The sequence below is a fragment of the Nomascus leucogenys genome, chromosome 3 (assembly GCF_006542625.1).
Source record: "Nomascus leucogenys isolate Asia chromosome 3, Asia_NLE_v1, whole genome shotgun sequence".
NCBI classification, from domain to species: domain Eukaryota; kingdom Metazoa; phylum Chordata; class Mammalia; order Primates; family Hylobatidae; genus Nomascus; species Nomascus leucogenys.
Window position 1 is genome coordinate 103,162,344 of NC_044383.1, and position 72,089 is coordinate 103,234,432.

At 36.7% G+C, this 72,089-nt stretch overlaps 1 protein-coding gene and 1 pseudogene across 3 annotated transcripts; both read right to left on the bottom strand.

Annotated features, from left to right (window-relative positions):
• Nucleotides 1-464: 464 nt before the first annotated feature.
• On the bottom strand, nucleotides 465-1,559 carry LOC100582367 (annotated as a pseudogene).
• A 16,540-nt stretch (nucleotides 1,560-18,099) lies between these two features.
• GPRC6A (G protein-coupled receptor class C group 6 member A) lies at nucleotides 18,100-48,877 on the bottom strand. 3 transcript variants are annotated; one of them, XM_030803334.1, is made up of 6 exons: nucleotides 48,640-48,877; nucleotides 35,551-35,854; nucleotides 32,904-33,215; nucleotides 26,577-26,789; nucleotides 21,744-21,867; nucleotides 18,100-19,271 (listed from the first exon to the last, which is right to left on the bottom strand). In XM_030803334.1, the coding sequence occupies exons 1-6, from the start codon at nucleotides 48,831-48,833 to the stop codon at nucleotides 18,157-18,159; spliced, it is 2,262 nt and encodes a 753-aa protein (XP_030659194.1). In that variant the 5' UTR covers nucleotides 48,834-48,877; the 3' UTR covers nucleotides 18,100-18,156. The 3 variants fall into 3 exon arrangements, with proteins under 3 accessions (XP_030659194.1, XP_030659181.1, XP_030659189.1); XM_030803321.1 differs by having other exon boundaries at nucleotides 32,379-33,215; XM_030803329.1 differs by lacking the exon at nucleotides 26,577-26,789 and having other exon boundaries at nucleotides 32,379-33,215.
• Nucleotides 48,878-72,089: the final 23,212 nt, after the last annotated feature.

A 72,089-nucleotide genomic window follows, 5' to 3' on the forward strand; every position in this document is an offset into this window, starting at 1 on the left:
TAATTTTGTCATGGATGTTTCTGTACTAATTTGGGGGAGACAGGTGGGCCATAAATAAATGAAATACACATTCTAAAAATAATGGTAAAAATTATCAAGTACCACTTTCAGATGGTTATTCAAATCAACTTGGTATGCAAGTAAGTACACCAATTTCTTCACCTATGATTTCATATTCAAAGTGCTACATCTTAGGCACTGATAAATTTAGAAAGCTTTATAATCAACCTCTTAAAGAAAATCTAGCTTTTTCAGATGGTAAACTTGTCTTTACTAACTTTAATGCCTGTAACTATTTCGATATAACCAAACAAAAATTTTTAAAAATATATTCCATACAGTTCCTGATTAACTTATTTTTTGATATATTTTGAGGCTAGTAACAAAATTTAGACCAGAATAGGTTTTCATATATCAAAAAAAGGAAAGGAACACGGAGAGCACAGATGAGACGTACGGAGGCTCTATACTATAGACCCATCCTTGCTCTGTGCTGGAATCATCACAGGAATCGCGCCCATTCGACTTAGATTAGGGGCAGCTACCTTAGCAGGTGGGAGAGTCGGACTCTGAGGAGCGCGTTCAAAGTCTTCACCTGGTACTTGGTTATACTGAGTCTTAGAATATCCTTCCATGTTGGAAGGAGACATGGATCCCAGGGATGAATGATTACTACCGATGTGGCTTCTGGCAGTGGACGTACGGCTCTTTGGAGGCGGCACATCTTCCCTGATATGGTGATGAACTTCCTTTTAATATTTTTCTTCTCTGCGCTTTTTACGACAGCAAAAGATAAGACCAATGAGCGCTAGAGCAAGCAAAGTTCCTATAATGGCTCCTGCAATTAGTCCAGCTTTATTTGAAGGAGGGACAAAGTTTAGACGCAGCAGGCACGGATCAGAGCCCACTCTGTTTCTAACTGTACAGCTGTATGTCCCAGAGTACTCAGAAGAGGCATTTTTTACAGATATAACAGATGAAGTCATTTCTGCTAACCATGAAGTGGGCATTTTCTGTGAGTCAGACAATTTTTGCCACTCATACTGTAATGGAAGTGAACCTTCTTTTGGTTCACATTTTAGTTTAAAGTCATTTCCAATTTCTTCTGATCCATCAACGTAACATCTTGCACCTGAAGGCTTAACAAGAACTACCAGATGAATCTTCTTATTTGCAACACCAGGAGCTTTTTTCACTTTGCACTGATACTTGCCAATATCTGACAGCTGTAAATTCGTTACATTTATTGATGCAGCACCAGATTGGAGATCATTACTCGTAAAATGTACTCGGCCTTTCAGATCTGGATAGTTGTCATCATAAATTTTGTCTCCAGAATATAAAATAATCACTTGATCCACCTACTGATTATCAGCTGTTGATATCAGCCACTAGATGTCCAGCGGTCCCTGGTCTTCCGGGCTCAGCGTAAATTTGCATGGCAGATAGGCAGTTTCCCCTTTGGCTTTTTCAATCATCTCTTCAGGAGTAGTGATACTCAAACTTCTGGCGAAATTCGCGACTCCGCACAGGAGCACGAAGCGCAGCAGGAGCGCCATGGTGGCTGCCGTGCCGTGGGCAGCAGCTGCAGGTAGGCGTCTCTCGCTCAGGGTCCCAGGCTCCCTGCACCTGGCGCGCTCCTGAGTCAGTATCTTCTTTTATTTCATTGAGCAGTGGTTGGTAGTTCTCCCTGAAGAGGTCCTTCACGTCCCTTGTAAGTTGGATTCCTAGGTATTTTATTCTCTTTGAAGCAATTGTGAATGGGAGTTCACTCATGATTTGGCTCTCTGTCTGTTATTGGTGTATAAGAATGCTTGTGATTTTTGCACATTGATTTTGTATCCTGAGACTTTGCTGAAGTTGCCTGTCAGCTTAAGGAGATTTTGGGCTGAGACGATGGGGTTTTCTTGATATACAGTCATGTCACCTGCAAACAGGGACAATTTGACTTCCTCTTTTCCTAATTGAATACCCTTTATTTCCTTCTCCTGCCTGATTGCCCTGGCCGGAACTTCCAATGCTATGTTGAATACGAGTGGTGAGAGAGGGCATCTCTGTCTTGTGCCACTTTTCAAAGGGAATGCTTCCAGTTTTTTCCCATTCAGTATGATATTGGCTGTGGGTTTGTCATAGATAGCTCTTATTATTTTGAGATGCGTCCCATCAGTACCTAATTTATTGAGAGTTTTTAGCATGAAGCGTTGTTGAATTTTGTCAAAGGCCTTTTCTGCATCTATTGAGATAATCATGTGGTTTTTGTCTTTGGTTCTGTTTATATGCTGGATTATGTTTATTGATTTGCATATGTTGAACCAGCCTTGCATCCCAGGGATGAAGCCCACTTGATCATGGTGGATAAGCTTTTTGATGTGCTGCTGGATTCGGTTTGCCAGTATTTTATTGAGGATTTTTGCATCAATGTTCATCAGGGATATTGGTCTAAAATTCTCTTTTTTTGTTGTGTCTCTGCCAGGCTTTGGTATTAGGATGATGCTGGCCTCATAAAATGAGTTATGGAGGATTCCCTCTTTTTCTATTGATTGGAATAGTTTCAGAAGGAATGGTACCAGCTCCTCCTTGTACCTCTGGTAGAATTCGGCTGTGAATCCATCTGGTGTGGATAAAAAATTTATTTCAATAGTTTTTGGGAAACAGGTGGTTTTTTGGTTACATGGAAAATTTTTTTAGTGGTGATTTCTGAGATTTTTGGTGCATCCATTACCCAAGCAGTGTACACTGTACCAAATGTGTAGTCTTTTATCCATCACCTCCTCCCAATCTTCCCCCTGAGTCTTCAAAGTCCATTATATCGTTCTCATGTCTTTGTGTCCTCATATATATATATGACATTTTCTTTATTCAATTGTTTGTTGATGGGCATTTAGACCAGTTCCATATTTTTGCAATTGCCAATTGTTCTGCTATAAACATGTATGTGCAAGTATCTTTTCTATATAATGACTTCTTTTCCTCTGGGTAGATACCCAGTAGTGGGATTGCTGGATCAAATGGTAGTTCTACTTTTAGTTTTTTAAGGAATCTCCATACTGTTTTCCATTGTGGTTGTACTAGTTTACATTCTCACCAGTAGTGTAAAGTGTTCCCTTTTCACCACATCCATGCCAACATTTATTATTTTTTGATTTTTTAATTATGGCCATTCTTGCAGGAGTAAGGTGGTATCTCATTGTGGTTTTAATTTGCATTTGCCTGACAACTAGTGATATTGAGCATTTTTTCATACATTTGTTGGCCATTTGTATGTCTTCTTTTGAGAATTGTCTATTCAAGTCCTTTGCCCACTTTTTGTTGAGTTTTTTTTTTTCTGGCTGATTTGTTAGGCAAGTCAGACACCAGGGTTTGATTTAGCTCTGAAGCTCTAGAGTTCCACATAATTTCCTTCCATGAAGGCCATAGCTATGATCAGCATGGAGCAACTGAGGCTTTGCTCCAGGAAACTAACTTTATATGATGCATACATTTCTAATGAAGAGTTTTAAAGACTTTGAAATTGTAATTTTTATTTCATTTATATGTTGAAAATGCAAGTATATCTTTAGCATCAAAGAAACACCTGAATTTAGTGCTGAGTACAAAGAGTTAAGCTGGGAAAATCAGATGATGTTATTTCGTGTTTATTGTAACCACCAGAGAGCCAGGACTCACATTATGAAAGATATTTGAAATGCTGAAATAATTTTTCTTGTTGCTTGTACCACAGGGGTTGAATATTGTAACACTGGAAAATGTTTAATGAATGAATAAGTAGCGAAAAAGTTCAAAAATATTTAATGATGTTTTTTTTTTTTTTTTGAGATGGACTCTTGCTCTGTCGCCCAGGCTGGAGTGCAGTGGTGCAATCTCGGCTCACTGCAAGCTCTGCCTCCTGTGTTCACGCCCTTCTCCTGCCTCAACCTCCTGAGTAGCTGGGACTACAGGCGCCTGCCACCACGCCCGGCTATTTTTTTTTCTTTTTTGTATTTTTAGTAGAGACAGGTTTTCACCGCTTTAGCCAGGATAGGTCTCCATCTCCTGACCTCGTGATCTGCCCGCCTCGGCCTCCCAAAGTGTTGGGATTACAGGCGTGAGCCACCGCGCCCGGCAATGATGATTTTATTCATATGCATTATAATTAGAATATTTGGAAGAAAGGACAATTTTTTTCTTTTTTGAGACAAGGTCTTGTTCTGTCTTCCAGGCTGGAGTGCAGTGGTGCAATCTCAGCTCACTGCCACCTCCGCCTCTCAGGCTCAAGGGATTATCCTGCCTCAGCCTACCGAGTAGCTGGGAATACAGGAGCGCTAATTTTTGTATTTTTAGTAGAGACTGGGTTTCAGCATGTTGGCCAGGCTGGTTAAAGGACAATTTTTTTTTTTTAATAACCACTTTTCCCTAAGGAAGAAATGTTAGGTAACACGGGCACAGTAAGATGGCGCCGGTTCCGGGTTCTCCACCCCGCGAGCCCGCCAAGAGAAGGCCAATCAGGGAAGAATGCTTCCTGCCTTTTACTCAAACCCCACCCCTAAGCCAATCACGGATGCCCACGTAGCCCCGCTGAGTATAAAAACCCAGCACCTAAGGCGCTCGCCCCTTCTGCCTTCGTTCTCCTCCTCCGTTCGGCTCTTTGAGTCCGTCGGACTTTTTTTTTTTTTTTTTTTTTTTTTTGAGACGGAGTCTCGCTGTCACCCAGGCTGGAGTGCAGTGGCGCGATCTCGGCTCACTGCAAGCTCCGCCTCCCGGGTTCACGCCATTCTCCTGCCTCAGCCTCTCCGAGTAGCTGGGACTACAGGCGCCCGGGACTCTTTTAAGAAATATTTATGAAAGCTCGGAATGAGGGATTATTGACCTGCGAATTAAAAGTTGTATTTTTTTCTGATAATCAATTTAAAGCCAAATTCTTCTCTTCTAAAACCATGTCTTAATTACTTATGCCCACTTTTTTTTTTTTTTTTTGAGACGGAGTTTTGCTCTTGTTGCCCAAGCTGGAGTGCAATGGCGTGATCTCGGCTCACTGCAACCTCCGCCTCCCGGGTTCGAGCGATTCTCCTGCCTCAGCCTCCCGAGTAGCTGGTACTACAGAGACCCGCCACTGCGCCCGGCTAATTTTTGTAGTTTTAGTAGAGATGGAATTTCGCCATTTTGCCATTTTGGGCAGGCTGGTCTCAAACTCCTGACCTGAGGTGATCCACCCGCCTCGGCCTCCCAAAGTGCTGCGCCCGGCCATAAAATATATTTTTTAGTTTTGTCGCCTGTATTCTTCACTATTGTGATAAACGGAAACGTCGATATTAGTGTTTATCACGAAACTGTCCTACAAATATTCCATGAGGGTCTTAGTTCCAGTTACACTATTCTGTCTATAAATAAAAGGTAAAAATATAATTGCCACAAGGTGGCAGCAGTATCTTCAAATTGTTCTACAAGTAACCGAAGAATGGGGAATTTTCTAAGTTCCGGGTCGTCCTCCCACTGCCCTCAACTATCTCACAGTCTGTATTTTGTAGCTCAAATATATATATTTTTTCTTTCTGTCCTTTATCTTTTGGTTGTTAAAAAGCCTAAATATGGGCTATTCTCAAGCGTCAGAAGGAAAAGTGAGGCAATTAGAGCCATTTTGCGTATGTCTGATATGCCTGGAATCCAATTAAGAGTTTAAAGTCACTCACACAAAAGTTAATCTAATAACATTCTATGATAGTCTTTTCACTAAAAATATACATGGTTTCAGGCATGTGTTTTTTTCATGATTTTTCTCAGCCTCCAGACAATGGCAACTGGCATTCCATTTATTAGAAAGTGGTTGTGCTTTTAGGACATCCAGTTCACATTTATTACATTTCTAGTGTAATTAGTGGCAATACAGCTGTAAGTTGACCAGGAACATCTTATTCTTGTCATATGTGCATTTGAATAGACCCCATTAGGTTTGAAAATATATATTGTTAAATAACATTATATGTAATATAAAATTATCTCATATTCCCACATTCTGAACACAAACTATTTTCTATTTCTCTATGCGTCTTTAGAATCTTTATCCACATTTATACAGAGTTCTGTTTTTCCTCTTTATCCCACATATAATCATTCCTAATAGGAGAGTTCTAGAACACCCATAACATTTTAAAATTTTCACTTATTTCATAAACATTTCAATTTTGCAGCATAATCTTTATCTTTGTATATGGCGTCTTAATATTGAGTTATATAGTTTATTTCTTTGGTGGACACAGGTTGTTTTTTCTTTTATGTGTTGCAATTAATTACAGTATGGATGATGTTCTGGTGGATTTGAGTTCAGATATATTGTTCAATTCTGACTATAAATACTCTTAATATATGTCAAAGCATGCTTCCTAAATTTGATTTGGATTCCCAACACCTGCAAAGAACTATGTAAATGTGTGTGTGTGTGTGTGTGTGTGTGTGTGTGTGAATGCCAACAATTTTACTCTGGGATACTGACTTAAGGAAATAGTTCAAAAGAAAAAAATCTGAGTACTTTGTGTGTGTGTGTGTGTGTGTGTGTGTGAATGCCAACAATTTTACTCTGATTTCAGGAAATGAACATTACTTAATAAATAGAAAGGGGCATTTATACTACAATATGGGACAAATTGATTTAGATCTAAAATTTATACACCAGATCAACACCATGTCAATTATTTGGAAATAGTAATGTTTCTTTATACTTTAAATTCTGGGAATATCATCATCTGTTTATTTTGTGTAACTAATGCTTTCCTTTTTTTTTTTTTTTCTTTCGGCATTTCTTTTTTCTTATTCTTCTTTTTTTTTTTTAAACAGGGTTTTCTTCTGTCACCCAAACTGGAGTGCAGTGGCATGATCTTGGCTCACTGCAATCTTCGCCTCCTGGCTTAAGTGATCCTCCCACCTCAGACTCCAGAGTAGTTGGTCCACAGTTGTGTGCCATCACACCTCGCTAATTTTTTTGTGCTTTTTGGTAGAGGCCAGGCTGATCTCGAACTCTTGACCTCAGGTGATCCGCCCACATCAGCCTCCCAAAGTGTTAGGTTTACAGGCGTGAGCCACCACACCCGGTGTTCTTTTAGGATTTCTATTTCCAAATAATTGACATGGTGTTGATCTGGTGTATAAATTTTAGATCTAAATCAATTTGTCCCATATTGTAGTATAAATGCCCCTTTCTATTTATTAAGTAATGTTCATTTCCTGAAGTCATGTGATTCTTATTTTGTCAGACATTTAGATATAAAACATAAATGAATTTATTTGGGTTTTTAAAATCCCATTTTATTTATATTTATTTTTGTATCAATATTGCATCGTCTAATTATTGTTACTTTATCTGGAGGGACTTGTGCTTCCTGACATTTCTTCCACCTTTATTATTTTTTAGAATATTCTTTAGCATGTATTTTTCTATTTTCATTATATAAAGGATTTTTAAAAAATGATTTTCATTGTGATTACACTAAATTAGTAAATGGACAGCTTAAGAAATTACATTTTATTTACATTTTTATTCTGAAATAAAACATGTTCATTGTAATGAAAATTGAAATAAAAATGAAATATAGAAAGAGAAAGTCTACTCAATCTTTCACTCTTTCTTTTTTTTTTGAGATGAAGTCTCGCTCTTGTCCCCCAGGCTGGATGCAATGGCGCAATCTTGGCTCACTGCAACCTCTGCCTCCCTGGTTCAAGTGATTATCCTGCTTCAGCCTCCCGAGTAGCTGGGATTACAGGCACATGCCACCATGCCCAGCTAATTTTGTTTGTATTTTTAGTAGAGATGGGGTTCTCACCATGTTGGGCAGGCTGGTCTCAAACTCCTGACCTCAGGTGGTCCACCCATCTTGGCCTCCCAAAGTGCTGGGATTACAGGCCTGAGCCACCACACTTGGTCAATCATTCACTCTTTAAGGGAAACCGGTATTATCAGTTAGATACATGTCTTTCCACTCTTTACATATATCATACATGTGAAAATTTTGCTATTCTGCAACTGATTTCCTTCATTCACAATCCATGGTGGGGTCCTTTAATATCTATTCATATAAGCTTACCTCACGTTTTAAAATGGCTGAGCAGTCTTTCAGTAAAATGTATCATAGCTTATATAATTGATTCTTTATGGATATTTAAGTTGTTTGAAATTTTTGAAATCTTATATTAAGAATTATTGCAAAGAATCTCCTGTAAATAAATGTATCTTTTTTTTTTTTTTTTTTTTTTTTTGAGACGGAGTCTCACTCTGTCGCCCAGGCTGGAGTGCAGTGGCATGATCTCCGCTCACTGCAAACTCCGCCTCCCGGGTTCACGCCGTTCTCCTGCCTCAGCCTCCCGAGTTGCTGGGACTACAGGCGCTCGCCACCACGCCCTGCTAATTTTTTGTATTTTTAGTAGAGATGGGGTTTCACCGTGTTAGCCAGGATGGTCTCGATCTCCTGACCTCATGATCCACCCACCTCGGCCTCCCAAAGTGCTGGGATTACAGGCTTGAGCCACCGCGCCCGGCCGTAAATAAATATATCTTTGTGTAGTTGAGAATTTGTTTCTGAGGTCTAAATTTCTGAGAGTGGATTTGCTAAGTCAGAGACTATGTTTTTACTATTTTTTATTTATTTTATTTATTTATTTATATACAAGGTCTTGCTCTGTTGTTCAGGCTGGAGTACAGTGACGTGATCATGGTTCACTGCAGTCTCCTACGCCTGGCTCCAGCCATCCTCTTGCCTCAGCCTCTTGAGTTGCTAGGACTACATGACATGCACTAGGCTAATTTTTTAATTCATTTGTAGAGATAAGGTCTTGCTATGTTTCCTAGGCTGGTCTCAAGCTCCTAGATTCAAGTGATCCTCCCACCTCAGCCTCCCAAGGCACTGGGATTACAGGCATGAGCTCAGCCTATATTTTTCTTTAATTGTGATAGATATTAGCAAATCTAGATATTTGGAGACAAATTGGTTTCCAAAAATTGTTCTGAATTATCTTTTCATTGATAGTACATAACAATTCCTATTTCCAAACTAGTAAATTTAACATACTTTGAAGGTCTAAGAATATCTGTATCTTTACTGTTGGGTAAACACTCTGCGAAACCTATCCTTTCCTCCTGTTCCATATCTTGTTTTGATTGATTCATGGAAAAAGAGGTTTATGATTCTAACCTGATCGGTTGACTTGGATGCCTGTAAAATTATCTAATCTCTCTCTGTTTCCCTCTGTTTCTCTCTTTCTTTCAAGTTTAAACAACATAGGTCAAAGGTATGAAAAAAAGTGTTCATATAAAATTCTGGAAATCTTTTCTTTTTTTGATTTTCATTGTGTATGACATGGTGTCCTAGAGCCAAGTCAGGGTGTCTGAATTCACTTCAACTTGGACACTAAATAGAGATACAACTGTAAGCAAGACAATTAATCTTATTGTTCCTTAATTTCCTCCTTAGTAATAGTTACTCACCTCACAAGATGTTGTGAAAACAAATACTAACAGTGGTGAGGACAGTAATAATATTTTGAACAGTGATTTATAGCTTTTGAAGTACTTTAATGTGCATTATCTCTTCTGATCTTTATAATAACTTCATATGCTAGACTGGATAGACATTTTTATCATTTTTCATGTAAAAAACTAAGACTCTGTTAAGTTTTGGTAATAGCAAGAAAAGTTTCTTAGGGAAGTTAAAAATATCACACAACTGTAATACCAAGAACAAGGAAATACAGACGTTTTCCTGGCAAGGAACTTCAGAGAAGGCTGTGTGTATGGCGTTTCTCCGTCCAACATGCCTGAAGTTATTCACTAAGAGGAAAAGACAGTTCTGTGACCAACCTTTCTCCCTCACTTTTCCCACCAAAACTCCTTGTATATGGTTATAGGGAAGTTAACAGAAAATACTAGAAGTTTGTGTGTGTGTGTGTGTGTGTGTATGATTTATAAGTATATATACTATATAAATACTGAGACTTCTTGGACAATCATTATTTTTATATAGCAATTCACCTCGCCCATGCCCACTGACAATGGGATACTCAAGTTTTCTTCCCTGTGTCACCACTGGAACCTTTATTATGTATCTAACTTCCAGCTTCTGTCTTTTCAGCTTAGGCTAGAACTTCATTCCAAGCACTGACTTGGGATCTTGAAAAATCTACTCTGGGTGAGTCGTACACTAGGTTATTAAGGTAACAACCAAAGCACAGTACATGTTTTGTGAACGTGTACTTCACACGTTTTGTGAAGAGGGCGGGGAACTTATAGAATTACACAGCAGATATGGAAGGAGCCGAGACCAGAAAACAAAGCAAAGTACCAAAGCACATGCACACTCATTTATATATATTATGTGTATATATAATTGTGTGTGTGTATATATGTATATTCTCTGTGTGTGTGTATGTATATATAAAGGGTACCTGAAAGTAAAGGAGGTCCGAACATAAACATTAGCAGAAATATGAACTAAATTTCTAAAACTTGGCTTATGCTTCTTTTAGCTACTGATTCGATAAATCCTTTTACTTTTTCCCTGTTTACCACAAAGCATGAAATATCAAATCTTAAAGTTAATTATAAATGGAATGATTAATAGTTTTTCTATCTAGCTTGGATTATGTCAATAATAAATAACTCTTTTGAATTATTATATTTACCATGGTATCAGATCAATAGTACAATGTGTATTTCTCATTTTACCATTATTATTATTGTTATTGTTGTTACTATTTTGAGACAGGGTCTCACTCTGTCACCCAGGCTGGTGCACAGTGGCACAATCACAGCTCATGTCAGCCTCGACCTCCTGGGCTCAGGTGATCCTCTCACCTCAGCCTCCTGAGTAGCTGGGATGACAGGCGTGCACAACCACGCCAGGCTAATATATATATATATATTTTTTTTTTTTTTTTGAAGAGACAGGGTTTCCTTATGTTGCCCAGGCTCGTCTTGAACTTCTGAGCTCAAGCAATCACCCACCTTGGCCTCCCAGAGTGCTGTGATTATGGGCGTGAACCACCACGTGCAGCCTCACCAACATTATTTAGCTCCCTTTCCCTGGAAGGGAAACCTGTGAACATGTGCTTGTCACTGTGTTTTATTAGAGATACAGAGGGGAAATAAGAAAGCAAAAATAACAGAGGTAACTGCTTTACAAAAGGCTAGGTTTAAAGAGTGGACAGACCATTTAAAAAAATTTAATACAAGAGATAGTTATTCAGACCCTACTAACTGCCAGAAATTCTGGCTATCAAAACAGGTAAGATAATAGCCCTGTCCTAGAGCAATGCACGATTAATCTAGAGCTGTAAAATTTTATACTCAGAAGGAAATCTGAGATAATTTGGTTCATGCTTTTCATTTTACAGGTGGGAAAAGTTTAACCATTGATGTGAAGCACAAGGGTTTTATAGTTATGATGCTTTAGTTTCAAATCATAGAAATCCAAGTAAAATAAGCTGAATATAAAAGGGAGCATGTATTGGCTCTCATAGCTAAAAAGTCTAGGGATAGTTCAGCTTTAGGCACAGCTAAATCAGGGTGGTCATGTAATTCTGTCTCTCTTTTTCTCTTTATCACTTTACTTGGCTTCACTTTTCCTTTTACCTCATTATCTCCTGCCTCAAACAGGTTTCCTTCATTTGCAGGTAAGATGATTGTCAGAAACACTATCATTCACAAACCTAAATCAGGAGTTTTTCTGTTTCCCTCTGAGGCCAGAAAGGACCCACAAAGACTCTTATGGCTCAGTCCGAGCCACTTTTCTACCACTCTGATTTGACAGCCTTTCCAGTCGCACATGGAGTGGGGAGATTCCTAAAAGAATTGCGAAGAGGGCGAGGAACTTATAGAATTACACAGCAGATGTGGAAGGAGCCGAGACCAGAAAACAAGGCTCCTAGACTAAAATTTCCAATATCATTGCAGGCTGTACCTGTTGAGGGCTATGGTGTCCACTTCTATTGTCTTCTGTGATGTCCACTGCCAAATTTTGTAAGAGAGCAACCACTATACCCAGCCTAGATTTCAGTGATTATTATTGGCCTTGTTCTATTATATATTTAATTGTAAACATCTTTAAGAACCTTATTAAATATGTTTTCTTATTATAAAATTAATTTCAATCTATTTTGGAAATAGGTGGCTGCAAATGTATCAAATTAACACTATCAACACTTCACTTTTTCTTTTCTGTTTACCATCATAGAGGTCTCACTAGCTGCTCTCATTTCTATTTAGTCTTATGAAAGGACATAGCAATTCTTCTCATTTCATTGGTTTTACACTGGCAACTCCTAGAATTTTGCTCTCACGTTTTCTGTCAGGGTATCTACAACGGATAACCCTTTAGATGAGAAATATACTACCACAGACTCAGTGGTTAATTGGGGAACAGAGGAATTCTATTCAGCCTTACAAATGGGGAAACCGTGTTGTTTGTGACAACATGGATGAACCTGGTTTCATTTTATTTCACTGCTAAGTGAAATAAACAGGCACAGGAATATTGCATGAAGTCATTTACATGTGGTATCTAAAAAAAGGTGACCTTATAGAATTAGACAGTAGAATGGTAGTTCTCAGAGGCTGGGGAGGGGAAGAGTAGATGGGGAAGAGGAGATATTGATCAAAGGATAGAAAGTTTCCATTAGAAAAGGAAGATAAGCTTTAATAATTTATTGCACAGAATGGTGACTATAATAAATAATAATACATCGTATATTTTGAAATTACTTGAAGCATAAATTTTGAAGGTTTTCACCACAATAATAAGTATGTGTGTTTGTTAATTAGCCTGACTTAATCATTCCACATTGTAAATATACATCAAAATATCACATTGCACCCCATAAGTATATATGTTTTGTCAGTTAAAAATAAAGTTGAAAATATTTACAGACTGGATATTATACTTTATTTAGGCTTCTATACTTTCTAGTCATGCCCTTCTATGTCTAGCAAGCTAAAACACAGATCAAGTCCACATATTTATAGATGTGAAACAATGGCTATATGTAAAAATGTGAATTTGATTCATTTGTTTTTAGGTCTGAAAATTTCATTTTCTGATAATCTAGTTTTGTCTGCAAATATACTTCCAGGTTGCTAGAAAAATTAAGAGAAGTTATAAATATAAGAAATTTCAATCACTTGAGATTTTCCTACAAGAGACTCTTGAATGTGAGTACATCTACTTACTATGTTGATTCTCCCATTCTTCATATTGTTTTTGTGCTTGGTCACTCATTAAAATAGACAGGAAGCCCACATGTGAATTTATCAGGCTGTTCTTGTTCCATATGCTCTAAGCATAAGGGGTGCAGGGCTGAAAAAGCAGCTCCAGAGTGTTGGGGATCAAGTCCTCTTGCATCTTGTTGCTCTTTTTCACCTTGCAGATTTCATCTCATGGTCCAAGACGGCTGCCCTACTTTTGCATAGCAACTGGCAAGAAGGTTAAAAAAAAAAGTATGGCGTGGAGATACTCCTTTCCTTTCTATGTCACAAAGGAAGTTCTACTTTTCACTCCTGTGTTTAATTGTCTACAAGCTTATGCTCCATCTTCCTTTCACCCAAGTTTTGAGGATTATGCATTAATTGTTTTCCACTCTAACTTCCTGTAAGTCTTATTTTGCTGACAATGGCAGTAGGGGCCTATTTGAGGGTTTAGATTAGAGACAGTTTAAGAGATGTGGAGATTCTGATATCAGATGGAAGATCGGGAAAAGTCATTGAGTTACTGTGTTAAACAAGATTTCAAGACTATTCATGAGAATGTTAAAAGTTACTCATTCAATATTTATTGAGTACCAGTTTTGGTGTGGCCTTGTACAAAATCCAGATACATCATAACAATTCTATGTGGATCTTGCTCTTGAGATCGTCACAATCCGAGTTGACCTGCTTCTCATTTCATCCTGCCAATAAAGGCTATGGTGCATTCTCCATTTTAGCAATAAAGCGTTTTAATATGTGTGTCCCTGTGGGTAGGGTAAGGGGATAACTATATGAGTCAGTCTGACACTGCATTCTAATTACTTTGCCCCCCACCCTGCCCCAGATTAGTTTGTCTTGACTAATGCAAAATTTCTATCTAAATAACAATTTGGAGTTATCAAGACAAATTTTAAAGGGTTGAATACTTATATAATGAAGGATTGCTGATTAGTTGGAATGATAGGTAGTTTTTTCACTTATTTTTATTTTCTTATTTTAAAAATGATATTTAAGTATAGCCTTTATAGTAAAAGGGGAGGAAACCTTTTATTCCAAAAAGAGTTAGAAATTATTCAATGTACACCCAGTTGAATTTAAGGGCCTCAAAAGTTAAAAGAAAGGCTGGGCACGGTGGCTCATGCTTGTAATCTCAGCACTTCGGGAGGCTGAGGTGGGCGGATCATCTGAGGTCAGGAGTTGGAGACCAGCCTGGCCAACATGGTGAAACCCCATCTCTACTAAAAACACAAAAATGAGCCAGGCTTGGTGGCAGGTGCCTATAATCCCAGCTCCTCGGGAGGCTGAGGCAGGAGAATCGCTTGAACTTGGGAGGCAGAGGTTGCAGTGAGCCGAGATTGCACCATTGCACTCCAGCCTGGGCAACAAGAGCAAGACTTTGTCTCAGGAAAAACAAAACAAAACAAAACAAAAAACAGAGAAAAAGTAAAATAGTCATTCTCTTACTTGTGTTTTTCAAATGATGACAAGGATGTAGTTTTGGCTTCAAGGAATTTAAAACTTAATTTCTTAGATTAAGTAAGATTTTTTCCTCCAGAATAATTGTTGAAAGTTATGTAATTGTAGTAAAACTCACAACTCTTATGAAACAATATTTCTTTTATTGTTCTATTGGCACAACAGTGCTGTGATTTTTATTTTGGGAGATGACACTTAAGAATAGGAAAACTATCCTGCAACTTTGCTCTCATGTCAATAGGAGAAATTATTTTCATATCAACAGACCAGTGAGTCAATGAAATCACAAACAGAATAATCATTTCTTAACATTTTCATGTACATCAGAATATTTTCTCTCCTTAACAATTTTTACAAGACATTATCACTGTATTATATATGAATAAATCTAGGATAAACAGAGAACTAAAATTAATATCTTTTTTTTAAAAAACATTCAATTTATGTTGAAGCAAGGCTGCAGAAGATCTTGCTTAGCAAGGCAGGAAAATTCAACTTAACTCTAAGGACAACGGAAAGTTATTAAATTTTTCTGAAGAGGAGCTTGATAGTATTGGAATGAATTTGAGAAAGATTGATTCTGTAATGATGTATTCTATGTATTAGACAGCAAATCATAAGGTAGGTAACTAGTTTGGGATATTTCAACAGCAGAGATGTGAAGTTGTAAGAGCCTGAATTGAGGTGATATTAGTTGTGGTGACAGTAGTAGTCCTAGAGAGGAAAGAGCAGTTGAGAGAATTATTACTAAAGAATTGACTCCTCACTGCAAAATGGTGAAAACACTGGAATGTAAACTCTTTAAGGGCAGAGAACTTGCCTTTTTTTTAAAAAAAAACTTTTTAATAATCCCTGTGCATAGAATTATGCCTGGTATGTATTGGGACTCAATAAGTGTTAAACAAATTAAGATAAAAGCAAGTAAATGCAATAAAATGTAATATGTGCTATAACAGGAGCAGGAAAAAAGGCTTCATAGAAGAGGAGATACTTGAGTTGTGTCTAGTGGATTTAGCTATAGTGTTTCAGAAAGACAAGAAGTGGAGAGGCCATCAAGACAGAGGGAAGAGCCCAGGCTCCGAGGCCTGAAACAGCATGGTATGGGGATGAACAATCACCAACAATCACAGCAGTTTGCTAATTCTGAAGCATGCTTCACTAAGCAGGAAGGAGTAGAAGTTGGTGCTGGACTTGAAGAGCCTGGGTATCAAGATAAGGAGTTTTGACTTATAGATTTTTAAATAATTTAGTAACATGAAGAGATTTTTACTATAGAAAGAGATCTAGTGGAAGTGAATAGAAGGTTTAGCAATACCTCCTCTATATTTAGAGTAAAACATTTGAGGTCAGAGTCAAATGAGAAGGCTATTGCAACAATCTATAAAAGAGGTGATGAAGACCAGGATTAAGGAGACGATGACAGGGATACAGATTATGGCAAGGTTTTGAGAAAATGTAGGTGTTAGAAAATAAATACAGGTGATAAATTAAAGGTGTAGGACAGTGAAGCAGGCAGCAGAGTCAAGGATGCATCCCAGGGGCTTAACTAGCCCAAAGGTGGTACTATTACGTACTGAGAAATGAAAAACAGGAGGAGGAGGAGTAAGGAGAAGGAAAATATAGGTTAAATTTTATGCATATTGACTTTGAAGTGTGAGGGGGGACAAGCAGCTGGATTGGTTGGAGAGTGACCTGGGCCAGAGATATGGTTTGGGGAGTCATTTGGGTCAAAGTTAAGACACCTAGCTGGGTAATATTTTAGCAAGAGAGTGTGTTACAGGAAAACAGATGTAGGTTGAGGATGAAACTCTGGGAAATACTCACATTTAATGGTCCAGTGGAGGAAGACAAATCTGCCAAAGAGACTAAAATGCAATGGCCAGGGTATCAGAGTAGAATCAGAAGAGCCTTTGCATCAGACTTAAGAGTTTGACTCATTGAAGTCTTTATAAATTATAGAGGGAACCAGGAGGGGGAATTTCAATGAGGAAGAGTTAGATCAGAAATATAATTAAGATTCAAGGGAGATAAACACTTAAAATAATTATCAAATTTGGGAGATAAAGAGTAACAGGTAAACTTTCCATGAATTATTTCATCAGAGGTGAACTAGAAGCCAGATTTTAAATGAACTGAGAACTAATAGGTCACAAGTCAATAATGACAATTCTTCCTCTAAGCAGTCTATTGTGAGATGGAGGAAGAAAGAGGCTGACAGATAAGGAAAAAGTAAAGATTTGGCACAGTGTTGTTTTGTGTATTTATGTTTTATACAGATGGGAGCAATGTGAACATGGCATCCAAATCCTTATCACCAGCCCTGACCACCATCCCTTGAGCTCACGGTCTTATGTTTATGTGGATATTTGATACATCTTAAAATTCTTCCAGGCATCTCAAATTCAACATTCCATCTTCTACTCTAAGCTGCTTCCTCCTCCTATATTCCATACCACCTTTCAATAAACCAGACTAGAAACCTGTAACTCATCCTTCATCAACCACTTCAAATAAATTACTGCCTTCTATATAGCTTGAATTCATATACATATCCCCCTTTCTATTCCCTGGTACAGATCCTAATCCTCTCTTGACTAGACTCCATCCTCCACCTTGTATCAGAGTGATTATTCTGGGGACTTTGAGCTACTTGTGCCTTCTGTGCCAGACACTTTAATGGCTACCCACTGCCCACAGGACAAAGACCCATGCTCCTTAGCAAGAAACTCCAATGGGTGGCATTCTCTCATGACCTAACCTCTACATACCAAAGAGGGCTCCTCTCCAGTAATACCAAAATGATGACAATTCCCTGAATGCACCTTCTTGTCGCACTTTCTGTTGTTGCTCCCACTTTCCTCCTTTATCTAGAATACCTTTGTGGGCTTTCCCTAATTAGCTAACTCCTACTCATCTTTCAGGGTTTCACCTAAACATCATACTCTTTATTTAAAGTCTTCTCTTAAGCCCTCCCATCCTCTCCCAGTGTGGTTGAGTGCCATTTCTCTATACCACTGTAATGCTCTATATACATTACAATCATAGACTTCCTCACACTGATTGAAGATGTTGATATAGTAATTGCTCAAGTGCTTGTTCAACTACACTGAACAGTGGAAGAAAAGTAAAAATGCTCAAGAGAGGAGGATCCAAAGAGATTTGAGAAGAGGGGGTCGGGAATGGAGTAAGGAGGACACATTATGGGACAACTTTGAATAGAAGTCTTTAACGATGTGCCTAAGAGGAAGCAGGTAAAGATGGAGACCAGTGAAAAAGGTAGGAAATGAAGGGAGTTTCAGGCTGAAAGCTCAATTCTATTTGTTAAATAGGTGATTGAACAGAGTGACTGTTCAACTAAAACTTGGTAAAGATGGTGGCAAGGAAATATATATGACGTATTTGCTGGGAAAGTAAATGCATATCTTAGATGCAAAGACCCTGGTAATATTTTATTCTGAAATGTGGCATCTCCTAAGGCTTATTCATATACTTGAAATTCTTTTTCGAGGCAAAGTTTTAGATACACTTGTGGCATTTTCCCTGCATGTCTGTGCAAATGCTTGTGCCTGAAGATCTTTGCTTTTCTGCCAGGTTGCAGACTTGCCACTAGAGCTGGGATTGGTCATTGTGACATTGCCGTTCATGGAGTCCAGTGAAGCAGGACTCATGGCAATGCTGCTCACACTATGGGAAGAATAACTGTAGATCATCTTGAGAAAGGCAGACTTTGTGTTAATCTCTTGCTTACAAATAATAACATAGCATTTGGGGAAGAATGTGCAGCAGAGGATTCCATAGTTAGATATTAATATGACAATAATCTCCACAGCTGGTACATACTTGCCAAATGTGGTAGCATAGATAGGGATGAATGTGATCCAAGCTATGAAGTAAATGAGCATGCCAAATGTAATGAATTTGGCTTCATTGTAATTCTCAGGTAATTTCCTGCCTTTGAAAGCAAATATGAAGCAAATGAAGGCCAGGATGGCAATGTAGCCCAGCATGGTGCCAAATGCAAGTATGGATCCCTCCTCACACTCCAGGATGATGACTCTGGGCAAGGAGACATTCACCTTTACAGTAGGTGCTGCAAAGATTAGCCAGAGTGTGCAAATGACAACCTGGATGCCCGTGCAAGTGAAGATAATAAGGATCGGTTTATAGAGGCACTTCAGAAATTTCTGCAATTTGGGATCAAAGTTGAAGGCTAGCAAAATTTTCAGGGACTTCATCAAAATGCAGGAGATGCAGAGAGTAAAGCTCACTCCAAACAGTGTCTGCCTGGTTTTACATGTGAAGTCTTGTGGTTCTCCAATGAAAAAGCTCGTGCTGGCAAAATTGAGGAAATGACAGAGAAGGATCACATAGCAGACTCTTAATCCCCCAGATGATTTCACAACAGGTGTGTTCAGGTTTCTTGTAAATATTATGCCAACAACCAGAACAAATATGATTCCCAGTAGGGAGAGGATCAGGAGCAGGATGGCCAAGGAGTCATTCCAGTTGAGATATTCCACTTCCTTTTCAAAGCACATAGTGCTCCTAACAGGGGCCCAGTGAGTTTTGTTGTTGCATAAAAGGCAGTGAGGCATATCTAAAAGACAGAGGAGATGCAGTTACATTGTCAACATTTAAACTAGGTGATAGTCCACAATACTACAAATGAGACTCATCTTCTGTAATAGTTCTGACTAGAGAATATAGATGATTGTTACATTGGTTACTTATTAAAATAAAACATGCTTAAACTCAGAGAAAGTGAGAGAGAAAGGGTAAAAGTGAGGAAAAACGAAAAGAAAGAGAGAAAAGAGAAAGAAAAAAAGCCAGCTGGATTGTGAATGTTTAGGAAATGAATATACTCAGAATAGATGCTAGCTTCTTACGCATTTGCTATTATAGATGATGGTTCCAGCACTCTTAAGAATAAGGTTTTGGAATCAGACGTAGCTTTTCTTATCTCTTCCACTTATAATTCCTGTAAACTTGAACAAACTAAGTGAACTTTCTGAGCCTATTTCAGAATCTCCCATATCTCAAAAAATAATAAAATGAAAAGGCTCTGCCTTATTGGGATGCCGTACTCAATGAGATAATAAATGTAAAATGCTTCACACAGACCATTACACATAGTAGACCCTCAATGTACGGGAGTTGCTATCGTGAATAAGGGTGCAGTTCTTTTAAAAGCAGAGGCAATATGGCTAGGTCACTCTAAAAGCTTGAAGTCTCTTTCTAAAAGTGAGATAATGCAAAATTGTAATCGATGGCAATTGAGGAAGAATTAAAGTTCATTTTTTCTCCAAGTAGTGGGTAAATTGGAGCCTCTCGCACTGTAAGTGATAACTTTGAAAAGTTTTTATGCTGATTCTGGCTGCAGGGCAGAACAAATAGTTGATGTTAGAGTTGTGTCTCTAGAAGTGATATTACATTTGCTCCCCATTCCAGCCACCCAAAGTTGGTGAGTCCCAGCTGCAACCAAAGGGCCTCTGTCAGGGCATTAATCTGATTACACCCCACAGTGCCTGTACAACTCTTTAAAATTTTGTGTTCTCTTCTTTATTAACCTCAAAGTAAGGTTGTATTTCTGTTTATAAACTTCATGACCCTTCCAGCCTCCTCCTCTTTCCAAACTCTATTCCCCTAAAAATATCTGTTCTTTTCTGTTTGCCCGACCACAGTTGCTAGTGTCTGTCATTTCATTCATCCAGTGGATATTTACTGGCCTTATCTAGGTATGAGAGCTGTGTGTTATAGACATAGAGAGGAGCAGCAGATGGTATCCTTTTAGGCTTTCCTAACTCCTAGCTTATCCTCCAAGTTGTCTTTAGTCTTCTACATTTCTCCATTTGTTCTTGGAAGCGACTCACCCTGGTTACCAAAAGAAAACCCAGATACAGCCTTTAAAGAGTACCATACATCTTTATGGAAAATAAATGTTACATACTCCTTGGTGTTTTTATTTCTCTCACTTGGAAGGTAGTTGCTAGTTACCATGTTGCCTGAAAAAACTCCCTCCCTAGTTATCTAATTTTTCAGGCAGTGATATAGTATTTTGATTTATTGATCATTTAAATGCTCAATTCCACTAATATAAACATTATTAAACATACCAAGGAATGGGAAAATTTTAAATGTGAGATAATAAAATGCAGATACACATAAAGTTCTGATACTCTCAGGTTGGAATAAATGGCATTTTTTTGTGACACAATAACAGAACATGAATCTTGGAATATTTTCATTGGTATACTTCTCTCCTTGAAGCCAATAAGCAAAAGGAATAGGCATTTGGGGACTATTCCAGTTCCAGAGTTCTCAGCTTTTCTACAAGATGAATGGGAATGCTCTAATAAACAACGAAATCTGATGCTTTTAAATTAGGCTTAACTCCAGGGAAAGGGCTCATAGTTTCTTTTTAGGGTCCTAAGGCTGCTGACCTCACTTTTGTACTTTAATTTGTGTATTTTGCTTTCATCTTGTGAAATTTTTAAAGATAGGGTTGGCAAACAGTCAGTTACTAGCATCTCATCCCTGTCATTAGTTGGTCCCTTGTCTCACAGAAGAAGTTTCTTTTAGGTTTAACTTTTGCTTCTTGGTAGAAATAATAAGATTGCCAGGATGTGCACACCTGTTTCTTAACTCCAGGTGCCTTTGGGTTTCTATTATGTTTAGTTAATTCAACATTTACTTATTTGTACTTTTTTGTACCTCAGTTACAAGCCGAGCACATCTGTATAGGGATACGTGGACAAAATTGACAGAGAACTTGCATCACTTTAAGAGTTGCATACTTTAGAAAATATGAGCGAAGTGATAACATTTTCCCTTGAAAGTAAAGTAACTTTTACATCTCTATTATTTATTGGCTGTGCACCTGTTGATATAATAGAGCAAATTCCAAGATAAAACGAAATTTCACTGGAATTTAATTTCACAGGAGCATGGGAAGCTTTTTAAAGTTTTTCAAATGAAAAAACAAACCAAAATAAAATTCATGCAAATAAAAAAAAAGCCTAAGAGGAGTGATTCAGGTGTATCACTGTCCATGTGGAGTGACTGTAATTACCCGTCTGATTACTGTAGTGATTTTCAGGACAGTTCTCACATTCGTAGCAACAGATGTGTTGACTTCTTGTAGTTTTCTTCATTTGCTCAGGACTGCATTCCTTGGAGCATTTAGATTGAATTTGCTATATTAAAAGTGAAAAAAAAATCACAAGTGAATTTGTAAAAAGAATTATCCTTGGCTTAACTTAAAGATATATTTACTAAATACTATTTTGGTCTTTTTTCATAGGATTATAGAATCTTTTGCCATCTTGGGAAATGTAAACAGGCTTTTAAGATGGAGAAGCTGCTTTACGAAGAACACAGTTTTTGTCGCGTTAATAACTTCTGTAAGCAAATTATGGAAGTTAGCCCTTTCAGAAAGTCCCTAGTAGAGGGAGAAATGTATAGTACTAGAACTAAAGAAAATAACAATGGTTTGGAAAGTTTCAATCCTATGTTGAATGAAGGGTTCCACTAGATAAGAAAATAGCAAATGGCTAGATTTTTGTACTCTTTAAAAGAAAGTTCTTATCATGCTGTCAATGAGCATGTCCTAACTCTAAAAAATAAAAAAAAGAAACATTTTGAGTTTAAAATAAAATTTAAAATGTAATACTCTAATTTAATATTAGAATATTAGATTAAAAAGATAGCCCTAAATATATACTATTTAAATAATCTTGCGAATTCAAGTTATAATTTGCATGTCACAATTTGAATCACATGCAGCGTTCCACTTTTATGGAACCCTAGCTTGTAATTCTTTGCATTTCAGCTATGTTATCATTCTCCATTCATAGTCCCTTTCTCATGGCATATCTTGTGAGAGAAATCTGCTTTGTCATGTCACTTTTACCCTTGGAGCACAGCAGAATGGTTAAATGAGTCTTTCTCAAGATTCTCTTATCCATTATTTCCTACTCTGGAACACAGTTGAAGTACTAAGCTAACCAGTCTTTCTCTGGAAGATGCAAATGATCTGTCTGAGAGAGAAAAGAAAAGATTCAGTAGGCTGTGGGTCTGCAAGCACTGGTTTTCTTCTTCTCTCCAGTTATTGCTGACCTGGGTTTTCCGCAGGCAGTATATATGCCTTGTGAATTCCCCAGGGCAAACTTTTAAAGTATCTACTCTCCTGGAGCGTGGCTCAGAGGACACAAAAGGATTTAACTACGAGATAAAGCCCGGCATTGTTAGGGTCCCCTCTCTCCCTCTGCATCAAGAGCAAAGACAGTCTAAAATCTTGCACTGATTACTTTAGATTTCAATCGATTTAGGATTATATGATGTTTTGTACTATGAGTCCTGGTGACTTACCAGAAATGTCAATACCCCAACTAGCCTGCAAATTGACAAATCCGGAAATCTGACCTAAATGATTTCAGATATTGTTGGTTTTTAGTGTATCCTTGAAATAATTATTGGTGTCTCTGTCACGAAGGAAGACTTGTCTTTCTGTTTGTAGTGGTCAGCCTCTTCCATTTAGTCACTAAGAGCCTCTCATAATTACCTGTGATTCTGTCACCTTCTCTTCATTAAGTAAATTCCCTACAGAGTCTGGAGATAAGTATTGATAACAACGTTTCTTGCAAAAATAATAACCATCTCTGTATTCAAAAAGAAAATGTATCAGAGCATGTTTTAAAAGTTTCAGTGTGAGTTACAGTGTTTAGCAGACTGCTGGGTTCATAATGTAGTTGTGAGTATAATGGTAAGGAAGATGAAGATGATGACAGCGAAAGTTTGAGAACACAGAAGAATGGCTACGTTTCTGTCTTTCAAGGAAGAAGTATCTTGCTTTGCTAAAACTTTTACAGCCAGGGGAAATCAGATTAAGGAAAATGGTTTACAGCATTACTGTGTTCATTCTTTCATTCACCAAATATTTGTTGAGTGCCTATCTATATGTTAGGCACTGTTCTAATTGTCGAAGCCACAGTGGGGAATGAAACACAGATATTTAGCTCATAGAACTTAAGTTCTAGTTGACAAGACTGACAGAGTCAAAATAAGCAAAATGTACAGAATGACAGAAAGTTATAAGTGCTAAGGAGAAAAATAAGAATAGGACAGTGAATAAGAACTACTAGGTTGATGTTGCAATTTTTAAGTAAGGTGTTCAGGGAAGACCTCACTGAGGTGGTGACATGTTAGAAAAGACAGAAAGGAATAAGAAAATTAACCACATGAACATCAGAGAAAATTATTATAGGCAAAGGAAACAGCAGGGGCAAAGTCCTTGGGCTATGAGAAGGGAAGCATGCATGGAAGACAGAAAAGCCTGTGGGATCACAGGAGGGCTGTAGAGTAAGGGGAGGGTGGGAGATAAGGTCAGGTTGGTACTGGGGGTAGGTTGTGTAGAATTTTTAAAGACACGGCTTTTACTCTCAGAGAAATAGGATGTCATCAAAGGATTCCGAGCAGAGCACTATGTTTTACAGGACCACTTGTGTCTCTGTTTTGAAAACAGACTGAAGGGGGCTGGCGCAGTGGGTTATGCCTGTAATTCCAGCACTTTAGGAGGCCAAGGCAGGTGGATCACGAGGTCAGGAGGTCGAGACTAGCCTGGTCAACATGGTTAAACCTCGTCTCTACTAAAAATACAAAAATTAGCTGGGCATGGTGGCACATGCCTGTAATCCCAGCTATTTGGGAGGCTGAGACCAGCAAAATGCTTGAACCTGGGAGGCGGAAGTTGCAGTGAGCCGAGATCGTGCCACTGCATACTAGCCTGGATGACAGAGCAAGAATCCATCTTGGGGGGAAAAAAAAAAAAAAAGAAACAGACCAAAGGAATAAGAGGGGAAGCAGAAAACCTTCTACAATAATCTGGGTGAGAAGTGATTGCAACAGCAGTGGTCAGGTTCTGGACACATTTTGAAAGTAAAACTCATTGGTTATGGAGTGTGACCGAAAGAGGTGACAAGAATCCCAGCAGGTTTTCTCATGAGCAACTAGGAGAAGGGGGTTGCTATTTATTGAGTAGGTTGGGAAAGAATATCAGCTCTGTTTTGGAGATTTAAGTTGACTGCTACACGTCCAGGTAGAGATGCCAATTAGGCAGTTGTATATTTATTTGGGTTAGAAATCGGAAGATAAAAATCTAGTAGTCATCAGTCTCCCATATAATGATACCATTTAAAGCCCCAAACCTGGATAAGATCACTAAGGAAAGGTGCGGATAAAAAGAGGAGCAGTTCTGAGCCCTGGGCACCTGAATGATTAGAGGTAGTGTGAATGATGAGGAACTAGCAAAGGAGACAGAGAATTAGTGGCCAGATACACAGGAAGAAAATAAAAGAAATGTAGTGTCATGGAAGCAAACAAATAGAATATTTCATTGAGGGGAGAATAATTAGCTGGTAAGTGATATATGATAATATTTAGCTTTATTAACTTTGGTGAGCTAGACAGAAACAATTTCAATGGATTGAAGAGGATTCAAAAGAGTATGAGAGGAGAGAAACTGGGGCCATTAAATGTATTCAACTGTTTCAGGGAGTTTTACTGTAAAGAGAAATAGAGTATACAAAGAAAGACTTGGGGGAACAACAGAGGTTCTTTGTTTGTTTGTTTTAAGATGAGAGAAATAACGACCTATTTATCTCATTAAGTGTATAATGTAGAAGAAAGAATGATTGAGAATAAAGGAGAGAGGGTATAAAATTACCAAGTAATGTCTTTGAATAAGTGAAAGAGGTTGGGACCTAGAGGTGAAGTGGAGGAGCTGACCTTGGCTAGGAGCACAGACAGTCTGTCTATAGTGCCAGATGGAAGGCAGGGGTACTGGCACAGATGTGGTGGCAGGGGCCACTGGAATTCTCTTCTGATGTTTCAGTTTTGTTAGAACAGAAAACAGAGTTAACCGAAATGCGAACAAGAAAGATGTACTGATCTCAGACGAGAGAAGAGAAGGCATAAAATAGCCATCTAGGAAGGTGAGTTCATGAACTAGGGCAATAATCTGATTGCCCTGCAGCATTAAGAGCCCACTGGAGGCTAGAGATCATGAATTTAAAATGAGACTAGTCAACAATCTCCCCTACCCTCCCTTCCCCTCCCTCCCTCTCTCTCTTTTCTTTTCTCTTTTCTTTTTCTTTTCTTTCTTTCTTTCTTTCTTTCTTTCTTTCTTTCTTTCTTTCTTTCTTTCTTTCTCCTTCCTTCCTTCCTTCCTTCTTTCTGTCTCTCTTCCTCCCTTCCTCCCTTCCTCCCTCCCTTCCTCCCTTCCTTCCTTCCTTCCTTCCTTCCTTCCTTCCTTCCTTCCTTCCTTCCTTCCAGAGGCACTACGTTTTACAGGACCACTTGTGTGGTCTTTTCTTTCTTTCTTTCTTTCTTTCTTTCTTTCTTTCTTTCTTTCTTTCCTTTCTTTCTGTCTCTCCCTCCCTCCCTCCCTCGCTCCCTCCCTCCCTCCCTCCTTCTCTCTCTTCTTTCTTTCTTTCTTTCTTTTCTTCTTTCTTTCTTTCTTTCTTTCTTTCTTTCTTTCTTTCTTTCTCTTTCTTTCCTTTCTTTCTTCTTTCTTTCTTTCTTTCTTTCTTTTTCTTTCTTTCTTTCTTTTTCTTTCTTTCTCTTTCTTCTTTCTTTCTTTCTTTCCTTTCTTTCTGTCTCTCCCTCCCTCCCTCGCTCCCTCCTTCCCTCCTTCTCTCTCTCTCTCTTTCTTTCTTTTCTTTTTCTTTCTTTTTCTTTCCTCTTTTGCCAACTTCAGCTACATAGGAGCTATGCTGATTAGGCAGAAACTTGATTAACAGGGATTGTGTTTGGCCAGATGAGTATGATGAAGAGAGGGGGCCAAGGACTTTTGCAGTTGAGGTACCAATTGCTTTGAGTGCTACAAAATGGCCTACAACAAGATTACCTTAAGATTCCTGAACTCATTTTTTGTTTCCTGATCTCGGATGATGAAGACATCATTCTGTAGGTCATATTCTGCCATCTTAGTGACAGTCATGTGTCCATTGATCTCCTTCCAGAGCACAACATCATATCCAGTATTTAAATCCCCATGAGCATCAAAATGAAATGAATTCCATCCATCAGTGAATGTCACATTTTTTAGCACACCAAGTAACTATAAAAAATAAAAACAGAAATAAGTGCTTAAAATAAATGTTGCAAATGTATCTGTTATTCTAATGATAACACTGCCTTATAAAGCATAACACTTAAAAATGAGGGAAAAAAGATTATAAATCACTTGTTGGAGAATTCTTAACTATCTGACAACAATTTGAGAATGAATTTCACTTGGGTTCTAGCCTCATTTCCGCACAACTTTTGCTATATAAATTTGGGAAAGCAAGTTAATTTCTATAGATGGTTGTTTCTAAGTATCTTCATTTATCCTACAGAATTTTAGAATAGATCCACTGGTATAGACACCTGGGATCTAACTCTGGTTCCATCTCTCATCAATGCAATCTTGACAGGTACAATTACTTTCTATCTTATTATCTCCAATGGTTCTTAAGTTTGTTTCAATGATTGAGTATGTAGTAAAGTGATCTCTAAATTATATTTCTAAGCTAATTCACAAAATGATTTATTTTTTAACTTGAGAAGAAAGAAATATAAGGATAAATTACCTGTCTTGCTACCCAATTTGTACAGTGAGAACTTGTACACTATAGAGTTAGGACAAAAAAATATTTTGTTTACAAATGGGGTAGCCATATTGAGATTGTGCTGTAGTGGAAGAGCAATAGGCTGGAAGGTAGGGAAACGGGCTGCTGTTCTGGCTTCACCATTAAGTACGCGAAGTAAATATCCTCTCTGAATGCTTTCATAATGGCCCATTTATTATCTAAATCTACAGTTCTATGTGGCTTTCGTTGGGTATAAAATCTATAGAATAAGGCAGAAATTATTCTATTTGAAGACAATTATTCTATTCCCTTAGAGTTAACTTTTTATGAGTGTTTCAGTTTTTTGTCAATAGAATATAAAAAATAAGTTATATTTTCAAGTAAATAGATTAGTTATGGTAGTAATGTCAATGAGAAATGTTACTTTAGCAGAATCTCTACGTGTGTGTATTTATGTCCCCACAGATTTCTTAGCTCTTTTAATGGATATCAATTAATTAGTGTTACTTTAAAGAAGCAGGATATCAGATCTAACATGGTGGAATTCACTAACAAAATTTTATTCTAGCAATTGCCTGGAAGAAAAAAAAGAGGAGAGAACAAAATTAAAGAATATGCAAGGGCCTACCTCCAATGTTCTCACTTCTATCTGTTGACTGGTTTGTTTCTTCTGTTCTTTCCTTAAGCAGTATATACATGTAAACCCCAGTAACTCAGTTCTTTAGGGACCACATCCTCTTCCACGCAAGTGTTTGAACTATAATTTCTACCTCCTTTTTCCTGTGCTTAATTAGGCTTTATAGGCTAAAGTTCTGACATGTATTTGTTCTGTAAATAATCATGAAATTGTATAATGTAAATAAACTTCCACAATTTTATGCTTGTTCTTACAGGAAACAGGGTGGAAGCAAATACAACAATATTTCCATTACTCATTAAATATAATAAAACATTTGCTTTGAAGTAAGGTAAATCTTAAACATTAACACTCCAGTTATTAAGCTGTTAACTGCTTTTTCACATCATTTAAAAAAATTTTCATGGAGACTCTGAAATTCACTATTAATTGACACTACAAAATTTAGAGAATGGGATTTGCATTTCAATTATTATCTTATTCAGACCTGTGTATGATAATGCCCAGTTTTTAAGCACACATGGCCAGGAATCACACCAATTAAAGTGATATGGTTGATATTGTTTTCCATTGTCCCAACTGTGCTGGTGCTTGCTCTACCTCCATAAGTAAGGTTACTGTGGGAAAAGGTATCTTCATGGCTCAGTTAGAGAAGAGCAGAGGAAACATCCTTGCGTCTGTGTCCTGATGCCCAAACTGTATCTGCTTTTGTGAAGTTTTCCATTGTGAAGCAGAAAACACATTGATCTAAGGCTGGGGCAGCAGCTTCATTGCTAACTGTGTGAATCACCTGAATCACCATGGGACAGGTCTTTACTGTTAAGGTTTCCTCCATTTCTAAACTCTGACAAGTCTTGGTCACTAGAAACACTTCTTACCACTTCTTCAAGATGGAATTTAAGGAAGATGAGTCCTGTCGGCCTACTATATTTTATAAAGATTAGAGGTGGTGTATATCAGTATCTAGAACCATATGTTTTAAAAATTATTATTATCTTACCATGCCAAAATTGCTCTCATGTCTCTCTTGTCTTCTGGACTAATATGCAACTACCTTGCTACACTTACTAATACATGTCTCATAAATTCATCAAATTCAACATCTCCAAAATGGAATGCTAAATATTTCTTACTGCCACCAGACCTCCACTTTTCTCTATGTTTCCAGCTTGACAAATGACACCAGTTGTCTCATACTGGAATCATCTGCAACATTTTTGATGCTCTCTGTCATCATTTACATCCAATCAATCTCCAAATGCTCTTCATCCTACCTCTTAAATATCCATGTATACATCTTTTCATCCTTATTGTCATACCTGTAGGCATTCTTATTTTATGTCTGATTTACCAAATTGGTCTTTCTTCCTTCAGTCTTGTGTCCCTCTAATCAATTCATCTTGGATGGAAAAAGTATCATATCACTCTCCTGCCTGAAAATGTCTTTAATTAGCTGTCCTATCCTCTGTCAAGTTCAAACCTTTGAACATAGTTTACAACATTTCCATTTAAGGGGGTGTCCTTATACTAGCAGTATCAGCATCATCTTGGACATTGTTAATAATGTAGACTTTTCAATCCCACTGTGGAACCACTGAATTAACATGATAATAAGATTCTCAGGAAAGACAACTGCACATCAAAGTTTGAGATGCCCTGATGGACAAGACTCTAATAATATGTCTTTCATGAACTCATTCAGTTAGTCCATTACAGCTCTCATGCAAGACTCCAGTCATATGCTATGATTTCCTGCTTCCTGAAGATGATGTGCTTTCTTTTCTCCCTTTTCTGGGACTTTGCTGGAATATTTCTGTTCTGGCTAACTGCTACCCTTCCTTGCGTTCACATAGAGGTCATGTTTTTTGGAGAATGTTCTCTGAATTGTTAATACTGGATTAGCTGTCTCACTTATGTACTTCTCTGCCATCTTGTGTTTATGTGAAACACTATAATGCACCATCCTGCATTGTAATCAGCTCCTTAATTGTTTGATTGTATACATCAATGGACAGATAATTCCTTTAGGGAAGGAATTCTGTCCTGTTCTCCGTAATATCTTCACCACTCAACACACTGCTTGAAACACTGAGACACCAAACATTTGCTAAATAAATATATGAATAGAAAAACTATTAGACATTCTTTCATCTCTCATACATCACTTACTACATTATATATCATCAGAAGTAAAGGAAAACAAACAAACAAAAAAACCGAAATCACTAGTCTAGTCACAGCAAGGAGGTGGTATCCTCCACACACATTGAGGAACATTAAAAATCTGCTGAAGTAAAACAAGCACGACTGTACTGTCCCTGAGTATGGCTCACAGATATGACCACATATAGGGCCAAAAATAAGTGCTATCCTCAAACACTGGGAAAAATTAACCCCTTTAAAATTATTTGAATCTAAAATCATTTAGAAAGTGCTATTTAAATATTAGTGAATTTTGCTAGGGTACAAAGTAATCCTTAAGAATGTATCATTGACTAGGGACCCTAAATGTTGCTGATCTTTAAAATTTAAGTCTACAGAGATTTCTTTATAAAAGGATAACTCTTTGTATTATTTGTCTTACTGACTCTAGCACTGACTTGATGTGGCGCACTCATGTCATGATCAAAGGAGCAAGGCATCCCCCTGTTCTTCCTTTCTAACCTGTTTCTGTTTGTTTCTAGATTAACAGCTCTGAGGGCAAAAAGAATAACTCCAGGCTCCTAGTGTTTAAATAAAACATTTTAGGAGACTCTGCTTAGATAATTTCTTCTCAAATCTTATCCTCAAAGTGTTTGAGACTTATTCCTAATTTAAAATACTTTCTCTATTTTTTCCCCAGATCTTCAGGGGGTGAATAACTCTTGCTATTTGCATTTCTTTGTCCTTATGAGTTTCTTTATATAACCGCCCCCTGCTCCACTTTATGTCATCTGTCTCCACGACTGTTCTCTATTTCTCCTTCTCAATCTCTTATTTCTAAAATTCTATGTGGTGGTATTATTATTGTAGTCTAATTTTAAAAATTAAAACTGTTTTTCTGCAGTGCACCAGGCCAAAAGCCTTGAAATATATTAGAAAACATTGTACTGAACTTGGAATATAGTGAATAACAATGATCTAAAAAAGATAATTTATGGTTTTTACCACCATTCTTAAAGTTTTATACTACAAAGGGAATGCGTTCATATAGGTGTCTTAAAGTCATCAGACATAACTATATATATATTAAAATAGCATTTGCACTTGAGAAAAGGTCCTAATCTCTAGTTTTACCTCCTTGTTAGATTTTTGGCTTTGTATTTATAAGGTGAAAAGTAGTTTAAAAGTGAGCAGTTTAAAATACCCTCCCACCATTGCATGATCCTCCCAAATGTTAACTGGTCATATCAGACCTCAGAGATGGTAGTTTTGGGTGTTTAAAGTAAAAAAAAAAAAATGACAAAAGTAGAAAAAACTTGTTCTAGATACCCACTTGTATGATCAGAAGAATTGCCTTACTTCTTTTACCTTCTTTTCTCTTACAAATTTAAAATATATATATTTTGTAACATGATTCTGCCTCAGGACATACAAGTTTGTCTTTGAATACATATTATTGAGAAATTTATTTCTAATAAGTAAAACATCATTATTAAAAGAAGCAATTTACTTTTCAATGCCTTGTTCAAGGGCATTTGAAAAAGCACAGTGGAAAATTCTCACTAAATGAAGGCATATTAAATTTTAAGTTTCCCCAAACTAATCAAAGAGAAGAAAGGGAAAAAGTCCTTTTACATGCAATTACTGGTTTTTTTAAACCTGGAATATCATGATTGACCTAACAACATTCCTTTGAAGAAGACTGGAGTCCAAGTCCTTTATGTGTATATATATACACGTGAAGACCATTAGAGTCTTTATGTGTATATGTATTTATTTACTGTACCTCCATCCTAACTGAGAGTCTTAACTATAGATGTTGGGATTATAAACCACCAAAGACAGTGAAAAGCAAGGAAGGAAGGTGGAGTCAGAAGACCCAGACTGCAGTTGTATTTCTGGTACTTCCCAGCTTTAGTTTCCTCATCCACCATATTTAGTAAAAAACAAAAGGATTATTAAACATGTCTGCTCTAACTCTTGTGTTTTTAAAGAGCATTTAAAAGCGATAATTTATATGACTCAAGGAAAATAGCATCATCAAAAGAATTTTCGTGAGAAATAAAAGAATACAACTTTGGTGGGTCAGAGTAGGAAGTGAAGATGAAACACAACTCTATTATCTTCAAGAGTAAGGCACTATGATAGAAATGCAGGTTATTTAAACAGTGAAAGTGTCTATTTATAAAAAGAATAGGATTAAGAGCAATTAATGTAAATCTTTGCAAATTAAAACAAGGGAGGAAATGGGGAAAATGATGGTAGGAGAGTTTTTCTTGGATGTGTGAGTTAGTACCTCCCATGGTTGAAAGGCGTTGGGGTTCTGACAGTCACGAGCTTGACACAGATCCCGAATTGCATAACCAAGGGCAAACACTGCAAGCTGAATACTATGAATGAGTCCTGGCTCAGCATAGTCCCGGAGGAAGTCATTTCTCATGACGAAGTTCCTTTCTATAGCCTTGTTAGCCTTGTAGGCCAAAGTCCTTTGAGAATGATTGAAAATGCATTGACTCAAATCAGTGTACTTGACATATGCGCAGGCAGATAAATGCATGGCATATTCATGTAAGAGTTTGTTACTGTCACTGGGAAGCAAGTGCAGATTTTGAAGAAAGGAATGGAAAGAGGATATATTCCCTCTTCTAAACGCAAACCCTACAACTTTGCCAATCTTTTTAACATTAGGAATGGTAGTAATCTTGGTGGCAGTTGACCAGTTATCACTAGCAATCCACATCTTATTTATATTCATTTCAATGGCTTTTTTGAAGAGATCAAAAACATGGAATTGCCTCAGAAATACCACAATGACATTAACCTGGGCTTCTAAAATGATTTTCTCCAGTGTCTGATTGATTCTGACTTCAATGGTATTATCTGAAAGAAAGGCGGGAAGAACCTCTTTGAAGGCTATGCACACGTTATTTGCTTCAGCCTGAATTATAAAAGTGTTAAGAGCCAATCGTCCATAGTCATCATCTGTGGTTATGATGCCAATCCAGTTCCAACCAGATTTCTGAATCAGGTGAGCCATTGCTTTAATTTGATGGAAGTCACTGGGCACAGTCCGTAAAAATGAAGGAAAGCGAATTTTGTCACTCAGGATTTCTGCAGTTGATTCATAACCCACCTGGAAATAGACAGAATATTTTAGTTATGGTGTTGATAAACTCCAGGTGACTGTTCACAGTAGGTGTTCCTTTCTTTGACTGCTGTAAGTTTTTATGACTTTCTTCAAATTCTCTAGTCTTTTTCATCCTTCTCCTTACTTAGCCCCTGATGACGGTTTAGAATCATGGCTTTCTAATTATTTCATATTTTGTTTAGTATAGGCCCTCTGAGAATTCAGGCTCTATCTCATTTTCCATTTACACCTCTATATTCTTCTATATCTATCTTGTATCTCTGGCCAGGGGCCAAGAGTGGATATTGTTTAAATATTTAGAGGTAAATGCAGGAAAAATGCAGTCCATCATATAAGCAAAATGCAGTTTGGAACATCAGTGCGTGCAAAATCTTATCTAATTCATAATTTGGGTGAATTTATTCTAGGTAAAGTTAATCAGTCAAATAATCATCTTGTCCAGGGGTCAGCAAAATTTTCCTGTAAAGAACGAGATATAAAATATTTTAAGCTTTTTGGTCATGTATAGTCTCTGTCATATCTATTTTTTTGTTACAACCTTTTAGAAATGTAAAAACTATTTTTAGCTTGAAAGCTCAAGAGCATGAGAACCACATTTGGTCCGCGGGCTGTGATTTTCTGACTCCTGATCTAGTCAAATAAGTATCAGCATTTTTGGAAGACCTACTTAATGTACACAAAGTTTTGCCTGATTCATAGCTTGGGTGAATTATTACCTTCTATAGCTGCAATAGTAACATGTCACTTGTTCAGTATTTCTTTTTCTTCTTTTCTTCTTCTTCTTTTTTTTTTTTTTTAACTACTTGCAGCTGCCATATGGTATGGTGGAAAGACAATAGGCTTGGGAACCAGATAAACTGTTAGAATCCCAACTCCAGTAAATTTGGGAACGTTATTTAATGTTTCTTTACTGTAAAGTTATAAGATTCTTGCTAAGATTAAAGGAGAAAATTTAAATAGATACGAGCGCATGGTGAACTTTCAGTAAACCTAAGTTCCCTTCCAAGTACCTGATGTTGCTATGCTCAGCCACATTGTTAAGAGCTGAGCTTTCTTAAAATTAGTGTTACCCATGGAATGTCCCCTTACCTTTTCTGCTGTCTATTACATAAATTGCATTTTTGCATTAGCCAGTTGTTAAAAAAGTCTGCTTTCCTTACGTATCACCTAACTAGTATTATACATAGTCTAGAAATTTTAAGCCAAAGCTTTATCTTTGATGTATTTGATAAATAGTTCTTTTTGTTTAATCATTTTGGATTAAATTTTTTATTACCTACGTCACTAGGCTATAATATAATGGAATGCTAATAGTCTTTATTTGTATATGTATTTATTTACTCTACCTCCAAAATGTTATATATTTTGAATTCTTATACACATTCATTATGTTATATATATATATTTTCTGTCTGCTCACTTCTATCAGATGGTCACTTCTTAATCATCTGAATATAAGGCTTTTTCTTTTCTAACTTTTGGCTTCTCTTCTTCCTTAAGATTGGAAATCAGTGACATAGAGAGTTACAAAGTAGTGCGATTTCAAAATGAAAGCCAAAGAGACTTAATTGGCTCTGAGTAATGTTCAAGAACTTAGTACACAGTGCTCTGACATCTGATTTGTTTTTTTCAGAGAACTTTTTGCTTACTTTCTGGTTATTGGCTTGCATTCCAGGGAGATAAATAGTTCTACAGTCTTTGCTCAAAACCTTCCCCATCATATTCAGAACAACATGCAAACCGTCCCAGGGCTTACAAGATGCTACATGACCCGGGCTTTGCCTGTCTCTACAAAAGCATCTCTTACTATGTTTCCTTTTGCTTCAACTGATCTAGCCAGATTGGCCTTTTTGCTATTCTTTGGGCATTCCAACTTTGCACTTGCTGCTTTCTCAGATACTCTTTCGCCCCTCCCTCATCCTCCCTTCACACTCCTCACTCAAGCTTGAGACTAAATGTCACTTCCTCAAGAAGTCTTCCTTGACCTCTCTATCTCCTTACTCCTCAGTCTCTTCAGTTTCTTCATAGCATGTGACTGACGTTATTTTAGAAACAAGGCAGTTTAGGCCTGAAGATGTTTGTGTCTTATACAAATCAAGCTGAAAACGGTCAGAAACTAGACCAGATAGACTGAGGGATAATTACTCCCTTGGTACTTTTTCACTATACTCTCTGTAATGGTGTGCATCCTTTCTTTAACTAAAGAGAAAGAAAAGTTAAAGTAAAAGTGACTCCCTAACTAGTTTCCTCAGGTTTCCCTGATCCTTTCATAATAACAAATGTGATAAAAAGCAATGTATGGAGGTAGCACAAAACCTACCTGTGGCATGAGCTGTAAATTCAACATCCTGGAGACAGCCATAGTTATTTCTGAGTACCCAGAACCTATGACAGCCTTAACTCTTGGCATGTAGCTGGAATAGTCACACTTAAACTCCACAGTTTCTCTGGAGCAGTTGAATTTAGAAAGAAACCTCAGAGTGGCTGCCATTGCCACTGTGACTTCTGTACAAGTGTCATAGATTTCATACCCCAGTTTGACTCCAGATAATAGTGTTGAATTGTTGATCTTCTCAATGCTGTGTATCATGGCAAGAGTTTGAAGAAAGACTGATATTTCAAAGCTGTTGGGAAACAAGTATTTTTTGAAATCAGAACATAACTCTTCTATGGACATGCTGTATCTCATTTTGCCCACATCTCCTCATAACAATTTCTGGATTACTGAAGCTTATCTCTTAAAGGATCTAAATTTTATTTAAAAACAATTTCTCATGAAAATATTTATGAAGGGTAATATAAGAACCCAGTTTCTTAAAAGGAGTCTATGCTACAGGATTTAACCTTTTCTTGATGAATTTTTTGATCATTTTGAACACTGCAATATGAAGATGTGTTTGATTTTTGTTCCTTTTTGTAGTTAGAGATCAGCATTTTATTGCTGTCAAAATGCTTGCTTTTTAGACTCATAAACCTGTCTTTTAGTTTTCTGATTCTAGTCTGTGTGACTGGAAACCAGATAAATAAGACTCTTCAGAATTACATTTAAACAGCTTTGGTTAAAGCCTAACAGCCTGCTCCTAGATGAAGTGCCTTATTTTAGTTCTGAGGCATAGCTATTTCCACATTCGGAGGACATTTTTTATACATCTTGATTTGTGATTATTCCAGAGCATTGAGTTGTCTGATTACAGATTTACTGTTAAGTTTATTTCATCTACCACTATATACAAGATATTACAAATAGTGCCTAATATATAATAAGGGTTCAATACACATTTTTAAAATGAATAAAGGGGGATATTATTGTTCAGGGTTTGATATTCTAGCTTCTTTTTAGTTCATTAAGTTTTGATAATTAAACTATTTGAATATTACTATTTGTCATTGTGAACCATGTTTAGATGGTTCTATCTCTACAAACGCATCTCTTACTATGTTTCCTTCTGCTTCACTGATATGGCCAGATTACATTTTTTAATATTCTTTGGACATTCCAATTTTGCACTTGTTGCTTCTTGGCCAGATACTCTTCTTCCCTCCCTAAAAGAATAAAGTAAATAATAATAAAAATATATTAATAAGTTAAACTATTTGAAGATTACTATTTGTCATTGTGAACCATGGCTTGCAATGACAAATAGTAATATTCAAATAGCTTAATTTATCGAAACATAATGAACTAAAAAGAAACTATAATATCAAAACCCTGAACAATAATATCCCTCTTTATTAAAATTTTAAATTTAATAAAGAAATTTTAATTTAATTAAAATTTTAATTTTAACATTACAATTTCAATTAAAAAGGAGAAGTAAGCCCAGCTCATCATTGGCACAACCAACATTAGCAAGCACCACTCAGGACTCAGAGGGTCATCCTGTCACTGCCATTGCCATCATGCATGCCACACAAGTGTCCCAAGAGCCCAAGAAATCACCAACCTGCTGATTCCATGGCTTCCACTACCAGTATTTGAGTAAGGCACCTGGAGGCCCAAGAATTGGCCTGGTCTGACCTAACACTGGTGCCAGTGTATACTGCCCTGGGACACAATGATGGGCATACTTAGCCCATTGCTAACACCACTTGGGCTCAGAGACTGGCTTACTTGGCATCCCAGTCACCAGCAAAACTGCATCATAGCCCCCACTAATAACTGTACCCTAGGCCACTGAGGAAATGTCAGATGGCACTTATGCTAGTCATGGCCAAAGAAATCAAAGAAACTACACTACTACTGCAACCAGAATAAAAGCCAAAGGACCCTGCCCAACCAACACTATCCATTCATCCTTAGGAAACGTTCTCCCCATACAAAAACAAATTTTTAAAAATTGGAAGAAGCAACTGAAACATCAGATGTACATATATTAACATAAGAACACAGGAAACATGAAAAAGTCAGAAAAATGACACTTTTAAAGGAAGATATACTATCATACTGGTCTTTAAGAAAAAAAATTTAAATACATTTAAAAAAAAAAACACAATGATTCTCCAGAAACAGATCTCAATCAAAAAGCAATTAACGAAATTCCAGAAAAAGAATCCAAATTACAGATTCTAAAGAAGGATAGTGAGATACAAGATAATTCTGAAAAACAATACAAAGAAATCTGAAAAACAATTCAGGATATGAATGAGAAGTTTACCAAAGACATAGATGTCATAAAAGAATCAAACAGAAATTCTGCAACTGAACAATTCATTGAATGAACAACATAACACATTTGAAAGCTTCAAAAATAGATTAGTTCAAGCAGGCAAAAGAACCTCTGAACCTGAAGACAGTTCAGGTTCAACTTTTGAAATAACCCAGCCATGAAAATATAAAGGAAAAAAAATTAAAAAAAGCTAAACAAAGCCTTCATGTTATATGGAACACCATAAAGTGACCAAATATACAAATTATTGATATCCCAGAAGGTAAAGAGATATTGAAATAGTTAAACTTATATAACAAAATAATAGATAAAAACTTTCCACATCCAGCAAGATGTTTAGATATCCAGATACAGGAGGCCCAGCAATCCCTAAACGGATACAATGCACAAATTCTCCACAGTATATTATAGTCAAAATGTCTAAAGTCAATGACAAAGAAAGAATTCTAAAAACAGTCAGAAAAGAATTTAGTCACCTCTAAAGGAAATCCCATTATACTAACAGAGGATATCTCAGCAGAAACCCTATAGGCCAGAAGAGAATGAGATGATATATTTAAAGTGTTGCGGAAAAAACCCTGCCAGCCAAGGATACTATATCCAGAAAACTTATCCTTCATAAATAGAGGAGAAATAAAGTTGTTCCTAGAGAAACAAAAGCTGAGGGAATTCAGCACTACTAGACTGGCCCTACAAATGCTCAAGGGAGTTCTATACCTGGAAGTAAAATAATGATGCATATCATGGCGAAAACATAAGAAAGTGTAAAACAATGGTAAAAAAGATGAAGGACTCAAATGATACTACTACAGATATTCATCTACCAAACCACAATGACAAAAATGAGAAAAATAAAGGAACATAGAATATATAAAACAAACAGTAAGCAACAGCATGACAGGAACAAAGCCTCATATGTCAATATTAACCTTGAATTTAAAAGGATTAAATTCCCCTCTTAAGAGATATAGACTGGCTGTCAATATCATACTAAATGGGCAAATACTGGAAGCATTCCCTTTGAAAACTGGCACAGGACAAGGATGCCCTCTCTCACCACTCCTATTCAACATAGTGTTGGAAGTTCTGGCCAGGGCAATCAGGCAGGAGAAAGAAATAAAGAGTATTCAATTAGGAAATGAGGAAGCCAAATTGTCCCTGTTGGCAGATGACATGATTGTATGTTTAGAAAACCCCATCATCTCAGCCAAAAATCTCCTTAAGCTGATAAGCAACTTCAGCAAAGTCTCAGGATACAAAATCAGTGTGCAAAAATCACAAGCATTCTTATACACCATTAACAGACAAACAGAAAGCCAAATCATGAGTGAACTCCCATTCACAATTGCTACAAAGAGAATAAAATACCTAGGAATCCAACTTACAAGGGATGTGAAGGAACTCTTCAAAGAGAACTACAAACCACTGCTCAATGAAATAAAAGAGGATACAAACAAATGGAAGAATATTCCATGCTCATGGATAGGAAGCATCAATATCGTGAAAATGGTCATACTGCCCAAGGTAATTTATAGATTCAATGCCATCCCCATCAAGCTACCAATGACTTTCTTCACAGAATTGGAAAAACCTACTTTGAAGTTCATAAGGAACCAAAAAAGAGCCCGCATTGCCAAGACAATCCTAAGCCAAAAGAACAAAGCTGGAGGCATCACGCTACCTGACTTCAAACTATACTACAAGGTTACAGTAACCAAAACAGCATGGTACTGGTACCAAAACAGACATATAGACCAATGGAACAGAACAGAGCCCTCAGAAATAATGCCACACATCTACAACCATCTGATCTTTGACAAATCTGATAAAAATAAGAAACAGGGAAAGGATTCCCTGTTTAATAAATGGTGCTGGGAAAACTGGCTAGCCATATGTAGAAAGCTGAAACTGGATCCCTTCCTTACACCTTATACAAAAATTAATTCAAGATGGATTAAAGACTTACATGTTAGACCTAAAACCATAAAAACCCTAGAAGAAAACCTAGGCAATACCATTCAGGACGTAGGTATGGGCAAGCACTTCATGACTAAAACACCAAAAGCAATGGCAACAAAAGCCAAAATAGACAAATGGGATCTAATTAAACTAACGAGCTTCTGCACAGCACAAGAAACTACCATTAGAGTGAACAGGCAACCTACAGAATGGGAGAAAATTATTGCAATCTACCCACCTGACAAAGGGCTAATATCTAGAATCTACAAAGAACTCAAACAAATTTACAAGAAAAAACAAACAACCCCATCAAAAAGTGGGCAAAGGATATGAACAGACACTTCTCAAAAGAAGACATATATGCAGCCAACAGACACATGAAAAAATGCTCATCATTACTGGTCATCAGAGAAAAGCAAATCAAAACCACAATGAGATACCATCTCACACCAGCTAGAATGGAGATCTTTAAAAAGTCAGGAAACAACAGATGCTAGAGAGGATGTGGATAAATAGGAACTCTTTTATACTGCTGGTGGGAGTGTAAATTGGTTCAACCATTGTGGAAGACAGTGTGGCGATTCCTCAAGGATCTAGAACTAGAATTATCATTTGACCTAGCAATCTTATTACTGGGTATATACCCAAAGGATTATAAATCATGCTACTATAAAGACACAAGCACACGTATGTTTATTGAGGCACTATTCACAATAGCAAAGACTTGCAACCAACCCAAATGTCCATCAATAATAGACTGGATAAAAAAAATGTGGCACATATACACCATGGAATACTATGCAGCCATAAAAAGGATGAGTTCATGTCCTTTGTAGCGACATGGATGAAGCTGGAAACGATCATTCTCAGCAAACTGTCACAAGGACAGAAAACCAAACACCACATGTTCTCACTCATAGGTGGGAATTGAGCAATGAGATCACTTGGACACAGGGCGGGGAACATCACACACTGGGGCTTGTCGTGTGGTGGGGGGCTGGGGGAGGGATTGCATTAGGAGAAATACCTAATGTAAATGATGAGTTGATGGGTGCAGCAAACCAACATGGCACATGTATACCTTTCAAAACTGCACATTGGGCACATGTACCCTAGAACTTAAAGTATAATTAAAAAAAGAAAAAAAGAGATATAGACTGACTGTATAAATTAAAAAAGCATGATCCAATTATATGCAACTTATAAGAACTGCACTTTACATATAAAAGCACATATAGACTGAAAGTAAAGGGATAGAAAAAGATATCCCATGCAAACAAAAACCAAAAGTGAGCAGAAGTAGCTATATTTATATCAGATAAAACACACTGTAAGCCAAACATAGTAGAAAAAGTAAAAGAAGGTCATTATATAATGATAAGGAATCAATCCAGGAAGAGGAAATAATTTAAAATTTATATGCAACCAACACTGAAGCACCCAGATTCATAAAGCAAAAATTACTAAATCTAAAAAGAGAGAGACTGCAATACAATAATAGTGGGAAACTTTAACACCCTACTGAGCATTAGGCAGATCATCTAGACAGAAAATCAGCAAAAATATAACAAACTTATGACCAGGCATGGTAGCTCACCCCTGTAATCCCAGCACTTTGGGAGGCTGAGGAGGGTGGATCACTTGAGGTCAGGAGTTTAAGAGCAGCCTGGCCAACATGATGAAACCCCATCTCTACTAAAAATACAAAAATTAGCTAGGCATGGTGGTACACACCTGTAATCCCAGCTACTTGGGAGGCTGAGGTGGGAAGGATTGCTTGAACCCAGGAAGCGGAGGTTGCAGTGATCCAAGATTGCACCACTGCACTCCAGCCTGGGCAACAGAGTGTGACTTCATCTCAAGAAAAGGACTTAAATTGAACTTTAGACCAAGGGGACCTAACAGACATTTACAGAACATTTTATCCAACAACTGTAGAATACACATTCTTCTCATCAGTGCATGGAATATTCTCCAGATGAGGCCATATATTAGGCCATAAAACAAGTCTTAACAAATTTACAAAAATAAAAATTAGATCAAATATATTCTCAGGCTGCAATGAACTAAAATTAGAAATAATAACAAGAGGAACTTTGGAAACTATACAAATCAGCAGAAATTAAACCACATGCTTCTGAATAACCATTGGATTAATGAAGAAATTAAGATGGAAATAAAAAATCTTATTAAAACAAATGAAAATGGAAACACAAATGTATTAGTTCCTTCTCACATTGCTATAAGGAAATAGCTGAGACTGGGTAGTTTCTAAAGAAAAGAGGTTTAATTGGCTCATGGTCCTGCAGGCTGTATTGGAAGCACAATGCTGGCATCTGTTCAGTTTCTTGGGAGGTCTCAGGACATATACAATCAAGGTGGAAGGCAAAGGGGGGCATTAGCACCTCACATGGCCAGAGCAAAAGGAAGAAAGAGAGAGGGAAGATGTAACACATTTTTATATTCCATCCCTTGCTCCTCCCAAATCTCATGTCCTTCTCACATTGCAGAATACAATCATTCCTTCTCACCGGTCTCCCAATGTCTTAACTAATTCTAGCATTAACTCAAAAGTCCAAAGTCGAAAGTCTCATCTGAGTAGTCCCTTCTGCCTATGAGCCTGCAAAATAAAAAATAAGTTAGTTACTTCTAAGACACAATGAGAGTACAGGCATTTGGTAAATACTCCTATTTGAAAAGGGAGAAATTGGCCAAAGGAAAGGGCCTACAGGCCCCATACAAGTCCCAAACCCAGCAGGGCAATCATTACATCTTAATGCTCCAAAATAATCTCTTTTAACTCCATGTCTCACATCCAGGGGACACTGGTACAAGCTGAAGCTGGAGTGGCTGGGACACAAGAAGCAGCAGGGCCCTGGTCTCAGCTCAAGAAATCATTCTTCCCTCCTAGGCCTCTGGGCCTGTGATGGGAGGGGCTGCCATGGAGGTCTCTGAAATACCTTTGAAGTCTTCTCATTGTCTTGGCTATTAACATTCAACTTCTCTTTATTTAATGCAAATTTCTGCAGCCAGCTTCAATTCCTCTCCCAGAAATTTTTGTTTGTTTGTTTTTTGTTTTGTTTTTTCTAACATGTGGCTGGGCTGCAAATTTTCCAAACTTTTACACTCTCCTTCCCTTTTAAATATAAGTTTCAGTTTTACATCATTTCCTTGCTCACACATATGAGCTAGGCTATTAAAAGCAGCCAGGCAACTTCTTGACTGCTTTGCTGCTTAGAAATTTCTTCTGCCAGGTACCCTAAATCATCACTCTCAAGTTCAAAGTTCCACAGATCCCTGGGCAGGGGCACAATGCCACCAGGTTCTTTGCTAACGCATAGCAAAGATAACCCTTACTCCAGTTCCTAATAAGTTCCTAATCTCCATTTGAGACCTCTTCAGCCTGAACTCCATTGTCCATATATATCACCATCATCATTTTGGTCACAACAATTTAAGAAGTCTCTAGGAAGTTCCAAACTTTCCTTCATCTTCCTATCTCCTTGGAGCCCTCCAAATTGTTCCAACCACTGGCCATTGCCCAGTTCCAGAGCTGCTTCCACATTTTCAGGTATCGTTATAGCAATGCCCCACCTCTCTGGTACCAATTTTCTGTATTAGCCCATTCTTGCATTGAATAAAAAATACCTGAGACTGAGTAAATTATAAAGAAAAGAGTTTTAATTGGCTCATGGTTCTGTTGGCTGCACAGGAAGCATGATGCTGACATCTGCTTAGCAACTTGGGAGGCCTCAGGAAACTTATGATCATGGCAGAAGGCAAACGGGGAGCTGGCACTTTACATGGCCAGATTAGGAGGAAGAAAGAGAGAGGGGATACGCTACACACTTTTAAACAACCAGATCTTATGAGAACTGTATCATAATAACAGCACTAGGGGGATGGTGTTAAGCCATTCATAAGAAACTGCTCCCATGATCCAATCACCTCCTACCAGGTTCCACCTCCAACATTAGGGATTATAATTTGATATGAGATTTGGGCAAAGACACAGATCCGAACCATATCAGTAACATACCAAAGCCAGTGGGATACACCAAAAGCAGTACTAAGAAGGAAGTAAATAGCAATGAACACCTACAACAAAAAAGTAGAAAGATTTCAAATAACCTAAGAATGTACCTTAAGGAACTGGAAAAGCAAAAAAACATGAAATCCAAAATTAGTAGAAGGAAAGAAATAATAAAGATCTAGCAGAGCTAAATGAAATAGAGACAAAAAAATACAAAGGATCAATAAAATGAAAAGTTGATTCTTCAAAAAGATAAAATTCACAAATCATTAGCTAGACTAACTGAAAAAAGACCCAAATAAACAAAATCAGAGAGGAAAAAGGAGACATTACAACTGATACCACAGAAATACAAAAGATTATCAGAGACATTAGGAACAATTATATGCTAACAAATGGAAAAACCTAGAGGAAATGTGAAAATTCCTGGAAACATGCAGTCTACCAAGATTAAATCAGGAAGAAATAGAAAACCTGAGCAGACCAATAACAAATAGCAAGATTAAATCAGTAATAAAATGTCCCCAATAAATAATAGCTCAGGACCAGATGGATTGCTGCTGAATTCTACCAAACATATAAAGAAGAAATAATAGTAATCTTCTTCAAACTACTCCAAAAAATTCAAGAGGATGGAATTCTCTCTAACTCATTCTATGAGGCCAGCATTACCCTAATGCCACAACTAGATAAGGACACAATAAAAAAAAGAAAACCATAGACCAATATCTCTGATGAACATACATGCAAAAATCCTCAAAAAATACTAGCAAATAGAATTCAACAGTGCATCACAAAGATAATACACCATGATTAAGTGTAATATCAACCATGCAAGGATAGTTTAACATACACAAATCAATAAATGTAATACATCACATCAACAGGATGAAGGACAAAAACTATGTGATCATCTCAATAGATGTAGAAAAAGTATTTGATAAAATACAACACCTTTCATGATAAAAACTCTCAACAAACTAGGCACAGATGGAACATACTTCAAATTAATAAAGGCCATATATGACAAACCCATAGTTAACATCATACCGACTGGGGAAAGTGGAAAGCCTTTTCTCTAAGAAGTGGAGCAAGACAAGGATGCCCACTTTCACCACTCTTATTCAACATAGTATTGGAAGTCCTGGCCAAAGCAATCAGGCAAGAGAAAGAAACAAATGGCACACACACTGAAATAGAGGAAGTCAAATTGTCCCTCTTTGCAGTTGACATTATCTCATATTTAGAAATACCAAAAGACTCCACAAAAAACCGCTTAGAGCTTATAAACAAATTCAGTAAAGTTGCAGGATACAATATCAATAGGATTTTTGTACACCAGTAGTGAAATAGCTGAAAAAGAAATCAAGAAAGCAATCCCATTTACAATAGCTACAAAAAATACATAGGAATAAATTTAACCAAGGAGGGGAAAGATCTCTACAATGAAAACCATGGAACACTGATGAAAGTAATTGAAGAGAACACAAATAAATGGAGAGACATCTCATGCTCAAGGATCAGAAAAAATAATAGTGTTAAAATGACCATAATGCCCAAAGCAACATATGGAGTCAATGCAATCCCTATTAAATATCAACATCATTTTTCACAGATATTAAAAAAATCCTAAAATTCATATGGAACAACAAAAAAAAGCCAGAATAGCCACAGCACTCCTGAGCAAAATGAACAAAACTGGAGGCATCAAACTACCTGACAAAATTATATCACAAGGTTATAGTAACCAAAACAACATGGTATAAAAATAGGTACATAGATCATGGGAAACAGAATAGACAACTAAAAAGTAAATCCACATATTTATTGCCAACTGATTTTTGACAAAGGAGGCAAGAACCTATTCAGGGGAAAGGACTTCAACAAATTGTACAGGGAAAATTGGATATCCATATGCAGAAGAATAAAACTGGACTCCTTTCTCTCACTGTATACAAAAATCAACCTAGGTGGATTAAGAACTTAAACATAAGATCCCAAATTACAAAACTATTAGAAGAAAACATAGGGAAAACACTTAAGGACATCAGTCTAGGCAAAGATTTTATGGGTAAGACCTGAAAAGCACAGACAACTAAAAGAAAAATAGACAAATGGTAGCATATTAAAATAAAAATATACAGGAAAGGAAACCATCAAGAATGAAGAGACAACCACTGAATGGGAGAAGATAATTGCAAACTATTCATCCAACAAAAGACTAATATCCAGAATACACATGAAATTGAAAAACTCAACAATAAAAAAGCAAAATCTCATTAACAAGTGGTCAAAGAACACGAACAGATGATTCTTAAAAGAAGATATAAATGACCAACTGGTATATAAAAAATGCTCAGCATCACTAATCATCAAAGAAATGCAAATTGAAACCACAATGAGATATTATCTTACCCCAGTTAGAATAGCTATTACTAAAAAGACAAAAACAAAACAAAAACAAAAACAAAAACAGATGCTGGCAAGGACATGTGGAAGAGGGAACTCATCTATACGGTTGGAGAAAATGTAAATTAGTACAACCCCTATGGGAAAGAGTATGGATATTTCTCAAAAATCTAAAAATGATAAATGTAATCCAGTAATCCTACTATTGGGTATCTATTCAAAGAAAAGGAAATCAGTATACTAAAGGGATACCTGCACTCACATGCTTACCATAACACTATTTGCAATAGCAAAGATATAGAATCAACTTGTGTCCATCAATAGAAGAATAGATAAAGAAAATATGGTATATATACACAAAAGAATACTACTCAGCTATAAAAAAAGAATAAAATCGTATCATTTGCAGCAACATGGATGAAACTGGAGTCCATTATGTTAAGTGAAATAACTAAGGCACAGAAAGACGAATGTCATATGTTCTCACTCATATGTGGGAGCTAAAAACATTGATATCATAAAGGTAGAGAGCTGACATTATAAAAGTACTAGAGGATGGGAAGTTGGGTGGGTAGGAGAGGGGATAAAGAGAGGTAGGTTAGTGGGTATAAACATATAGTTAGATAAAAGATAGAAGTTCAATCGTTTGACAGCAGTCACTCTAGTTAGCAACAATGTATTGTATATTTCAACATAGCTAGAAGAGAGGACTTGAATTGTTCCCAACATATAGAAGTGACAATACTCAAAGTGGTGGACACCTCAAAAAGCCTGACTTGATCATTACACATTCTAAGCATATAACAAAATACCACATGTACCTCATAAATCTGTAAACTAATATGTATCTAATATGTATCAATTAAAAAAAGAAACATAGAAGAGAAAAAGGGTAAACGAATAGGTTGTCTGACATTAAATTGTATAATATTTTCAGAGTCCACCACATGTAAGCTCCATTAGAGTTGGAACCTCCTTGGTGTATTCATGTTGGTGTGCCAGTGCCTATAATAGGGTACAGGTAATGTAGGCAATTAATAAGCAGTTGTGCAATGTTGAGTGAGTACCATTTCTCTTGATGAGTGACAAAAAGGTTAGAGATTTTCAATGGAGTGATTTTTTAAAATAGGAAATTTCCTTATTTGGTCAAATAACTATTTAGTGTTTTCCATCCTTAATTGTTGGCCTGCAATTGTGGGCCTCAACTCTGCAGTCATTCTTTGTGTGCCAACGTAGTGCGCTGGAAATCTTCATTAATTATTAATTTTTTTTTTTTTACCATTCTCTGGTATTCCTGTTAATCAATGATTACGATGACAATAGCTAAAAGTGCCCAAATTTTAGGGAGAATGCCAAGAAATCTTAGTGTGACAGGGGATCACATTTTATCTAAAAGTATTCTCAGAGGGCTTGGGAAATACTTCGCTGATAAAGAAAGAAAGGTAAGAGAAAAAACAAGATTAAACTTAGACACAGAAACATAAAAATAGAATGAGAATTTTATAGTTGGAAGGAAGCATGAAGAGCACATTCCATAGCAACAGCAGCTGATGCTGCCTGTGTCCTTAGAGGTTAGGCAGGCCTTTGTTTTACAGATGAGAAAATATACACAACAGTGAAACTGGAACTCAGAGTTTAAGTGATCTACCTAAGTTTACAAAATTAGCTTGTCCCAAAACTGAAATGAGAATTAGAATATCCTGTTCTCCTTAAGGAAAATCCATTTGCAACACCTTCCACCCAGCTTTACTTTTCTACATTATACTGTGCCAGCGAAATGTCTTTCTCATAGGTAAGCTCTCATGACACAAAGTGTTCATCCAGGAGGAAGGAGCACTTTGAGTTGAGGAGGGTCTTAATTTATCAGGAAAGAGTTAGACTATTTCTGGAATGAAATGAATGCAGTGTTGAAAAAAAATGTTAGTAAGAAAAAAATTCAACTATAGTCTATTTTAAACAAAACATTAAATAATAGATCTGTGTTTAAAACAAAATACATGTGTGTGATAGAAATACATGTGGGTTATGTATGCTTGTAGTGAAAAATAGGCCACAATGTCTTTTCAAGTGACTTCAGGCATTGTTTTTTTAAAGGCAAAATCTGAATTAATATATTAATGAAAAGCATGCATATCCTCTGCATTTGGAGGTTGTTTCATTATACATATAGGGTTGTTACAGCTCTCTTTTAAAGGATTGCAAGATTAACCATATGCAACTTAAAAAATATATATGAGTTTATTTTTTAAAATGATTTAGATATTAATACAAGTCAACAGTTTATATGTCCTAGTCTCATGACAATCTTGAAATCTAAATGTGTTTTTTGAGAGTTACTCACCCAACACACTTCTGGATTTGTGGTCGTCTGGGATAGTCTTCTGAGGACAACATTTTTTCATGAATAGCAAACAAACCTCCAATTATGATATGTCCTGGAGAAGTGGCAGCCACAAAGTCATCAGGGGTCTGGCAAGGCTGTGAAGTAGCAAGAATAATCACAAAGCAGGTAATTAGTATAATTAAGAATGCCATGTTTCTATCTCATTTGCTCAGTTCATGTGAGTTCTTAGGAATCATTAAGTGCACGGAGTGCCAACAAGATTCCTATTTCACCTGTAAACACCTTATAAGGTATAGGACAGTGTCAAGGGCCAGAAACCCTCAGTATTCAGATACTTGATGATAGTCAAAACAGTTATTTCACCAATAAGAACATAGAGTTTTTAACACTCCAGTGTTAGAGATAATGTGATAGCAGTCATGTGATGTAAAAGCTGATAGAATTATAAACACAAGTTTCACTGTAATGGTACTTTTTTACTCTAGTGAGTGATATGTCAAAGGCCCTGAGTCACGTTGGCATTTCTTTTGAAGCAGAATGTAGAACTTTCAAGAAGAAGCAGTTTGGAAAAGTTTTTCCCCTTTAGAAATAGACAGTTCTGCATTTCAAAAAGGTATCACATTCAAGGCACAAGTAATTCAATATAGTTTATCAGGTGTTTAGAAAAAAACCATCCTGCTTTTATTTTTCCTGAAAAGCTCTATTTAAAAAATGAAATTCAGTTAAATTTAGGTATTTGTCACTTCCACATTAGGTATTTGTCACTTCCACTTTCCCTGTGTTAGAAATATGTAGCTTTTGTGAAGATGGGTAAAACTAAAAACAAGATGAAACTTGTCCGATACAGTATTTTGCTTTGAACAAGAAAGGTCTGTTCACAGATCATTGACATTTCCACTATTGTGGGTGCTATATTTTAATAAATTTGGGACTAATTTCAGGCTACATATTCTTAAGTACTTAGGAATCTCTGAACTAACATAATTTGATGGGTGTCTTTTGGAATTTAACAGAGGATAGAGAAACCTCAATAATGTAGTCACCATTAAGAAAAAGTTTAAAGTTTTAAAATTTATTTAATAAAATCGGTCTTTTAAAAATGTTTTATTAAAAATGAATATCTCATGGGCAAGCAGTTTCAAATCCAATATATCTAGTTTGTTTGATGGGCGGCGGATACATTTTTTTATTTTTTATTTTTTTTTGAGATAGAGTCTCGTTCTGTCTCCCAGGCTAGAGTGCAGTGGCAGATACATTTAAAGAAATTTCAAAAAATAAAAGAGTACAATGGCCACTGTAGCATTTTTTCATTATCCAAATTAGCATTAGATTCCATAGTCCTGTGGGGTTATGCCAACTGAGGAGTGGAGAAGTCACAGCTCATCATGCAGCTTCAAATGTTTTATTAAGTCTTACCATTTTTACTAATGGCAGGATTTTCTGTTAGAATGAAAACCGGTTAACTTCAGTTGCTCAGAAAGTTTAACAAACATACATGAGTTTGAAGACTCTTGAAATATTTAGCAATTACATTTTACTCATCTTAATCTTATTATTTATTGGTATATATGTATGTGTATGGTATCGGATGGATTTATATTTTCATGAATTTAGTTATTTTGCTCAGATAACCTCAAAGGTCTTACGTAATTACAAGTTCAAAAATGATTTTGGGAAAACTAAACTAAAAAATGGGAAATCCAGACAATTCCCAGTAAAATTATAGTAAGTATTAAGCAACTCAGAGTGATTCTGAAGATACATTGTTCAGAGGACATTTATTTGAAAAATCAATGAGAAAAGGTATGCCAATAATGTCTTTTAGGTTGCAATTTTAACAATATTTAGGGTCTTTGTAATCTGATGAAATGTAAACATGAGGCACTTTTTAAATTTTAATAAATATAATCTAAGTTTGAAGAACGATGTCTTTAAAGGAGCCTCTGAAGGTAGGAAAACAAAACATCTAAAAAGACTTTTGTGCTGTAAAATGAAGTATCATGTGGCAGAAAGGGCCCAAACTTTGGAATCGGATAGACCTGGGTTGCTCCGCCCACTACTGAGCTATGTGACGCTGAATGAGTTACTTAACTTCTCTGAAAATAATTTTCTCATGTATAAAACAGTTAAGATACTCTATCTAACGAATATGTTGTGAGATAAGCTGGTTTGATTTGCAAAGCTTCTGTACTCTGGTACGCACTGAATAATTAGTTCCTTTCCCTTCTTTCCCTTCCCAAAACTAAACTGAAAGTTATCATTTCCTAAATTTGTAGTGGTTTCTTTCTTTTTCTTTCTTTCTTTCTTTCTTTCTTTCTTTCTTTCTTTCTTTCTTTCTTTCTTTTTTCTTTCTTTCTCTCTCTCTCTCTCTCTCTCTCTCTCTCTCTCTCTCTCTCTCTCTTTCTTTCTTTCTTTCTTCTTTCTTTCTTTTTTTTTTTGAGATGGAGTTTCGCTCTTTTGCCCAGGCTGGAGTGCAATGGCATGATCTCGTTTCACTGCAACTCCACCTCCTAGGTTCAAGCTATTTTCCTGCCTCACCTTCCCAAGTAGCTGGGATTAACAGTGTGTGCCACCACTCCCAGCTAATTTTTTGTATTTTTAGTAGAGACAGGGTTTCACCATGTTGACCAGGCTGGTCTCGAACTCTTGACCTCAGGTGATCCACCCACCTCGGCCTCCCAGAGTGCTGGGATTACAGGCATGAGCCATCGCACTCAGCCAAATTTGTAGTGCTTTCTACAGCTGGCTAAATCATTGTTCAAAGATTTTTCTCAAGCATTAAATGCATGGTAGAAATGACTTTTATAATAGTACTACTAGCTGGTTGTTGTCATGTTGGAATGCAAACTTTTAGCCATAATTTAGAATGTACAGTTACTACATTTGTTTCTATTTAAAAAATCCTTATAAATGACAACAATAACTACTTCTATTCCAAAAGATGATGATTTTTATCTTAAGTAACTATTTCTGGAAGGTAAAACCTCTTAAAAATTTTTGACATATGAATTACTGACAGTACTAGTTTATTGCTCCTTTTGATCTCAAGATTCTATTATTTCTTTGTAACTAGCCTTACCTGGAGGGGTATCTGGTTAAAATAACTTAGAGGGAAGTAAGAAAGTATCACTCCCCAAGAAATTCTCATAAAGATACCATTATCCTGGTTGGACAAGCATAGTAGGAAAATACAATCAATTATTAAAGATACTTTATTCTAAAATGGTGAGTTTGTAGCACTGAAGATGGGATGGCTTCCCCAGTGATGAAAGGCTGCAGTGAAGATGGGATCAGGCTGGAAATGATACTCCGGGAGCAGGGGCAGGGAATACCACATTCGCACTCAAGAAAGCCCTCAAGAGAGTGAGGTTTGACACGTCTTATTTTATTTTAACATTTCATTTTTCTCTTCTGTTATTCCAGCTTCCCACTCACCCTCCTCAATTGCACACCTGTCTTTTACACTTCATTGAGTTTCATCTTAACAATGACACTACAAAATTATTTTCAGTGCTATTTGCATCTGCAATAAGAATTTTAAAACAGAAATGTCTTCAAGATTAAAGGAATAAATTTAAAACAATGGAATTTCAGTTGTCTGCAAGAAGGGTCGAGGGAGATAGAGTGTGGCAGGGGCTCACGGGGATCCTTGGTCTACACTAGGCAGACACCTGACTGTGCCGCTGCACACGGAGTCAGCCTGATGGAACAGGTCAGAGTGTTGGCCTCTGGAAGGAAAGAAGCCAACACCAATGTTATGAGGGTAGATGCCAATATCTACAGCCTAGGGGGAAAATAAACAGAACTTAAGAATGACTTCTGGCCCATCATTCCATATTGTCAAACTACTTCAGTTTCCTTTTGTTTTTCAGGGCAGCATGAACAAAAATATACTTAGCTAAAACAATCAGGTATTCAAAACACAATTATCCAATTCTGTTTTATTTCATCAACATTAAATTTGAATGCATTTTTTTCTGCTTGTGCTGTGCCTCTGTTTCTCAATAATTCCTTATCAAGAAGTCACAACAGGAGATATTTTACCCTTAAAAACAACCGTAAGCACTGAGCCGTGAATCCCACGATTAGGCACGTTCAACTGGCATCTCTTGTGCTGCTAGCTTGCCAGCTTATGTAATCCTTCCATTATTTTCTAATTTTTCATGTGCTTACTATTACCTCTTCAACTAGATTGAAGCTTTTCAAAGATTGAGATAAAAGTTTTAACTTCTTTGTGTATCTCATGGTTCAAATGGCAGGCTTTTTTATGAGGACAACTTCAGTTGTCCAGAAAGTTTAACAAACATGTATGAGTTTGAAGACTCTTTAAATGTCTTGCAATTACATGTTACTTATTATAATGTTATTATTTACTTGTGTATGTATGCATTTAATTACATTACAAATATATTGCTCAGTTTGATCATCTTAACAAATCATCAATGAGCTCATAGTAGATAGATGAGCCCCAGAAAATGAATCCAAGCTATAGTTCTCACTAGATATGATCAGCAGCTTTTACAGTCTGTTGCTATTATCATTTACCCAAGAAAATAAAAATATCAATTCATATTGCTTAATAAGTATTGAATGCTAGAGGGATATCACTGCACCTTAAATAAAGAGTTCAATAAAACCTCTTCTAGAGGTAAAATTACAAGCAAAAGCCTAAATCCCCACGGGGACCACTGGAAACATAGCTAAGAAAGCTATTTCATTTAGCTGAATTTCAAATATGCAAAAAAGAGAAAGATTGGTCCTTAACAAGGTCATAAAATAACCAAGTCAGATTTTGGTCCTCTTGTATCCTTTCCCTCACCAGGTGCCCTGTTTCCCCGTACTTGCCCAGCTGGCTTATTATTCCATCACTGCACTATTTAATATTGAACTATCATTGATCTCTGCAACACTCTACTTCATCCCGCTCCATTCTCTTCTCCTGCTGTACCCTGGTCTGTAATTGAAATCCGCCCCCTAGCATTTCTTATTTAATATGTAGTTTTAACATTAGGTAATTAATTTTCTTTAATGGGCAACATACAGCATTTTATCTTACTTAGGGTACCCTAGGAGGTCTATGGATGGACTTCATGAGAGTCTGTGAATCTTTTGAAATTGTATAAAAGTTTTGAGTGAACATGCGTATATAGATTTTTCTGGGGAGAACATTCAGTTGTTCATCAGATTATCAAAGGGTCATTTGGCCCCAGAAATGTGAAGAACTACTGTCTGTTTTATTAGAACACTGTTAAATCTATTAGAACAGATTTGAGCTCTGCTTCCCAGGAAATACAGGAATGTTTTCTGAAATAATGATCCTGCCTTTGTTGTTACCTGTTTGTAACTCAAATAATCCTCACTAATCTCCCACCAACAACTTCATGTGCCTGATACACATCACCATTTAATACCATCAGTGAAAAGATTGTTAACAATGTATTATTGCCCACCAGTCAATTCTTTTCCATCCAAGTGCAGAACTCAGCTAGATCACTACCCTAAGACCAGATCTGCTTACCTTACCATGAAATAGTGAAAATGGCAATTTTCTGGTGAAGTTAAGCAGTAGTAATAATCTGTAAGGTTTTATTAGTACAGAAGAGGCCAAGTGTTCACTTTTCAAAGCTATTTTCTATTTTTAAAAATGTAATTTAATTTTAAATTCCAGGATACATGTGCAGGACATGCAGCTTTGTTACATAGGTAAACATGTGCCATGGCGGTTTGCTGCACCTATCAACCCATCACCTACGTATTAAGCCCAGCATGCATGAACTATTTATCCTGATGCTCTCCCCTCCCCTGATCTGCCCTATAGGCCCCAGTGTGTGTAGTTCCCCTCTCTGTGCCTATGTGTTCTCATTGTTTAGCTCCCACTTATAAGTGAGAACATGCAGTGTTTGGTTTCCTGTTCCTGTGTTAGTTTGCTGAGGATGATGGCTTCCATCTCCATCCATGCCTCTGCAAATAACATTACCTTGTTCCTTTTTATGGCTGCATAGTATTCCATGGTGTATATGTACCATATTTTCTTTATGCAGTCTATCATTGATGGGCATTTGGTTGATTCCATGTCTTTGCTATTGTGAATAGTGCTGCAACAAAAAATTATTTTCTACAATCATACAAAAAATGAATTGTTATTAAAATACTTTGTTGTAAATTGAAGATATATATATATATACCTATATATTTATATATAGGTATATATATATATACACACCTATATATTTATATATAGGTGTGTATATATATATATACCTATGTTGTCCAAGGGCGAATTGTGTGTATATATATATATATATACACCTATATATTTATATATATATACCTATATATTTATATATATATACACAATATATTTTTATATATATATATATACACAATTCGCCCTTGGACAACATGGGTTTGAACTACATGGGTACATGAATTTTCTTCTGCCTCTGCTACCCCTAAGACAGTAAGACCAACCCCTCCTTTTCCTCCTTCTTCTCAGCTTACTCAAAGTGAAGGTGACAAGAATGAAGGCCTTTATGATGATTCATTTCCACTTGATGAACAGAAATATATTTTTTCTTCCTTATGATTTTCTTACTAACATTTTGTTTATTTATTTTATTGTAAGAATACAGCACATAATACATATATGAAATATGTGTTAATCGATTGCTTAGGTTATTGGTAAGGCTTCCAGTCAACAACAGGCTATTAGTAGTTAAGTTCTGGGGTACTTTGTACAGGGAAGGCGCAGCACCTCTAACCCCTGCATTGTCCAAGGGTCAACTGTATGTATTTAATATACACATATATGTTCCCCCCACTTCAGGGAAGAGCTGTAATCTTTTAGGATACTCTCCAGCTCTGCCTTTCATTGTCTCATATAGAATGGCAACATGGTATTCCATCATCCTTTTTCTTAGCCCTGATATTCAGTACTAGTCATAAAAATTACTTCTTTCATCCAACTCAGCACTAATTGTGAAATAAGCAACTCCGCCACCCCCAAAATCCCAAAGTATCTACCAGTTACTCAGCTTAGTGTTTAATCATTGCCTCATCTTCTTTTTGGGTATTGACTGAATCTCTCATATTGCAACTATATTTTCGGTAGTCATTAAAAAATAACAAAAGGTTACAGTCTTTTTTATAGCAAGTTGCATAAGCTTAAAAGCCATTTTGATATCAAGCTAAAGTATAAATTCAATGAAAAATAAGTCTGCCAAATCACTACTTTTAGTGCCGTTGATACAAAAATTAGCTGATTGAATTTCTCACTTTTCAATCAGTTTTCTGATTTATATACACATTGTCCAAGTCAACAACTAACTTAGCTGTCTTTTCTATGTAGTAAATAAATAATATAGGATATATAGAATAAACTGTCTTCAGGAATCACAAACTGTGCCCCTAGATCCCCACAATCTGTGACAGAACATTCCATATACAACAAATGCTTAAATTGGCAAGAAACCCAGATTACCGTGTTGGACTCAAAGTTGAGGACACATAAATATTTTTTTAAATCCTGCAAATGTTAATACCAGAGTATTTTTAGCCTTCTTGTGTTTGATTTTGGCTTCAATGTGACTTTCCTCAGAAAACGTGCTCATTTTCTTCACAGCATTTATCAATATCTATCATTGTTAGTTTTTTGTGTATTGTCTACCTCCTCCATTATTTTAAAGCTCTATAAGGACAGAGATTATATGCACATATTTACTAAAATATATCCAGCATCTTAAACAGAACCTATGAATGGTAGACATTCAATAGCTAGTTGTTAGATGAACGAACGAGTACATTGAAATAGCACAGACATGAGTGATTACAGCTTAGACTGCTTTTCTTAGCCGGGTGAATGTAGCTTTAGGAAACCTGCAATACCTGGAACAGCTCTGAAAGCTGAATGTTGGTGAGGAACACTCAGAAGCTAAAAGCAGAAACTCCAAGTCCACATTGGTTTTCTCCAGTTTGTGCTGTCAGAATGAGGATTTGTTTGGGAGAATTGGTAACACCTGCTTTCCTATTTATCCATTCTTTGCTCTCCTCTCCTAATGAGACAATATAGACAGCACCTGCCTGACTGTAAGCCCGAAAGACTTCCCACTACTTACTTGTTATTTGTTTTCAACAGACATATCCCATCATCCTCAGGTTCACAGTTCATGTTGTGAGTGTGGCATGTTTATGTTTTAAGGATAAATAACCTTTTATACACACTACACATGCCACTTTAGGTTCTGTTCAGTAGCAAGAAACAGGCCAACTCAAATGAAAAGTAATTAGACAACAGATTCAGAAATTCTTTCATAAGGAATAGGCTATCAGTGAAAAGATTGTAAGAGATTGTTCAGGAATAGGAGTACATGCCATTATAGATTTCTACTTAATGTAAGGAAAAATAAGAGGTTGGCAATTTTGAGTGGGCAATAGGACATTGTGTGAGAGACAATATCAGGTCTTCTTCCCTGAGATTTTAGGCAATCAACAGATTTAATCCCTTAAACAAACACAGACAACTATGGTTTGACCAGTTTGGTGAATTATTGATGATGTAGCTGCTTCAGTCGACCAACAATCATCGAGAGTTTCCTTCGAAAACTTACTTGTAGGAAGAGATAATAGAACTCCTTAAAAAAAAACACATAGAAAACCCTCTCTATTATGATTAGAAAAGACAGTGTAGAGATAATCAATTTAAAAAGATAACAAATTTACCTAGGATTGCTGTATAGAATTCTGGTTGATTAGATTCTTCAATCAACAGTAGTTTTCTTTAACTGAATCCATCAATTTGTCCTCAAATACTGTAGAAATAAATGTGTGTAATCCTTTAAACTGTTAAAGTAGAAAATGCAAGTTGGAAACAAGAAATGAGGTTGAATCATAGATATTCTTGTGCTATTATCAAATTTCTTGTGGTACAGTCAGAGGTAAACTGATTATGTAGTAATTCAATGCTTTAGGAAAGTATGGAGAGAACTTGGATCATTTATATCAGCAATTCTATCGTGAGAATTGCTTACTTTATCTAAATTAGCCTCAGATAATTACCTGGCAGTTGATCAAAGTTACTTTTCATTTGCCTATAGATGCTTTGTTTTCTTGTTGAAGAGGCATATTAAACCATGCCTATGATACATTCATTTTTTCATCAAATACTTACTAAATGTCTACTACGTGTTAGGCATTGTTCTTAGTGCTGAAAAAACAGAGGTGAACAAAATAGGGTGGAAAAAACTCATAAAGTTTACATTCGAATAGAGAAGGCAGGCAATGACAAAAATATATGTTTTGTAATATCTTAGAAGGTATTAAGAAGATTTTGAAAAATAATAAAGCAGTGAAGGGCATAGGAAGTTCTAGAGTAGGGTTGAAATTTTAGTCAAGCAAGTTGGTCAGTAAAGGCCTTGTTAAGAACTCAAACAAATTTATAAGAAAAAAACAATCCCATCAACAAGTGGGTGAAGGATATGAACAGACACGTCTCAAAAGAAGACATTTATGCAGCCAACAGGCACATGAAAAAATGCTGATCATCACTGTCCATCAAAGAAATGCAAATCAAAACCACAATGAGATACCATCTCACACCAGTTAGAATGGCAATCATTAAAAAGTCAGGAAACAATAGATGCTGGAGATGATATGGAGAAATAGGAACACTTTTACACTGTTGATGGGACTGTAAACTAGTTCAAACATTGTGGAAGACAGTGTGGCGATTCCTCAGGGATCTAGAACTAGAAATACCACTTGACCCAGCCATCCCATTACTGGGTATACCCAAAGGATTATAAATCATGCAGCTATAAAGACACATGCACACGTGCGTTTATTGCGGCACTATTCACAATAGCAAAGACTTGGAACCAACCCAAATGTCCAACAACGATAGACTGGATTAAGAAAATGTGGCACATATACACCGTGGAATACTATGCAGCCATAAAAATGATGAGTTCATGTCCTTTGTAGGGACATGGATGAAGCTGGAAACCATCATTCTCAGCAAACTATCACAAGGACAAAAAACCAAACACTGCATGTTCTCACTCATAGGTGGGAATTGAACAATGAGAACACATGGACACAGGAAGGGGAACATCACACACTGGGGCCTGTTTTGGGGTGGGGGGAGGGGGGAGGGATAGCATTAGGAGATATACCTAATGTTAATGACGAGTTAATGAGTGCAGCACACCAACATGGCACATGTATACATACGTAACAAACCTGCACGTTGTGCACATGTACCCTGGAACTTAAAGTATAATAAAAATATTTTTTTTAAAAAAAGAAGAAGAAGATATGTAAGCAAAGACTTAGAGAAGGTGAAGGAAGGAAGCATGTGGATGTGGGAAGTAAAAGTGATCCAGGCAGAGATGAGTGCAACAGCCTGAAGAGGGAGCCCAGCAGAATAGCACAGGGATGGGTGATTTGGAGTAAAGGGAGCAAGGGGAGCATAGTGTGAGAAATATTAGAGAGCTGACAGCCATATCATAAGGGCTTTTTCAGGACTTTGGTTTTTACTCTGAAATTGGAAGTCACTGGAAGATTTTGACTAGTAGAATGATATATTCTGATTTAGATTTTTAAAGATTATTTTGTCTCTGTTGAGAATAGATTGCAGGCTACTTGGTAACTCTTGCAATAATTCAGGCGAGATGATGTTGGCTCTGATAAGGCTGGTAGTAGTAAAGGAAGTGAGAAGTAGGCAAAATCTGAATATATTTTTAAAAATGGAGCCAACGGATTTGCTGATATAATGCACATGGGACATAAGAAAAAAATGAGGAGTCAAGGATGACTACAAATTTTCATTCTGAGCAACTGGAAGCACCAAGTTGCAATTACTTCGGAAGAATAAGAATGCAGGAATAGCAGATTTAGAGTGAGAAATACCAGAATTTCAACGTTGGATCTTTCAGTTTGAAATGTCTATAATTCAAATTTAAATGAAGGTGTCAAGGCCATAGAATATATGAGTGCAATGTTCAGAAGTGAAGTTCGGGTGAGAAATATAATATGAAAAATCATCATCATGTATATGGTGTTAAGGCCATGGAACTAGAAGAGATCTTCTCATCAAATATTAGTGAAGATGTTAAAGAGATGAGGTCCAAAGTCTGACTCCTGAGACACTCCATTGTCAGAGGATAGAAAAGGCAGAAGAATGAGCAGAAGCGACCAGTGAGGTAGGAGAAGACTCAGGAGATAAAGAACAGTTTCGAGGATTGATCTATATTGTCAAATGCTGCTTAGGTGAAATAAGATGGGCACTAAAAACCGAGCACTGGATTTAGCAATGTTCAGGACATTGATAACCTTGACAAGAATAGTTTTGGTGAAGTAGTGGGGGATAAATTAAATATTTGTTAGTCATATAAATGGCCACCTCCAGACTGATGCTTGAGTCACTGTGGATTTATCAGGTTAATATTATAACATTTGAAATATTTCTGAAATTTATTAAATTTAGATCCTAAAAACATAATGTATAGTAATAATGTTTATATTGTTATTGTTACCACATTTAAAGCTATTAGTATCATCTCACCAAAATAAACCTAAAATACAAATTTTAGCACATATTTCTTCTGCATGATTCATTACCCATTGCTTGGACATCTTCAGCCACAAAATTCCTAACTTTCAGTTCCTCAGTGACTCATGCATGACTCTTCACAACCTTGACCCCAATCCTCCTCCAACTTATCCCCTGATGATCTCCCCTTGCTTCCCTATTCTGAAGCCAAATTGAAGGTGTTTCATGCCCTCTGTGCCTTTTTACACATTGTCCCCTGATTTAGCTACTTATTTTGCATGTTCAAGAAATGAAATATAGTCATGCACAGAATAATGCTTCTGTCAACAATGGACTACATATATGACAGTGTCAGTCTCCTAATATTATAATAAATTATTTTCACTGTACCTTTTCTATCTTTAGATATCTTTAGATACACAAATACTTCCAATTGCATTACAATTGTTGGCAGCATTATAACTCAGGAGCAATAGGCTATACAATATAGCCTAGGTGTGTAGTAGGCTATACCATCTAGGTTTGTGTGAATACACTCTATGATGTTCACACCACAATACAATCACCTAATGATGCATTTCTCAGAATATATCCCTGTTGTTAAATGATACATGACTGTACTTAGTGTAAATGTAACAAAACATGAACAGGGCTTGTATAATTTACAGCAGCCTATGTTATAATTTTTGCTTCATCTGTCAGTTGTAATTTAGAGAACTCAAGAGAAAAATGATGATGTGTTTTGTTTACCCACATTTTTACTCTCCATTGTCCTCTCTTCTTTCCTGGTGTTTCAGGATTTCTTCTTGTGTTAATTATTTATTTTTTATCCTGATTTTTGTACATTGATATCTTGGGGCCTTGTTGACCCTGGAGAGACTGCCCCTCCCAGGGCTAGGTAATTCCTAACGATAGTAAAAAACTCACCATTTACATCCAAGCCAACCAAACCAGAGCCCATGTCCCCAACAACGCACTTTGTCAGCCTCTCACACTCTGGGCCATTATCCGGCTGCCCTAATCATTCCAATGCCAGGTAACAGACAGCTAGCAATAGTTCCAATTCTCTAGAGCCCACTGAAATTATGCAAACTAGCTAATTCTACACCTGCTTACCCATCATCTCCCCTTCCTTCTCTTGGAAACCAGAATAAAGGCTCCTAGCTCGTGTTCTGCTCACCCCCAGTCGATCTCCCTCTGCATACTGATGGACTGCATTATTTCCCATTGTGGCCCTGCATAGCATGCCAAACCTCCTGTTTCTAGGAATCTGTTAGTATAAAAAACTTCTTCCTTCATGACAGTCATTTCTGTATCTGTGTGTCTTACCATATCTGATTAAAACAAATCCTGGCTTCCTTTAAAACACTTTTTTAAATCATTCCTTTCTATTTGGAGAATTTCCTCTGGTCATTTTGTTAGGATAGGCCTGCTGTGATAAATTCTGTTTTCCTTCAATTCTGAATGTCTTGAGTGTCCTTTCATTCTTGAAAAATATTTTCATGGTAGATGATTCTGGCTTGATAGTTCTTTTCTTTCAGCACTTGAAAAATATTATGCCACTTCCTTCCCAGAAGTGGAAGTCAGTTATGTGTTAATAACTGTTGCATATTGTTGTATCAATTTGCCATCCATCTATGTTTTCCACTAAATTGGAATACCTTGAAGTTTTTATTCAAGTACAACTCCAAGTGCCAAACACCCTGTTTGGCCATTAGTAGCTGTGCCACAAAGACTTGTAGAACAAATTGATCTTGAAAAAATAATATCTGATACTTAAAGCAATATTTAGTACTTATTCTGTCCAAGGAATTTCAAATTGTTAACTCCCTAGAAATAAGCACTTATGATTTATAAATCACTTTTCTACTAAGATGTACCTTTCTATGAGATAATAAAATTTACACTTTACAAAAGGTAAAGATGAATCTTTAGTTCTGCTTTTATTCAGATCAAGTGTCTATCCTGCCAAAATTACTAGAAAAATTGTCAGCTCTAACATTTATAGATATTTTTTCTTTTCTTAATTTCCATCTACAGACATACTAAAGATTCTGGAGCAGATTCAGGGAGTCAAATTAGTTGGTTATATATACTGAAATTTGAAGTAGACATAATTTCAAGAAAACTGTGTACTATTTCTCAGTATTTTATACTATTAATATATTTATCCTAGAATACTAAGATAAAATAGGATAAAAGATAAAATGCAAATTGTTTTTCTTTTCTCCTACTAAGTATGTAAATATTGTTTTTAATGAGGTGTGGTTGAAACATTTGGTTTGAACTTCATAGTTCAGTTTTTGTGTTTATCTAATAGTAACAGAAAATATGTATTTTGGAAAACACAGATGATCAAAGGCTTCCCCCATTTGTCTTCAAAGACAGTAAAGAAAAAAACAGGAAAAGAGTAATAATTAACATTTTCCAACTTTTGAACTTTGTTACTATCTTTTAGTGTATTTTTACATTTAACTTTCATAGTTAGTTTAAAACCATTATACTTTGCTTTAGTAAACAAAAGATGATGAAAGCATTTTCTCGTGATCATAAAGTAAGCAAAAAAACCCCCCTAACTCCGCTTTAAAAATCCTCCAGGAGATATAAGAAAAACAAAACATTAATGAGTTACAGAGTCAAAGAATGACAGAATGCTAGCAAAAGTCTTCTGATGACTTCCTAGTTTGGGTACCAGGAAAATCAGATAAAGCGTTTTATGTGAGCTACAAGAGGAAGAGACAAAGAATTAAAATCTCTAGGTTAGTTTTTCAAACTGTTCCTTAAGGTGTTAATAGTTGTCCTTTGATAAAAGAATTTTTATGTATGAATAAAATGTGAAACACTGGGTTGAATTAAGAAGAGTGGTCAGATTATTTATTTATTTATTTATTTATTTATTTATTTTCTCTAGCGCTCTCACATCTCAGTCTTTATTTAGCCTAGAAAGACAATAGCCTGCAGCATTTCCCAAACCTGGAAAATGGATGTGCTGCCACTGATTTTCCACTAGTTACTTTTGGTCTTCCCACATGCTTCCTCTCACAGAACCATAATCATGATGGGTAAACCTTTTATAGTCCTAATTTCCAAAGTAGCTTCAAGTCCAGTCATGTATTACAGGGCGCTAAGGGAGCATTTTTTAAAAACTGGTGTTTTATTGTTGATTTATATTTTAATAGCTAGAAAATATGATCTGATCTCATTATATACTGATAATGAGTATAAATCAGTACTGTATAATACTGATTTTTTAAAGCTATTATTAAGACTTTCTTTGTGATATGGTCAATTTTTATAAACAGCCTATGTATGCTTAAAAAGGATGCAAATTCTGTATTTGTCAGGCTTAAAAATACATATCAAGACGCTCCTAAATATTATTTATTCTTACTGTTTTTGTTCTTTTGCTTGAACTATCAATCTCCCATGGTTAGATATATCCTACAAAGTATTCCTATCTAGAATAAAAATTAAAAAAACTCTTATAAATCCATAAGGAAAAAGCAGACAACCCAGTAGGAAAATAGACAAAAGACTTTAAAGAAACTTCACATAAGAGGATATTCAAAGAACCAATAGACGTACGAAAAGAGGTGCAACTTCATTTACTGCAATAAAAGTTAAAACAACAAATACCAGTGCTTGCTTCAGAATGGTTAAAATGAAAACGTACTGGGGCTGGGCATGGTGGCTCACACCTGTAATTCCAGAACTTTGGGAGGTTGAGGCAGGTGGATCACCTGAGGTCAGGAGTTCAAGACAAGCCTGGCCAACATGGTGAAACCCTGTCTCTACTAAAAACACAAAAATTAGCCAGGTGTGGTGGCGGGCTCCTGTAATCCCAGTTACTTGGGAGGCTGAGGTGGGAGAATTGCTTGAACCTGGGAGACGGAGGTTGCAGTGAACCGAGATCATGCCACTGCACTCCAGCCTGGGCGACAGAGGGAGACTCTGTCTCAAAAAAAAAAAATAATAATAAAATAAAATAAAATAAAGAAGAAATAGAAAAGAAAGAAAGAAAGAAAAACTGTTGGTAAGGATTCAAAGCAGCCAGACTTCTCATTCACTCCTGGGGGAAATATAAATTACTACAACATCACAAAGCTGTTTGCCAGTATGTACTAATGTTAAACACATGCATACACCTATTACCCAGAAATTTGACTCCTAGGAAAGCCTCCCAACAGAAATATACATGTAACTTCACCAAAACGCACTTATAATAATCTTTATAGTAGCTCAATTTGTGAGATGCAAAACTAGAAACAACTGCAATGTCCATCAACAGTAGAATGTAAACACAAATTTTGGTATATTCACCCATACTAACTATATCTACATGCAACAATTGGATACAGCTCCCAAACATAATGCTGAAGGAAAGAAGCTAAACACAAAACAATGCTTAGTATATTATTCCACTTATATAAAGTTAAAAAGCAATCAAAATCATCCTATAGTGTTAGAATTTGAGATAATGGTTACCCTTGAGTTCTAGTAACTGGAAAGGGAACAAGGGGATTCTGGAATGCTGATGATCTGTTTCTCAATCTGGGTGCCAGGTACAGAATTTGATAAATGAAAATTAATTGCACTGTGCACTTACAGTTTCTTTACATTTATGCAGGTATATCATATGTATAAAAACTATGTTAAAATAAAGCTATCCACTAATGGGGATTTGTTAATGTCATTTTGAAATTTGGCCAGTTTTGCTGTACATATTTCAAGCTACATTACTAGGTGTACATATACATGTTTATGATAGTTATATTCTCTTTGTGGGTTTTTCATTTTATCCCTAGTGTCATGTTTTGTCTTAAATCCTATTTTGTCTGATACTAAAATTATATTGCCAGCTTTCTTCTGGCTAGCACTTACTTGGTATATATTACTCCATAATTTTTGACTTTTGTGTTCCATTTTGTTTTAGGATTGTCTTGTAAGCACATACAGTTAGAGTTTTTTTAAAAAAAAATCTACCTGATTTCAAAATTCTCTGATTTTAATAGGTAAATGAATCCATTTACCTGTAGTGTGATTCCTACTACATTTGAAATTACTTCCATCTCTTTTTTTCCTTTGCTTGCCACCCTCCTTTACTGCCTCATACTGAAATGATAAAGTTTTCTTTATTTTTTCACTTTTACTCTGTTGGTTTGAAAGCTATCAATTGCATATTGAAGATAAGTTTACCATTAGTCTTTCTGGTTTCTTTGTAGCTAAACAGTGTTTCTCTCAGGTTACATTTCATATTTTCCATTCATCTTATTTTCCATTTTTACTATGTTATGCTGAACTGGAGATGTATTTAACTATTTTTATTGTGGTGTGATATATGTACAGGTAACAGCACAACATCTTGATTAATTTTTACAAATTAAGCATATGTATACCTACACTCACATCAAGATACAGAATATTGCCATCACTCTGGAAGACTCCCTAAGCCTACTGCCAGTCATTACCTTCCAGTAAGGATAGCTACTCTTCTGACTTTTATCAGATAGAGTTTCATCTGGATTTAAATTACATATAAATAGACTCATAGAGCATTTTGTTTCTTTTGCTTAGCAATATACTTATGAGGTTTATCCATTTTGTCATATAAACTGTAATTAATTTTTTTCAGTGCTGTATAGAATTCCATTGTAAAAATATATCACATTAATTTATCCATTATACTATTGGCTGATATTTGGATTGTTCTAGATTGGGATACTAAAAATAATCCTCCTATGAATATTCTTATAATATATTTTGGTAAACGTGTATTTTTACAACATATTTTCAAGGGACAAAATTTAATTGATGGGTCAAAAGGTAAATGTATGTTTAGCTTTAGTAGAAAGTGCTAATTGGTTTTCAACATAGTTGTATAAATTTTCAGTCTCTCTAGTAATGTATGAGAGTCCCAATTGTTTCTTTTCCTTTTTAGTACTTGGTATCATCATCTTTTTCATTTTAGCCATTTCAGTGGATGTCTCATAAGTTTAATGTGCATTTTACTGGTGAACAAAGTATTGAACAACTTTCTAAATGCTGATTAGCCATTTGGAAATATTTTTCATGAAGTGCCTTTTCTAAGTGTTTTTACCTTAAAAACAGAGTTTGTCTCTTTTTCTTATCAACTTAAAAGAGACTTTTATAATTTTGGATGCAAGTTCTTCGTTAGACACATGTTTTAAAAATATTTTCTAGCACTCGGTATCTTGTTTTCTCAGATTCCTCTCCATTGTTATTCCCTAAAGCATCAGGGAAAAGCAGTATACCTTTAGGTGAGAATGACTTGTCCAAGAACATAACTTCACAGATAAGTAAGGAAAACATAGTTCTTTTGTTGCTAAACTGGCAACTTCCATAAATGCTAGCAAAACTTCACAATGAAACTGAAGCTGCATTTCGAGAGCGGTGCTATAGTTTTGGCACTGAGGGAGACATTTGCTAGTTTCACTTGATCCCTAGGCTCCTGAGTTAGAATTGACTCCTAGGACAAAATATACGCTGGCCATCAATTGGATACCTTAAATTGAGGTATGTTTAGCTTTAGCAGAAAGTGCTAAACCAGCAATGCACATTTTTAAGTTAGTTCCTCCTTTAAAACTTAGAAAATGAATTTTGATAATAGGCAGATGAGCATCAAAACATGAGTTAGCCAAGGCTGGGCTCAAATTCTGCCTTTATCACTTACTAGTCAAATGAACACAGTCAAGTAACTTAATTTGTCAGTTCCCTTATCTGTAAAATATAGTTGATAATGCTGACCTCCTAGAGCTGCTATGAAGATTAAATGAGGCCTAGTATGGAAAACACCTGTTTTAGCACCAGATATCCATCAGTAGTTGCTTAATAACTTTATTAATAGTAGGAGAATAAGTAGAATCAGCCTCTCTCTCATACTTGAAGTGTGTGGGTTAGGCACTTGTCCATCATTTATAATCTGTAGTTCACTCTGAAAGCATTGAGTCCAAAGTTTAGAAGAGATTTAAAGCCCCCTAAGCAGCTCAGAAGCAAAACGCTGAAGTGTTGACCCTGTGTGGTGAGGGGACCTCCCTCCAAAAGTTCTAGATTTCACATTCTAGGCTGAATCCAATCATTTTAACAGTTATTTTGAAACATATAAAAAGTTATTTATGATATTTGAGAAATTTTTCTATTAAAAAAGAGATTATATAATAGGATAGATATTTGCTCACAGGCCCACATTTTTTTCTTGTTGTTAGGAACAAGGCTTGTGAAAATCTAGAAAAATATTATTCAACATCCCCACCTACTGGTAACTTGAAATAATATATTCCATTTTCTAGCACTGTGCATCTACATAGCCACTTGGTGAACCCCTTCCCCTCCCTTCAGTATTTGCTCAAACGTCACCTTCTCAATGAGGCCTAAACTGATGACCTTCATTAACACTATTATTTTGGCCTCCTGGCATTCCCACCCCCAAGCACTCTTGATCCCACTTATCCTGTGGGAAAAATAATTTTGACTTTATTCCATATTCATGTCTTTTTAACCTGTTGTATAATTTATTCATTCATAATGTTATCTAATTGTCTTGGCTAAAATATCAGCTCCTCAAAGGCCAGATTGTTTTCTGTTTTGTTCAATGAATCCCAAATGCCTGACACATACTAAGTGCTCAGTAATATTCGTTGAATATTTGAATAGCTGCATTTACCTTGAATTAATAAGGTTGCATTATCACTCCTGAGCAGATATGGGGCCTCGAGAAGTCAGTTTACTTCAGTTTTAGAGAAAGATATGTTCAACCTTAGCTCACCTGAATTCTATAAATGTGAAATTTCTTCTTTGCTGTATTCATTTGGACCAGACATTGTAATCAAGTCATTGAATCCTGAGAACAAAAGAATTTTCTAAACAAAATACAGTCACCATCATTGTTGTTGTTAATGTCATTGTTGTCAACATCATCATCTTTGTGACTGCTTGTAAACCCAAAATGAAAGGCAAGAATAAACTTCACCAGTGCAATTTTTGGGGTGAGACAATAGACAAAGCATTGTTTCAGCTTATTTTCATTCATTAATTTTGTAACAGTTTTCCTTTTAGAGCCTGATAAGGTTTCAATATTTGTTCCCACCCAAATCTCATGCTTAATTGTAATCCCCAATGCTGGAGGCGGGGTCTGGTGGGAGATGTTTGGATCATTGGGGTGGATCTCTCATGTCTTGGTGCTGTCTTTGTGATAGTGAGTTCTGGCAAGATCTGGTCATTTAAAAGAGTGTGGCACCTCCCCCTGCTCCACTCTCTCTCCTTGCTTCTGCTTTTGCCGTGTGACATTCCTGCTCCCCTTTTGTCTTCCACCATGATTATAAGCTTCCTGAGGCCTCTTTAGAAGCTGAGCAGATGCCAGCACCATGCTTCCTGTAAAGCCTGCAGAACCTTGAGCTAATTAAACTTCATTTCTTTATAAATTACCCTGTCTCTGGTATTTCTTTATAGCAGTGCAAGAAAAGCCTGACACAGAGCCCTATTAAATTTCCTTCTTTTTCTAGTCTGCTGAGTGCTTTTACATGAGTGGTTGGTGAATTATGTCAAATGCCTTTTCTATGTTTATTGAGGTGCTGACTTTTCTTTATTGTATTAATGTGATACATTATATTGATTAATTTTAGAAAATTATGGTATTACATAATGTATTATCCTTTAAATATATTGTTGTATCCATTTTGTTGAGATTTTTTGCATCTATGCTTATAAGTGATATTCTGTAATTTGCTTTTCTTGTAATGTCTTTGTCAGTTTTTGACAGGTGGGTTATGCTGACTTCATAAAATGAGTTGGAAATTGATATGGTTTGGTTCTGTGTCCCCACTCAAATCTCGTGTCAAATTGTAATCCTCACGTGTCATGGGAGAGACCTGGTAGGAGGTGATTGGATCTCACAAGAACGAGAGTTCTTACAAGATCTGGTGGTTTAAAAGTGTGTGGTAGTTCCCTCCTTGCTCTCTCTCTCCTTCTATGCCATGGTAAGATGTGCCTTGCTTCCCCTTTGCCTTTTGTCATGATTGTAAGTTTCCTGAGGCTTAGAAATTTCTCCCAGTCATGCTTCCTGTTAAACCTGCAGAACTGTGAGTCAATTTAACCTCTTTTCTTCATGAATTACCTAGATTCAGGTAGTTCTTTATAGCAGTGTGATAATGGACTAATACATAAAATTGGTACTAGGAGTGGGACACTGCTATAAAGGCAACTGAAAATGTGGAAGCAGCTTTGGAGCTGGGTAATGGGTAGAGGTTGGAATAGTTTGGAGGGCTCAAAAGAAGATAGGAAAATGTGGAAAAGTTCAGAACTTTCTAGAGACTTGTTGAATGGCTTTGACCAAAATGCTGATAGTGACATAGACAATGAAGTCCAGGCTTAGGTGGCCTCAGATGGAGATGAGGAACTTATTGGGAACTGGAGTAAAGGTCACTTTTGCTATGCTTTAGCAAAGAGACTGGTGACATTTTGCCCCTATATTAGATCTGTGGAACTTTGAACTTGAGAGGGATGATTTAGGATATCTGGCTGTGATGGTTAATATTAAGTGTCAACTTGATTGGATTGAAGGATGCAAAGTATTATTTCTGAGTGTGCCTGTGAGGGTGTTGCCAGAGGAGATTAACATTTGAGTCAGTGGACTGGGAGAGGAAGATTCACTCTCAGTGTGGGTGGGCACTATCCAACTGGCTGCCAGCTTGGCTAGAAAAAGCAGGTGGAAGAAGGTGGAATAAACTGGCTTACTGAGTCTTCCGGTTTTCATCTTTCTTTTGTGCTGGATGTCTCCTGCTTTTGAACATCAGATTCCAGGTTCTTTGGCCTTTGGAGTCTTGGGCTGACACTAGTGATTTGCCAGGGGCTCTTAGTCTGTGGCTGAAGGCTGCACTGTTGGCTTCCCTACTTTTGAGGCTTTGGGACTCGGACTGAGCCACTACTGGCTTCCTTGCTCCTCAGCTTGCAGACGGCCTATTGTGGGACTTCACCATGTGATTATGTGAGTCAATTCTCCTTAATAAACTCTAGTTCATATATACATATATCCTATTAGTTCTCTCCCTCTGGAGAACCCTGACTAATACACTGGTGGAAGAAAACACTAAGTAGCAAAGCATTCAAGGGTGACCTGGCTGTTTGTAATAGCATACAGTTATATGGGTTAACATACGGACTGAAATTGGAACTTATGTTTTAAAGGGAAGCATAAAAGTTTGGAAACTTTGCAGCCTGACCATGTAGTAGAATAGAAAAACCCATTTTCTGGAAAGAAATTAAAGCTGCTGGCTGCAGAAATTTGCATAAGTAAAGAAGAGCCAAAAGTTAATCACCAAGACAATGGGGAAAATGTTTTCAGGGCACTTCAGAGATCTTCATGGCACCCCCTCCCCTCACAGGCCTGGAGGCCTTAGGAGGAAAAACTGGTTTTGTGGGCCAGGCCCATGGCCCTACTGCTCTGTGCAGCCTTGGGACATGGTGCTCTGTGTCCCAGCTGCTCCAGCTCCAGCTGTGGCTATGAGGGGCCAAGGAACAGCTCAGGCTGTTGCTTCAGAAAGTGCAAGCTCCAAGCCTTGGTGACTTCCATATGGTGTTGGGCCTGCAAGTGCAGAAAAAGCAAGAGTTTGGGAGCCTCCACCTAGATTTTAGAAGATATATGGAAATGCCTGGATGTCCAGGCAGAAGTCTGCTGCAGAGACAGAGCCCTCATGGAGAACCTCTACTAAGACAATGAGGAGAAGAAATATGGGGTTGGAGCCCCCACACAGAGTCCCCACTGGGACACTGCCTTGTGTACCTGTGAGAAAAGGGCCATGAGCCTCCAGATCCCAAAATGGTAGATCCACCAACAACTTGCACCATGTGCCTAGAAAAGCTGCAGGCACTCAATGCCAGCCCATGAAAGCAGCTGTGAGGGCTGTACCCTGCAGAGCCACAGGAGTGGAACTGCCTAAGGCATTGGAAGCCCAACCCTTGCATCAACATGCCCTGGATGTGAGACATGCAGTTAAAGCATATTATTTCAGAGCTTTGAGACTTAGTGATTGCCCTGCTGGATTTTGGACTTGCATGGGGCCTGTAGCCCCTTTATTTTGGACAGTTTCTCCCATTTGGAACAGGAAGATTTAGAGAATTTATCCAATGCCTGTACCCCTATTGCATCTTGGAAGTAACTAACTTGTTTTTGATTTTATAGGCTCATAGGTAGAAGGGACTTCCCTTGTCTCATATGAGACTTTGGACTTGCACTTTTGAGTTAATGCTGGAATGAGTTAAGACTTTGGGAAATTGTTGAAAAGGCATAATTTATTTTGGAATGTGAGAAGGACATGAGATTTGAAAGGTGCCAGGGGCTGAATGATATGGTTCACTCTGTGTCCCAACCCAATACTCATGTCAAATTGTAATCCCCATGTGTTAGGAGAGGGACCTGTTGGGAGCTGATTGGATCATGGGACAGTCCTCCCTATGCTGTTTTTGTGACAGTGAGTGAGATTTCATGAGATAGGATGGTTTAAAAGTATGTGGCAGTTCCCCCCCTTCCTCTCTCTTTCCTGCTCCACTGTGGTAAGACATGATTGCTGAAATAACAAGTTAGCATCATTATGACAGGAATAAATCCACACATAACAATACTAACCTTAAATGTAAATGGGCAAAATGCCCCAATTAAAAGGCACAAAATGGCAAACTGGATAAAGAACCAAGACTCATTGGTATGTTGTCTTCAAGAGATCCATCTCATATGCAAAGACACACATACGGTCAAAATAGAGGGATGGAGGAAAATTTACCAGGCAAATGGAAAACAGCAAAAAGCAGGGGTTGCAAGCCTAGTTTCTGACAAAACAGACTTTAAATCAACAAATATCAAAAAAGACAAAGAGGGCATTACATAATG

What these genes read in the sequence shown, in the direction of transcription:
- GPRC6A (XM_030803321.1), bottom strand. Translation starts at nt 48,833, where the DNA reads ATGGCATTCTTAATTATACTAATTACCTGCTTTGTGATTATTCTTGCT. An exon ending in ACGCCTTTCAACCATGGGAG is followed by an intron (nt 26,790 to 32,378) that starts GTACTAACTCAC and finishes TATTTTTTATAG; the next exon opens with TTACTTGGTGTGCTAAAAAA. An exon ending in ATGAGTTCAGGAATCTTAAG is followed by an intron (nt 21,868 to 26,576) that starts GTAATCTTGTTG and finishes CTTTTAATATAG; the next exon opens with CAAATTCAATCTAAATGCTC.